The sequence below is a fragment of the Pinus tabuliformis genome, chromosome 9, assembly GCF_031772625.1.
Source record: "Pinus tabuliformis cultivar Carrire ecotype Pingquan chromosome 9, CPIR1, whole genome shotgun sequence".
Classification (NCBI taxonomy): Eukaryota; Viridiplantae; Streptophyta; class Pinopsida; order Pinales; family Pinaceae; genus Pinus; species Pinus tabuliformis.
This window is the reverse complement of record NC_142307.1, coordinates 1,731,309,939-1,731,382,027: the sequence shown is the minus strand read 5'-3', so window position 1 is coordinate 1,731,382,027 and position 72,089 is coordinate 1,731,309,939. Positions and strand designations below refer to the sequence as shown.

The window sequence follows — 72,089 nt, the reverse complement described above, 5'->3', positions numbered from 1 at the left end:
CAACAAAAGTGGGTCACAAAGATGTTGGGTTATGACTTTGAAATCATCTACAAAAAAGGGAAGCAAAATGTGGTGGCAGATGCACTCTCAAGAAAGGATGAGGATGTGGAAGCATTGTTGTGTGCCATTTCTATTATCCAACCAGATTGGATAAACGAAGCAAGGGAGGAATGGAAGAATGACGAAGAAGTGTGGGCACTTATTCGAAAGCTACAACAAGATTCCAGTACTTCTGATACATTTAGCTGGCAAAATGATTCGTTATGGTACAAAGATCGCTTATACCTCTGTAAGAATTCCCAGCTAAAACAAAAGATTCTTATGGAATTGCACACTTCTCCCTTAGGAGGGCACTCAGGATTTTTAAAAACTTACCACAGGGTTAAGAAGGAATTTTTTTGGGATGGCCTTAAATCAGATATTCAAAAGTTTGTGGCGGAATGTTTGGTTTGCCAACAAAATAAAGTTGAAACAATTAAGACACCGGGTCTATTACAACCTTTATCCATTCCAAGCCAACGTTGGGAGGAGGTTTCAATGGATTTTATCACAGGTTTACCCAAGTCTGAGGGAAAGAGTGTCATCATGGTGGTAGTTGACAGACTTACCAAGTATGCACACTTTTGTGCATTATCACATCCATTTAAAGCCAGTACAGTTTCTACTGCATTTATGGAAACAGTTCAAAAGCTACATGGAAACCCAAAGATTATTGTAAGTGACAGAGATCCCATTTTCACTGGAAATTTTTGGACAGAATTATTTTCTTGTCTTGGTACTCAGTTAGCTCATAGCTCATCTTATCATCCTCAATCTGATGGGCAAACTGAGATAGTAAACAAATGTTTGGAAGGATATCTTCGTTGCTTTGTATCTGATAAACAGACACAATGGGTCAAATGGTTGCCTCTGGCTGAATGGTGGTATAACACTTCCTTCCATACAGCAACAAAAATGACCCCATTTATGGCACTTTATGGGTATCAACCACCATCCATCACATCATATTTAAGAGAAAATTCTAAGGTTCAGGCAGTGGAACATCACATCGAACATCAACAACAAGTCCTCCAACTCTTAAAGGATAACCTCGTGTTGGCACAAAATAGAATGAAACAACAGGCAGATCAACATCGCAGTGAAAGAAGTTTTGATGTAGGTGATTGGGTATTCCTACGGCTACAACCATATAAGCAAATGTCCCTAAAGCAAGCTAAGAAGGATAATAAATTATCACCAAAGTATTATGGTCCGTACAAGGTGTTGCAAAAGATTGGTACTATGGCATACAAATTGGAGCTTCCTGCAGCTTCTCGATTGCACCCAGTTTTCCATGTTTCATGTTTAAAGAAGGTTATAGGCGACAAGCTCCCAATTCAAACAATATTGCCAGAACTTGACGAGGAAGGAAAAATTATATTGGAACCGGAAGCAGTCACAGAAACAAGAACTCGACAGCTACGAAATCGATCAATTTCAGAGTATCTTATCAAGTGGAAGAACTTATCCGCTGAAGATTCCACATGGGAGGATGAGAATTTTATGCAGAAGTATCCAGAACTACTCAAGCGTTGAGGACAACACTTTTTTGAAGGAGAGGGGCATGTTGGGTCCCTATAATACTAGTGATTACCCCATTACTATTGTAGTTATACCCCTTATTTATATTGTTGTGCCCCTATTACCCCCATATTGTTATTTTGGTGCCCCATAGAATCCCTCTATTGTTATTTTTGTGGCTTTATATTATTATTGTTAGGTTGGCTGGATTATATTGTGACTCCTTAGACTCCTATATATAGAAAGGAGGTTTTGTCATTTGAATCATCAAAGAATTGTTTATTTATGTAATGTAAAGGAGGTTGCCCCCTCGAAGAGGCTGAATTCTAAGGCGTTGATCTATCTTTTCTATCTTTTCTTGAGCTGGTTCCATAACATTTTGCTCCATTATTTCTTCTTGGGTGAATTCTTCAACTAGTGTCCCTGCCACAAACTCATCTAGGTTGGCAAATTGTTCTATTTGTGGGATTTTGCAATGTCCATAGGCTGACAGCCTATATTTTATTTTTCTGGCATTGACAAAACCATTTGGGTCATAAGGTACCCACCAAAAACTTCTTTTTAACCTGAATTTCTCCCGCAATATTTGATCAGCATCTTGCCATCCTTCTTTTTTGTTCATGACAAAGGAGCCTAGTTGGTCTTTGAATTTCAACTGAGCCTTTTTCTTGGTGCTATGAAAATGAATTAAATCAGATTTTATAAACTACCTGTAATATTCTGAGGCAAACAGTCTCATTGGCACATATCTTAGCAGCCTGTAGGGACAGAGCTCACAACCATATATCCTAATGACAGTGTGATTCTCGTAAAAGTACCAGTCACCTACTTTGTAGTTTTTTGAGAGCTGCAATATTTTCTGCATGTCATAGGACAGCCTAGCAGGAGGAGTTCTCATCAGGAGACAAGAGACTGGATAGACAAACAGGTCAATGAACTCACAGTAAGAGTAGGGAGAGCTGCGGACTTCATGAAAGACTGAGGTCCAAAAAATCACAGACCTCTTTTCCCCTTTGGAGTCCAATCTTTTGATGGGGCATTGGAAACAGTCTGGCTGATAATACATGAATAGATGATAGATGTAGGATGAGTATTTGAAGACTCCCTCCCTATCCAGTTTTAGCAGTTGGTCATGTATCTTATTGGCAATGAATTTGGCATAGTTGTATTTGACAACAGGGGGTTGTCCTGGGATAAATGCAGACAGCAAGACCAATATAGTTTGATCAATATGTTCACTTGTCTTGAAGCCCAAAACGTAAGATATCATATCTACTAGTAATTTTCTCACTTCATTGAAACATACATAGAGAAAAGGAGGTGGCCCTGTAGGCTGGCGGTCCGTTCTCATGAATACTTGGGCAATTCGGGCTATCTCTGAGCTAGAGAGTTTGGGACCTTCATCAAGAAGGAATTTCATAGAAAGAGGGACCAAAAGCTGAGTTTGCTTGAAGTTTAACATTTGATTGATGGAGTCAGGAGTTATATGGAAGAGGATGCTCCCAGATGGAGACGTGACAGGTCTTTTAGTTGGCTCATAGTTTTCACAGCAGAGGCGAATTATTTCAGGGAAGACATTGACAGAAGGGACGAAGTATATGGGCAAATTTGATTCCCAAATGCCATAAATGTCACTGTTGTTCAAATAATTGTTTCTCAGCTCACATAACGTTTGTAGGTGGTTTCTGTAACCAACCAAGTCTTGAATTAAGTGATCCCTATCAGCCAAAGGTAATGCTTCCAGTTCCTTATGGGGTGCATTGAGAGGAGTGATATTCAAGGCTACTGGAGTGGCCATATTTAAATTCTCTGTGTTTGTAATTTGGAATTGGGGTATGTGCAACAACAGAAGACAGAACACTAGCTCTGAAGCCTTTCCCTGGGAATCTGTAGACTGAGCTTTGATATAGAAATGGCCTCACTATGTAAAGTTTATGGTAAAAAGCAAAATTTGTAGAGTTTAGTTAAGATTTTTGACTGAATTTGTTGGATTTACAGGCTCTGTGAGTAAATTGCAAAGGTAATGGGCTTGAGTTTTAGCCAAACGAGCAAAACCTTGGAGAGGGAAGTGGAATTTGAGGAGCTCTTTGGGTAAACAGGACAAAAACAATAGATATAGTTTACAGGTTTGGGTGTGGGACTACACTTTTGTTTTAAGAATGCGGCTTACTATGAAAATGGGTAAAATTGGCCGTGTTTTGGAGAGGATGTTCAGAAGGGATGACGACAGTAGATCTGCCAAGGGATGGCGACTTGGTTTATGCAATTTATTGGTTTTTACAGGTTCAGAGACAGAGAAAAACTGGAAATGCAGAGGGTTCGGGGTCAAATGGGTAAATACCTGTTTAAAATGAGCGCTAGATGCACAACCTGGACTGCAGGCCGAGCTGGGGAATGCGCTGTGGAGTCGCCTTCAGCAGGTGACGGATTGTGTAGCTATGGTGGAGAATTGATCGTAAATCGCATGCAGAGGTTTTTACAAATGAACCAATAGAAATAAACAAAAAACAGTCACTTTCGCGACTTTTAACAAAATTTGGGCCTTTTTGGACTTTTGGCGCTTTTTTATGATGACGTCATCATGACGTATTTTTGTCGTGTAGCGGGTACGGAGGATGACGTGGCAGTTGACGTGTATGATGACGTGGCGGACGACACGGTGGCAGGGTGGTGATGTCAGCAGGTGATGTGGCACTGATTCGGAGCAGTGGCGGGGGATGTGGACGCAACATCATCGTGTGACGTGGGGATGACGTCAGGAGATAGGCGGTCGGGTGGTAAGCGGTATTCCCCGCACCACCTTTGGCCCATAGTGGTTTTGCAGGAGGGGGCTCCATTCACGCCGGGAAGCCGACGCGTGGCAAGGGTACGGCAGCAATACTACCCATCCCCCGGACGCTAACTCTCGGTAGATCGGGGGCTCCAATATGGTGCCAACCATTGGATCTGCGGCGCGGGATCTGATGGCAGACGAGTAATGGAAGTAGCGGGGGTTCACAAAACCGAGGCCTGCACATTCTTTAACATTTAATAATGTTTCGGAGGGTGTAAAACTTCAGTTATGGGTTGATTTATGTGGTGTGTACAGGCGCCTGTGGTTCTTAGTTTAACCGAATGTCAAACTAATTCCGATATATACATGCGTGGGAGGGTTAACATATAGCTTAGGTGGGTGGTGTGAGCGTGGTTTGTTTATTTAACCGGGTGTTAAATAAACCCCGATGGTTTATACGCGGAAGGGCTATTATTAAGGTCCCAAGTGGACCAATAATTCCCAAACTTTGTGTTATATGGCTATAGTTGCCAAGGGTAGGGATACTTAGGTATTTTTTGGGTTTTTTATATAGTTTTTATAAAAATAGGGGTGGGGGAATGATAAAGGAGCTATACAATAAGTTAAGATGTCAATATGAATATAGGGAATGAAACTGCATGAATAAATGCTAAGTTTATAGAGTGAAAACTTAGGCATAGGGAAATCAAAGGAGTATGGAATGATCATTTTTACACAAGAAATGTGGCTTCTTTTCACTAAGTAAACTAAGAGATCAACTTAGCATTCCTCATAAAATGAAGTGAAATAGGACTATTGGGAAGATCCCAAGGTCCTTGAGGGGATGTTAGCAAATGATTTTTGGGGAAATGATAGGGGAAATTAGTCATGCTTCCATTGTCCTGCAGTCACTTTGCCATGGTATTTGTGTCATTGATGAGAAGAGTCTTTCTTGATAAGACTAAAATGATCACAAACTTACTTCTGCAACCTCAAACTGCCTACCCAGCCTAATACACCTAACATTTTTTCTTCCTTTTGATTGGGTGCATTTGGACTAGCAAACCCTGATTTTCCTCTTTTCTTTTGAATGCCCTCCTATCTAAGTCTACCCTTATCTCTTCCAAGGGCCAAGATTAAACAGTTGGGCTCCTTATTTTCTCTACCTATCTACTCATCTGCCAAGCTTGAACTATTTGGACAGATCTTTATTCTCTATTCTAAAGACAAGTAAATTCAAATATGATCTAGCCAGGATTGGACTGTCTGGCTATTCATCAACTGTATGCAAAATCTACCATCTGTACACAATGAAGTTCTGCAACAATGGAACAGTAGTGGCATTTAAACTAGCACACTTTCCTGGTCTTTTGGTTTGGGGTTCATTTTCATCATTTTTTCTGACCAATTTACTCTTTTTTCCCTTTGATTTTTCTTTTACGGCATACCCTCTTTTCATTTTTTTATTTTCTTGATTTATTTACAACATATGGAACCTTTGCAGCATGCAAGGATGAACATATTTGGCTCTTTTACAGTCAATCATGAAAAATGAAACCTATTGGTATAGGAACCTAATAGTGGCTCCACTTGGGGATGGCTTTTCCTGGTGAAAAGCCAAGAACAGCAGGTCAGATTGCCTTATTTTCAGCTCTTGATGTAATCTGAAATTCCTCCTTTGTTTTATACTAAATGGTGCTTCTGCAAAGTTTGAGTGTTTCTCATTAATTCATTCACTTAGTTGCAGCTCTGTTTGGCTTAATCTGTCTGAACATTTGCCATCATTTTTACAGTTCCCAAGTCTCTTTGTAGCTTCTTGTGATATACTCAAAGTGCCATACCATTAGGTGTCACAATTCCTCATCTTTCCTCAAAATTTGTTGCATGTCATTCCCTATCATATTGTTGTAATAAACTTGCAGAAAGAAAACACTATTATGTACAAACTACAGTGCTGAGTTTTTTTAACAGACATGGTCAAAATAATGTTTCAGCATTCGACCATTTACTAGTTCATCATCTGCCTCTACACCATCCAAGCTTTTCAGAAAATAGGTATTGTTTCCTTGCACAGTCTGAATAAGGAACGGTCCTTTCCAAAGAAAATCAATTTTTCCATGTTTCCCTTTATCCTCTCTTCTAGAATCCCACTTTAACACTTTATCCCCAATGAAGAAATCCTCTGCTTTGGTTCTTTTATCAAACATCTTTTTCAGTTTTTCTTGTAGAACCTGACTTCTCTGATATACTTCCTCTCTGGTCTACTGCAAGTGAATAGTCTGATTGATCCTTCTTTGAATATCATTAGGTTCTGCTTGTATTTCTTGTAGCAACTTTATCACTGGGATTCCCAAAGATGAACGGAATTTTGCCTCCATGCCATAAACCAATTCATATGGGCTTGTTCTAGTAGATCTTTTGGTGGTCAATATGTCTGCCCATAGTGCATTTACAAGCTTCTTGTGCCAATTCTTTTTATTCTCCTCCAAGACCTTTTTGATGATGTTGATGAGGCTTTTGTTGGAGGACTCAGCTAGACCATTACCTTGAGGGTAATAGGTTGTGGAGTGGCCCAAGGTAATGTGGTACTTGTGGCAAAAATTGATCATTCTTTTGGATTTAAAGGCAGCTGCATTGTCTGTAATAATCTTTTTTGGACAGCCAAATCTATACAAGATGTTGGTTTCTAAGAATTGCATGATGATTGAGTCATTGGCTTGCCTATAAGGGGCAGCATCTATCCACTTGGTAAAATAGTCTGTGGCTGTCAAAATCCACCTGTGTTGGCCAGAGGAGGAAGGGTGGATTTCTCCAATGAAGTCTAAACCCCATTGTTGAAATGGTCTCTCAATTGAAATGGGTTTGAGGGGCAAAGGCAACAGCTTTTTCTTGCCTTCAAAGATTTTGCATTTGTGGAAAAAAGTTACATATTTCTTCACATCAGCAAACAGGGAGGGCCAATAAAAACCAGCTCTTAGAATTTTATCAACTGTTGACTTCCAATACAAGTGTCCACCACAGTCCCCTGCATGAAATTCCTTGAGTACTTTGTTAGTTTCATTCTGTATTAGGAAATTTAACAAAATACCTTCATGGTTTTTCCAAAACAACACATTATCTATGATACAAAACTTTGATGCCTTCATTTTCAAGAATCTCTTTTTAGTCCTGGATAACCCTGGAGGAGCTTGCAGGTTTAACAATACAAAACATATGTCAACATACCAAGGTGATTGTAAAAAGGCTTGATTGATTTGTGGAGTCGCCATCTCCTGTTCGTTATCCAGTTCATTGATGTCAAGGGCTTGAAAATTGGTTTCAGTCATTAGCTTGGCTAACCCTTGTCCTTTTATGAGTTTTGTGGGCTTGATTTCAATGTCATATTCTAAAATGTTAGCTATCCATTTGCCCCTTTTTCCTTCAATTCCTTCTTGAGTCAGAATGTCCTTAACCACAGCATTAGGGACATAAGCTATCACATGTGAGTACAAGATATAAACTTTGAAATCCTTGATGGCCTTTACAAGGGCATAAGCTTGTTTTTCCATGATCTGATATTTGAGTGAAGCATCTCTAAGTGCTCTGCTGAAGAAAGCAATAGGCTTCTCACATCCTTGGTCACCTTTTGCAATAGGACATCAGTAATAGTATGCTGAGAGGCAAAGGAAAAAATGATGAAATCTCTATCAAACTTGGGGCTTGTGAGGACTGGTGTTTTTGTTAGGGCTATTTTGATGTCCTCAAAGGCTTGTTTAGATTCCATTGTCCATTTGACTTTAGAATCTTTCTTCAGCATATTATTCAACAGTCTTATTAGCTCGACTAAATTGGGAATGAATCTTCTTAGGAAATTGATCTTCCCTAAAAAAGCTTGCAGTTCTTTGATGTTTCTTGGATGAGGCACATAGAGAATAGATTGAATTCTGTCTGGGTCAATTCTAATGCCATATTTTGAAATTATGTGGCCTAAGAGTTTGCCTTCTTCTAGGCCAAACAATTATTTCTTTGGGTTCAATGATATGCCATATTTTCTACAAATTAGGAATACTTACCTCAAATGTTGTAAATGTTCTTGGTCTGACTTTGAAAAAGCAGTGAGGTCATCAAGGTATATGACTAAGAAATCATGGATCTCCTTGGCAAAGGCTATGTCCATTTCTCTTTGAAATGTGGCCCCTGCATTTTTGAGTCCAAAAGGCATTTTGACATATTTGAAGGTTCCCCAAGGTGTTGTAAAGGCATTTTTGTCTTGATCATCCGGGTGGACTAAAATCTAATTAAATCCTGAAAATCCATCTAGCAGTGATATCCTAGTGGCTCCTACTACCCTTTATAGGATACGATCCATTTTTGGTAAGGGGTAATGGTCTTTGAGAGGGACTTTATTCAAATTTCTTAGGTCAACACACAGTCTTATCTCTCCCGTTTTCTTCCTAGTAGGCACTAGATTTGAGATCCACTTTGAGAATCTAATAGGTGCAATGACTCCAGCTTCATACATTCATTTAACTTCTTTTTCAATCAGGGGTAGGAGGACAGGATTCACCCTTCTAAGCTTTTGTTTAAAAGTTTTTTGATTTTATTTCAAAGCTATAGTATGTTGGATGATAGAGGTATCATAGGACTTGAGGTCCCCATAACTCCAGGCAAAGACATCTTGGAACTCCTTAAACAACTCAATGTATTTCAACTTTTGATCAGGAGGCAATGTTTTTGACAATTTTACCATTTTGGGATTTTCTGTGGTTCCAATGTTGCAGTCTTCAATTTCTGCATTCAGTGGTTGAATTTTTGGCTTTCTTGGAATATCATTTGAATCAAATATATCCTCCAACGAAGTTAGGCCTGTGGGCAGAAAATTATCCTTTAGTTCAATTACTTTAGATTCTGCCTCAGCCATATCATCAAGGTCTAATTGCTTCAGCTCTTGTAAATTTTTGTCATCAAAAGTTGTTGGATGCAAAATCAGATTTGCTGTTTCAACTGATATACTTTGCTCACTTTTGTCTATTTGTTTTTTTTCATCCATGGTGCTTGTGTCAATGTTTATACTTGAGAATTCCTCTTTCAAAGTCAGGAAATTATTTATTTGTGTACCATTTTCAAACACCTACCAATTTTTGACATTATCCGGTACAGCATGTCTATGTTTGATTTCAGCAGCAAAGTGATGGTTAGGCTCGAACAATAGCTCGCAAGTGCTGGCAAAAGTTGCCAAGCTATGTGCATGTAAATTGTGCTTTCTTGGAATTTTGGTGAGTTGATATTCTGAGAAGGTGTTAAGTATTTCAATGGCTGCCCCTTTGTAAGCTCTCAACCTAAGATCATTTGTAACAAAATTTCCCTTCATTTGTTGGATAATCAAATCTGAATCCCCTAGAATTGAAATCTTGGCTACCCCTAGACCTCTGATGAGTTTGAGACCCAACAAAAGGGCTTCATACTCGGCCATATTGTTTGTACATCTAAAATTTAACCTATATGCATGACCTTCAGCATGGTCATTTTGCATGTTGTGTATCCAAACCCCTACCCCTGCTCCTAATTTGTTCACTGACCCATCAAACTCTAAGTACCATAAGATTTCTTGGTTATGACTAGCCTTGAGAGTTTTGGAAGCTTGTTCAGTGGGCAGATTTGGCTCTTGTAACTCATATGATATGTCATTTTCCTTTGTTGCATCAATGACATCAAGATTTCTTTGGTCTTGGGCACTAGATTGTTCATTCATGCTTTCTGTTTGTGCTGTTTCTAGGAGTTTGGCATAAGTTTTGGGAAACATCTCAGCATTATATAAGATAAAGGAATCCATATCAGAATGCCTAGAATAGATGGGGAATTTTTGGGATTTCTCTTGACTACTAACCACATATTTCATTAATGTTTTCCAGTATAATCTCTTTGGCTGGCCAAAGACTGAAATAGTGGCATAGGACATGTCTAGTTGCAAAGACCCTTGGAGTTTTGTACCCCAAGATCTGGACAAAAGCATACCATACTTAGGTGGAATATCAGCTACCACCACATCCATCAAGATTGTTTTGGCTGGATATTGGACTAAAGATACACGAAGGTCTTTAATTAGGCCTAGACACCTGACCTGGCTAGAATCAAATGAGAACACGTCTTTGTATGGCCTTGTGATATCTAGGTCTAGTCTTTCCATCACAGACTTAGGTATTAGGTTATGGGAAGCTCTTGAATCAAACATTGCATTATGCAGCACTTTCTCATGAATGTTTAAGCTCACATAGAATGGAGGAACTCCTCCATCTATTATTTTACCATTGACTTCAGGACCGAATATCAATTCTAGTTGATCATCTAGAACATTGACTGCATCCCTATTCTCTAATATTTGGAGTGATCTATTCATTTGCTGTCTGTAAACTTCATGTTTAGCCAATTCAAACAGAGGAATAGCTATTTTCAGCTTGCCAATTTCTGTTTCTAAGTTAAAAGGCTTTTCCACTTGTATTCTTGTGTTGTAAGCAGCTATTGGAGAGACTGGTCGCTCTATTAATCAAAGGATTAGTGAGCACGCTGCGGACCTTAAGCATAGGAGAGCCAAGTCCTCCGCTTTAGCTGAACATGCTGAGAAAACCAATCATCATGTTTGCATTGAGGAGGCTAGTGTTATTGCTAGGGTTTCGCATTTCCATCATCGTAAATTTAGGGAAGCGCTTGAAATTGAAAAAAGACCTTGCAATCTTAATAGAGACGATGGCTGGAAAGTCAGTAGATGTTGGGTCCCTGCTCTCTCTTCCTAGTTGGTTTTCGCCCTCTTCTTTAGGGTTTATTTCTTTTTATCTATTTACTTTTTATTATTATTTTTATTATTTATCTAGTATTAACCTTTTTATTTTTACTGATTTATGTTTTATGGATTTACTTTTATTAATTCATTCTATTATCACCTTTATTTTTTGAGACCTTTAACTAATTTTTTATTATTTTTCTTATTTTCTTATTTTATTGGTTCGGTTATTACTTTTTGTTTATTTGTTTTGTCTTTAGTTTATTTATTTATTCAGACTCTTTTACTAACTTTTTCTAACTAGCCTATTTGTTTTATTCTTTTTATTTTTCATTACATTGTTACCATTTTTTAACCTCTGTGGTTTTCTTCCATTAATTTTTTCGTTAATTTGTAACATTATTTATAGGCTTTTACCTTTGATTTGATTATTTTATTCTTATCTTTATTATTTTATTTACTATTATTATTATTATTTTAACTGATTTTTGTTTTATGGATTTACTTTTATTAATTCATTCTATTTTTACTTTTTGAGACCTCTTAACTAATTTTATTATTTTTATTCTGAATTTATTTATTTATTTAACTAACCTACCCTCTTTCTTTTTTGTTTTGTCTTTATTTATTCAGACTTTTTTACTAATTTTTTCTAACTAACCTATTTATTCTTATTTATTCGTTACTTACTTTCCTAACCTCTGTGGATTTCTTTCATTAATTTTTCCATAATTTTTAATAATATTTATAGGCTTTTAATTTTGATTTGATTATTTTATTTTTATTTTTTATCTTTATTATTTTATTTACTATTATTATTTTTATGTTTTTTAACCAATTTAATTATTTATTTATTTTTTCATTTATCCATTTATTTATTTTATTATTTTTTCTAACCTATCCTCGTTTTGACGCTTCTTAGTGTTTTATAAAAAATTTTAATTTTTAATTTATTTTTATTTACTTGTTTTATTTTGAATAATTTTAACTAACCTTCCCCCCCCCCCCCCTTTTTTGACCCTTGTTAGATCTTTTATTATTTTATAATTTTAATATTTTAAATAATATTATTTTATATAACTAATTTTTATTAAATTTTGTAAACTAAATTACCCTTCAATTTATATTTTGGTCCTAATTAAGCTAATAAAATATTTTTGACCCCGATCCTTGAGTCAAACTAGCCGTTAGTCAGGAGTCTCTGCTCTGCCTATTTAACTTGCTTAGCTGGATCTGTTTCTTCAACTTGTCCTGATGATGAACCACACTTGTTGGTTCGAAACGCGTCGACAAATGATTTTCCATGTGATTTTCGCCGAAGAATCTCTCTCTAAATTGATATGGATCACAGAAGCCTGAACTCTATTAAAGTTTTCCTTTTCTGTTGTATTTTCAGTGACCTTCTCTTCATTATAAATGTTGTTTTGAGGTAAATCTATTTTGAAATTATTTTCAAGCGGACAGTTTAGATTTTCTTTAGAGGGAAGGGATATAGATGACTGATTTTTTGAGGGCTATACGTCTGATATGTCTTCCATAGTGACTTCCTTTGGGTCTGAGTCTGTTTTAGTAGAGGGTTCTATCAGGACAATTTTATCTTTTGTTTTCTTTGGCTGCTTGGTATCCTTCAGCTTGGCAGGTTCAGGCACATCTATGGTTCTACTTCTTAATTTGTATTGTTTATGAACCTCATAGACCGCTGCATCATACCCTTCTCTGAAATCAAATGACTCTCCGGATTTGGTTTGAAATTGATTGATATTATGAGCTTCTTGGTCATCCTGGGTTAGGAAGATTTGTTGCTCACTATTTAACCCCATTAGATTGATTTGGGTGTCCTCTGTTGGTTCACTAGATGTTGAGGCTTCTACATAGTTTTCTTCAAATGGAGGTCTGATGTTCTGGTCAGGGCTAGCCCTTCCAACATTTGGATTTTGATTTTTTTGTAAATTTTGGGCTTCTTGCAGTGTTACTTGGATGACCTTCCCAAGATGATTTCCTTTCAATATTTTCCACTCTATCTCCAAGTCTGTCCATACCTTTGATGATTGCATCAAGTTTTTGTTCAAATGTTGAAGACTCTTCTTTGAAAGTTGTTCTTCTTTCAACTCTTGCCCGATTTTGTTAGGGTCCCACCCTAACCCCCTTATTTATGTCATGGGATCACGTCATAGTCAAGAGTCAATAAATCCCATATTAATATTTGTAAGTAGTTAACCCGCAATTAATGACGGGACCACAGTTAGTTGCAAATGGGCGGTAGTATTAGATAGATGGTAGTAATAAAACCCACGGTATTGGCCCGTGGTATTGCATGTATGAGTCATATATAAAGGATAGAGACTCCCTGCGAGGAGTATCATGTCTTGTTTTTGTAATCGAGCTCTGCTCTATTGGAGGTTGCCCCCTCGAAGAGGCCTGTGAACATTTCTCTCTGAATAATAAAATCATTGCTATTCTGTGTTCTGGGTATCTTTTCTTCACATATTCTGTGTTCTGGGTATCTTTTCTTCGCATATTCTGTGTTTGGGTATTACTTTGCAGGTTAAGAGCATAACAGATTTCGTTTAGCAATCAGGTTTGCCTCCACACTAACAGCTATATTCTGCATGTCTGCTAAGCTTGGAGGGGCTCTTTCCCTTAGTTGATATGCCATGTCAGAGTCAAATCCATCAGGGAATTTGATCAAGGCCAAGTCAAGTGGAGGTCTAAGGTTCTAAAGAATAGCATTATAGACATTGTTGAATCTAGCACAATAGTCTTGGACAGTTTCTTGTGGGCCTCTTTTCAAATTGTCATATTCTGTTAAGATGTGTAAAGGGTATTTATTCTGTTCCCATCTGTTTAATAAAGATTGATAAAGAGCTTCTGAATCAGCTATAGAGTTTGCAGCAAGTTCTCTAAACCAAATCCTTACATCACCCGTTAGACTTTGGATAAAGATCTTCATTCTCACATCATCATCATCAATTTCATAATTTTCAAAATAGTCTTGCATTTTCTTAGTTGTTGCTGGGCTGTATAGGAGCCAGTACCATCAAAATATGTGATTTTGCTTTGATAATCCTAAGGCATAGACCCTGGACTTCCAGGTAACTGTAGAGGATCATAATGGTTTACCATATTTACAAGGATAAATGGGACAACAGGAAGAAATAAGACAGTTGGAACAGCGGGGACATGAGTGGAAATATGTGCAGTGGATGGGGGAGTGGAGAGGATACTTTGAGGTGTAGATAAGGAACTAGGAGAGGCTATAGAAATGACTGCTGCTCTCCCAAGAGTGAGATCAGATTTTGTAGAGTTTTGTTGAAGTATATCAAGGTCTGAATCAGCAGATTTTTCTAGTTTTTCTTGTTTTCTAAGGGTCTTAGAGATAAAGTTAGGATTTTCAAAAATAGCTGGAGGATCTGGGTCAAGGTTTGACCTGGTGTAACGAGTTTTCTTCTTTGGAGCCAGCTTCTAAATTTTTTTTTGGTGTTCTCTGGAAATGTCTAAGGATCACAGTCTTTGACAATGTTTTGCAGGAAATTCTGTGAAATATAGGAGGCTTTGGGCTTTCCTTTGAATATGTTGAAACATGGAGACTGATCAAATATTTGGGACAGCTGTCTAAGGCCTAAAACTAGATTGGAGATTGACTGAAGCAACTTTTACTTACTCCTGTAAATGCACAGCAAGAGCAGTTTTAGAGGCTACCTGGCTAACTTCAGGTTCCATCTGTAGCTTTAGAAAATAGACATCAATCACAAATAGTCATTCAAGTCCCCAGTGGAGTCGCCAATGATGTTATCACTCAGGTTGTTCCCTGCCTTCTGAAGGGAATACGACTGAGGTAACCACTAACCAATCTTTTAGCTGTAGATTCTAGCCAATCTGCAACCAGAGAGGGCTCTCTCTTTATAATCTAACTTTGTTTTGAAGTATTTTAGGCTAGTTATGATGCACAAAGTTTGGTTTTTAGTTTGTTGGATGGTGATCTCAAATAGAGCTGGGATGCAATTCCAAAATAGTTTATACCATTGGGAAATGGGGTATATGATGGTGTACTGATAAAGGTCTTTCTTTGGTAAAGGGCAATGCTACAGAGCAAGATAATCAATCTTGGAACAATTTTTAGATCTGGAAGTTTATGGAATGTAAGCCAGTGGATGAAGGGTAGTCAAGAATCCTTGATCATGCTGGCAGAGGGAAGGTGCTTGAATATTATCAAGGAGCAGTTAAGAATTCCTAAATAGTATTCAAAATGAAAGAATTAGTGAAAACAGGAGCAGCTAAGAATTCCTATTTATGACTAATTCTGAAGAAAACATAATTAATAGCAGAGATTGAACACAGAGTGTATTTAAACAAATTCTGGGCTATTCTTTTTCTCTGTTACTAAGATCATGAGACATATATGATATTTGCAAACACAGGAAACATAAACGCAGGTTAGAGCAACTTATTGATCCATAGAAAGACACAGGAATTCTGTAGCAGTTCCCAGAACATCAAATTCACATTCAGACGGTCCAGCAATAGTGAACTTCAAACAACCTTTGTATTAGAGAGTCTGAGAATTTACAGCGCAGTCCAGAGAGAAAATCACCAACCCCAAATACATCTTATGGGGAGGTCTTTATACAAAAATGAGACACAAAATATCTTGTAGATAAGTCTTCATGCAATAACTTTCATCACCAACTCTTCAGAAGAAGTAAATGAGAGAAATAAATGCTGCAGTAAATGTTGGTGTGTTGGGTACCTAATTTGTCAGAGATATTTGACTTTCTGGACTGAGTGAGTCGGCTGGTGGCTGCGTCTTTATTCTGCGTTTCCTACGTTTGCTGTCTTGCTGTCTTGGCCTTGTCATCAGTGCTTGATTTTTTCATTAATGAGCTGCAGTCACAATTTGACTTCTTCTTTTTGTTGTTTTTACTCTCTGACAGGTGGCCCGTGCCTTTGAATTTGTTGACATGTAGCTGACCAAAAAAAAGGAAAACAGAAAAAAATCACCTTGGTAAAATTTCCAGCATTCTCTGCCACCAGTCTTCTGTAGGCAACTGATGTCTTTGTATTTTTATCAGTGTTTCATCAGCTTCAGTATATCTATAAAAGTTGGGCTGAACCTCAAAAAGGTGGCTTATCTCATGTTCAATGTAGAACAAATTTTCTAGTTTGTCATAAAGACTCTGTCCAGACGGAGGCCCTGTTTCTTCTGAGGTGCTTAAGGATGCCGTAATTTGATTGGCAACATAATTATTCACCCTATTGGCATACTGTTCATGTGTTAGCAGCCTTCCACTGCTGGTCAACAAGCTAGGTAATCCTTTGCTCTGCAATGTTGAAAACTTTAGTTTGAAGGCATCTATTTCTGCCTGCATTTCTTGACATTTTCTTTCTAGAATCTATACAAAATTTCTCAGGGTCAGCACCTTCTTCACTATCAAAATGGTATCTTTCCGGTTCGTAATATCCAAAGCTGCCAGCTGCCTTTTAGTATGAGTGTTCAAAAATTGGATCATTCTATTGGCTTGCTCAGGCATATTTCCCAATGATGCTCTAGCCTTTTGAGTTTCAAATTGAGCTTGGCCTATCAATTCTATTTGCTCATGCATAGTCTGGATTGATTGCCATTGGTCAGTCATGGATTGGCCAATCTTGGCCCATAAGATTTTCTTGATTTCAGCTAGAGTTCTATCTAGAGTAAGCTCTTTTTCTAAGGACTTTATTTTATTATCCAAGGCTTTTATTTCCCTTGTTTTCTCAGCCACTGTTACCTTGGACTTGTCATAGCTTACTTCAAGTTTGGCCAACTTTTCCTTGGCCTCTTTCAGCTCTGTCATTTGGACTTCTAGCTCTTTAACTGCTTTCATCATTTCTTCCATACTCAAGCTAGATTCTGGTGTTGTTGCTGCTGCTGCTACTGTAGGATCTGTAGTTGATGTACCTGTTTTTGATGCTGGAATGACAGGAGGGATTGCTGCTGCTACTGTAGGAAGGGCAGTGGGGACTGTTGAGGCTGTTACAGGTGGCTGGTAGGTCAACTCTCCCTGCTTGCCTTGTAATGCTTTCTCCAGTTCTTCCTCCATTTTAATTATCCTTTGATTCATCCTCATGAGCAAATCCATTGTATCTTCACCTTCTTTCTCTTGCACAAGTTCTGTAGTTTGAAGGTGCATGGTTGCAGGTAGCCTTAGCTGCTTTCTAAGTGCAGCAATATCTTCTTCCTTTTTTCTTATGAGGGCTTTGATACCCTTGGCATTCTTAGGATCATGCCCTAGTTCCATAATAATTTCCTCCAATGTCTTTATTCTGTTCTCTTTGGCCAATGAAGACATTCTCTCCAAATCCAATTGAGTATTTGTATTTTTCAATGATTCTTTCAATTGGTGGGCCAGCATTGCCTTGTCTGCTAGAGCAGCATAGACCATCTCACCTGTCTGCTTGTGTAGCTCAATTTGGTCCATCTGATGTATGTCCTTGGCGAGGACTTCTAAGTTTGTCTTTATGTAATCTGCAGCTGTCTATGGTTGTGGTATCTTAGGCTTGAAATGACTTAAGATCATTTTCTCCTCTTTAATGTCATAAGCTACCATTAATCTCTGCTGTTTGGAGGGTGTTATCTTCAGAAATTGATCATACAACTATATTCTCAATAGCTCATTTTGGGCCTTGATTTCCATGAAAGTTCCTTTGATGCCAGATGGTTGTGCACCTTGCTGCCTTGAGGAGGACACCTCCATACCATGTTGCCTTTCTGTTTCTTGTCTTTGAGAGTTGATGGATGCTTGCTGACTGGTTTCCCTCTCCCTCCTTGGGCTCTCTATGACTTCTTCACTAATTTCCTCTTCAACTTGAGGATCTACTCTCTGCCTTTTGGCCTCTGGCTGCTGTGTTGACCCACTAGCAGGTGTAGTTTCTTCCCTGTCCCATTTCTTGCCTCTCTCCTCATTGAGAGGAGTCTGTAAAGCTGGTACCTGTGGAACCTCTGTCTGCAGTGGAGGGGTTTTCCCTTGACTCTGTTCTTTTGAAGTAGTTGGTTGTTCTGTCATTGTTTCTTGCTCTGCATCAACTACCTCCTTGCCCTTTGCTGTACCTGCTGCTGGTGTAGACCTTTCTTGGGCAGCTTGTGGAGCAGCAGCTGATGTGCCTTCTCCCACTTGTTGTGGCAGTTTGAATGTCACCTGCTCAAAATAATCCAAGTCAAGAGTCTTTTCCAAATCTTTCACATTTTGCTCCATTATTTCTTCTTGGGTGAATTCTTCAACTAGTGTCCCTGCCACCCACTCATCTTGGTTGGAAAATTGTTCTATTTGTGGGATTTTGCAATGTTCATAGGCTGACAGCCTATATTTTATTTTTCTGGCATTGATAAAACCATTTGGGTCATAAGGTACCCACCAAAAACTTCTTTTTAACCTGAATTTCTCCCCCAATATTTGATCATCATCTTGCCATCCTTCTTTTTTGTTTATGACAAACGGGCCTAGTTGGTCTTTGAATTTCAACTGAGCCTTTTTCTTGGTGCTATGAAAATGAGTTAAATCAGAGTTGATAAACTGCCTGTAATATTCTAAGGCAAACAGTCTCATTGGCACATATCTTGGCAGCCTGTAGGGACAGAGCTCACAGCCATATATCCTAATGACAGTGTGATTCTGGTAAAAGTACCAGTCACCTATTTTGTAGTTTTTTGAGAGTTGCAATATTTTATGCATGTCATAGGACAACCTAGCAGGAGGAGTTCTCATCAGGAGACAAGAGACTGGATAGACAAACAAGTCAATGAACTCACAGTAAGAGTAGGGAGAGCTGCGAACTTCATGAAAGACTGAGGTCCAAAAAATCACAGACCTCTTTTCCCCTTTGGAGTCCAATATTTTGATGGGGCATTGGAAAAAGTCTAGCTGATAATACATGAATAGATGATAGATGTAGGATGAGTATTTTAAGACTCCCTCCCTATCCAGTTTCAGCAGTTGGTCATGTATCTTATTAGCAATGAATTTGGAATAGTTGTATTTGATAGCAGGGGGCTATCCTAGGATAAATGCAGACAACAAGACCAATATAGTTTGATCAATATGTTCACTTGTCTTGAAGCCATGTACATAAGATATCATATCTACTAGTAATTTGCCCACTTCATTGAAACATACATAGAGAAAAGAAGGTGGCCCTGTAGGCTGGCGGTTTTCTCTCATGAATACTTGGGCAATTCGGGCTATCTCTGAGCTGGAGAGTTTGGGATCTTCATCAAGCAGGAATTTCATAGAAAGAGGGACCAGAAGCTGAGTTTTCTTGAAGCTTAACATTTGATTGATGGAGTCAGGAGTTATATGGAAGAGGATGCTCCCAGATGGAGACTTGACTGCTCTTTTAGTTGGCTCATAGTTTTCACAGCAGAGGCAAATTATTTCAGGGAAGACATTGACAGAAGGGAGGAAGTATATGGGCAAATTTGATTCCCAAATGCCATAAATGTCACTGTTGTTCAAATAACTATTTCTCAGCTCACAAAATGTTTGTAGGTGGTTTCTGTCACCAACCAAGTCTTGAATTAAGTGATCCCTATCATCCAAAGGTAATGCTTCCAGTTCCTTATGGGGTACATTGAGAGGAGTGATATTCAAGGCTGCTGGAGTGGCCATCTTTAAATTCTTTGTGTTTGTAATTTGGAATTGGGGTGTGTGCAACAACAGAAGACAGAACATTGGCTCTGAAGCCTTTCCCTGGGAATCTATAGACTGAGCTTTTATATAGAAATGGCCTCATTGTGTAAAGTTTATGGTAAAAAGCAAATTTTGCAGATTTTAGTCAGGATTTTTGACTGAATTTGCTGGATTTACAAGCTCTATGAGTAAATTCCAAAGGTAATGGGCTTGAGTTTTAGCCAAACGAGCGAAACCTTGGAGAGGGAAGTGGAATTTGAGGAGCTCTTTTGGTAAACAGGACAAAAATAGCAGATATAGTACAGGTTTGGGTGCGGGACTGCGCTTTTGTTTTAAGAGTGCGGCTTACCGTGAAAATGGGTAAAACTGGCCGTTTTGTGGAGAGGATGTTCAGCAGGGATGACGACAATAGATCTGCCAAGGGATGGCGACTTGGTTTATGCAATTTATTGGTTTTTACAGGTTCAGAGACATAGAAAAACTGGAAATGCAGAGGGTATGGGGTCAAATGGGTAAGTACCTGTTTAAAATGAGCGCTAGATGCATAACCTGGATTGCAGGCCGAGCTGGCGAACGTGCTATGGAGTTGCCTTCAGCGGGTGATGGATTGTGCAGCTATGGTGGCGAATTGATCGTAAATCGCATGCAGAGGTTTTTACAAACGAACTAATAGAAATAAACAAAAAAAAGTCACTTTCGCGACTTTTAACAAAATTTGGGCCTTTCTGGACTTTTGGCGGTTTTTTATGATGACATCATCATGACGTATTTTTGTCGCGTAGTGGGTATGGAGGATGATGTGGCAGTTGACATGTATGATGACAGTGGCAGGTGGAGATGTCAGTAGGTGATGTGGCACTGATTCAGAGCAATGGCGAGGGATGTGGATGCAGCGTCATCGTGTGACGTGGGGATGACGTCAAGAGGTAGGCGGCCGGGCAGTAAGCGGTATTCCCCACACCGCCTTTGGCCCATAGTGGTTTCGCAGGAGGGGGCTCCGATCATGCCAGGAAGCCGATGCGTGGCAGGGGTACGGCAGCAATACCGCCCATCCCCCGGACGCTAACTCTCGGCAGATCGGGGGCTCCGATATGGCCGCCAACCATTGGATTTGCGGCACGGGATCGGACGGCGGACAGTAATGGAAGTAGCGGGGGTTCACAACACTGGGGCCCGCACATTATTTAACGTTTAATAATGTTTCGGAGGGTGTAAAACTTCGGTTATGGGTTGATTTATGTGGTGTGTACAGGCGCCTGTGGTTCTTAGTTTAACCGAATGTCAAACTAATTCCGATATATACATGCGCAGGAGGGTTAACATATAGCTTAAGTGGGTGGTGTGAGCGTAGTTTGTTTATTTAACCGGGTGTTAAATAAACCCTGACGGTTTATACGCGGAAGGGCTATTATTAAGGTCCCAAGTGGACCAATAATTCCCAAACTTTGTGTTATATGGCTATAGATGCCAAGGGTAGGGATACTTAGGTATTTTTTATGTTTTTTATATAGTTTTTATAAAAATAGGGGTGGGGGAATGATAAAGGATCTATATAATAAGTTAAGATGTCAATATGAATATAGGGAATGAAACTGCATGAATAAATGCTAAGTTTATAGTGTGAAAATTTAGCCATAGGGAAATGAAAGGAGTATGGAATGATCATTTTTACACAAGAAATGTGGCTTCTTTTCACTAAGTAAACTAAGAGATCAACTTAGCATTCCTCATAAAATGAAGTGAAATAGGACTATTGGGAAGATCCCAAGGTCCTTGAGGAGATGTTAGCAAATGATTTCTGGGGGAATGATAGGGGAAATTAGTCATGCTTCCACTGTCCTGCAGTCACTTTGCCATGGTATTTGTGTCATTGATGAGAAGAGACTTTCTTGATAAGACTAAAAAGATCACAAACTTACTTCTGCAACCTCAAACTGCCTACCCAGCCTAATACACCTAACATTTTTCTCCCTTTTGATTGGGTGCATTTGGACTAGCAAACCCTGATTTTCCTCTTTTATTTTGAATGCCCTCCTATCTAAGTCTACCCTTATCTCTTCCAAGGGCCCAAATTAAACATTTGGGTTCCTTATTTTCTCTACCTATCTACTCATCTGCCAAGCTTGAACTGTTTGGACAGATCTTTATTCTATATTCTAAAGACAAGTAAATTCAAATATGATCTAGCTAGGATTGGACTGTCTGGATATTCATCAACTGTATGCAAAATCTACCATCTGTACACAATGAAGTTCTGCAACAATGGAACAGTAGTGGCATTTAAAATAGCACACTTTCCTGGTCTTTTGGTTTGGGGTTCATTTTCGTCATTTTTTCTAACCAATTTACTCTTTTTTCCCTTTGATTTTTCTTTTAGGGCATACCCTCTTTTCATTTTTTAATTTTCCTGATTTATTTACAACATATGGAACCTTTTCAGCATGCAACGATTAACATATTTGGCTCTTTTACAGTCAATCATGAAAAATGAAACCTATTGGTATAGGAACCTAATAGATGTCAAGCTTCAAACATTGGTCCAATCAAATTGCAATGATATTTAGGAAGTCTTTTATATAAAGTTCATTTGTCTTGTTTCAATCCCCTAATTTCAGGGGCCCGGTATTCCCCAATATTATTATGGGTTACAGTCCAATCATGTAAGCTTTTTTAGGACCTGTTTTAATTTGAGAATTTATGAGAGAGATACCACATAGAATTCCAAGGTTGAAAATAGATCAACTTAATAATTTCAAAGGGTGGAAAAAGCCATGCAAGGCTATAAATTTAATAAGAATACTCCTGGCCAGCTCAAAGAGGGAGAAATCTTGTTGTGCAGGAATTGTAAAGCCATGAGGAGGAATTTAGAAGGACCTGTTTAAATTTGAGAATTTATGAGAGAGATACCACATAAAATTCCAAGGTTGAAAGTAGATCAGCTTAATAATTTCAAAGGGTGGATAAAGCCATGCAAGGCTATAAATTTAATAAGAATACTCCTGGCCAGCTCAAAGAGGGAGAAATTTTGTTGCGCAGGAATTGTAAATTGTTCAACTCTATGTTTGTATCTAGTGATCTGTCATTTTACTTGAATGTGAAAATAAGTTTTGTAAGATGTGGAGATCCTTCAGCAAAAGAAACAAGTAGCATGCAAAATTCTTTGCATACCGATCTCAATGAATTCTCAAATACTATTTCATCCGATTTTTATTGTCAAAAGAACATGATACAACTTCATCATATTGAGATGTCCAAATCTGTCATAGACATTATTGATTGCATTCGAACAGATTCTGAAATGGTTTATGAGTTAGATAATGAGCTAAAAAGAATAGTACATACATTTCCAAACCTGAAAAAGCTTTGTATTCTACATGTTAATCAGGTAGATCTAATGAGTTTGATCAAGGACAGGGTTTCCCAAATAGGTTCCTTGAAATATGATACAACTTTGAGAGGACTAGGCACTATGCATATATTATAGAAGACAACTTTTGATGTTTATTTCTAAGTGTTCAAGTAGCATATCTGTATTTGATATAGTTGGTTCAAAGCATAGAGTTTTTGGAAGGTTTTATAAAACTGCCCTATTCTTTGCTTAAATGTGCCTTTCTTGACCATCAATAAGCACTTTGGATGTAACAGCATCAAAAACAGAGAACTTCTGGAGGAAATTCAACCATGGACTTCATTTCCATTTTCTTATACATTTGGTTAGATGTACCTAATTTGTTTAACACATATATACTTTTTTCTAAGTTCCAATATGATGCTCACTAAAAACAAACTAATAAATCTGATGTAGCCTTGCACCAATAAGTAAACGGTGTAACATTTCAATTTAAAACAACAGCATTGGTCCACAGTAAAAAAGCCTTCAAGAGCCATCCATTTCCTCCAACTGGCTACCTCGAACATCTTATCAAGTGATATGATACAACCTTGGCTTTTACACCAACAAGTATAACGATGTAATCGTTCAATTAAAACAGCAGAACTTGTGCACAGTAAGATAGTAATGAAGGGTTATCTACTTTCTCGAATTGGCTACACCATTTTTTTAGCCGTTGAAAATGCGTCATATACCACATTAAAAATCAAAGAGATCTAGTGATTAACAAAATATTTTGTAAAAAAATTACTTGTTTAGATTATAACAAGCAGATCATTTTTTACACAATGGATCACCAAAAGTCCATTTGTAAGGGAATAATAATCCATTAACTTGGTCAAACAAGGGAAAGGATATAGGGTCATAGAAAATGTGGATTCAAGCTGTTTCTATAACGTTTTTGAGTAACCCACTTATTTTGATGATGTTTCTTGGTTTTGTCCAGATATTTTTCCATGAGCAGGATAAAGAGTTGCTATAGTATTTTTTTTAAACATTTGTTAAATAAAATGCTATAGTAATCCATGCACCTGTCATGCACCTCAATTTTTTAAAACTAACTTGTACTTGGATGTAACAGGTTGTAAATAAGAATTGGAAGACAAAAGGATAGTGTGTGAAAAAGTTGAAATACAGAAAAGAAAAATAGAAGTAAATCAATTTTTCACATCATATGTAAAAGAACTTATATTCAGATCTAAATGAAACATCCAGCTCCCCCATAAACTTTATGTAATGGATGAGCTCGTATACTCCCTGTCATTAAAGGACAAGTAATGATTTCTGTCATGGATGCCCCCCCCATATAATTTAAAGGTTCTCCCATTGAGATTTCCGCAAATGGATGGGCTCTCAAACACTCTGCCATTAAAAGACAAGCAAACCATTTATATTAAAAATAAGATTATATGAGTCAAAAAAATACTTATTAGGATAACAGTGATGTGGTACTTATTAGGATAAAAGCCAGGAAAACCATTTATATTAAAAATAATGTCGTATTGAAGAGACTATATCGAAGCAAGCTCTGCTCTAGCTCTTGCTTGTTATTCTAGATGAAGCAGCCTTCAACAGGATGAATCATCTGCTTTAGCATCCAACATGAATTGTTTATAGGTATTGACTAGAAAAATTACCTTCCTTCAAAATATAATTCTGTGAAGGGAAATATTTGTGAGCCAACTTCATGCATCAATAGCCACAATGGACTAAAGCACTGACTTCACTCTATTTTAGATTTTGTTTATTTCAAAACTACTAACTTATAAAATCAATAAGATGGAATGATCTTCATGCTAATATTTTATCATTCATTGCTACATAATGCTTTGAACCATCATTGGTCTCAGGAATGTATTTGAGAGTCCAATATTTGATGCATTGTTTTATTTGAGAGAAGTGAGCTCTTCTTTGGCTCTTACTTGTTATTTCAGATAAAGTAGCCTTCAACAAGATGAATCATCTACTTTAGCATCCAACATGAACTGTTTATAGTTATTGATTGGCCAACTTTCTTTCCTTCACAATATAATTCTGCAAAGGAAAATCTTCTCCCTTGAAGTATCTGTCTAGAATATCCTGCGTTCCAGCTGCATACATTATCTGAAGTAGAGATTTTATGAACAATTAGTCAGAAAACTCTCAAGAATATCTCTGTACTTTTTATGATTCCTATTTTCTACTTCCAAAGATGACAAAAATGATGAATTAATGACAGCATTAAAGCTTTGTGCAATGGACCATGATGCAATATAATTGACCTTTTGAATTATTTATGAGGTACGTTTATCAATCAAAGAAATTGCTAGAAACAAAGGGGTGAAATTGGATGAGATATGACACCTAACCATCTATTGTAGTCCCAGAGATATGGGGAGTCATAGCATGGTTTGGCATGGAGCAACATGGATGATCTTTTGGAGCAGGTTGAGAAAACCAAGAGTTAGCAATGTACCTATTTCCATCACTGCAATTGGCAGTTAGCAATGTGACTGTTTCCATCACTGCAATTGGCAAGCTAACTTGTTATAACAAAGAGGAACATAGTTTTGAAATTTAGAACATAGAAGAATGATTCATTGTCTTTTAACTGCCTCCAAGAATGACAAAAAGACTGCCAAAGTAGAAAAATACAGTTACATTGTTTTATTAGCAACATATCATCATGCTATTTCTGAATCTGAGATAAATGTTTGATGATGGGACTTGTATGTCCATTATTGACATTGGGAAGTAAGAATTACATGGTGTTCTACCTCCTTTCACACGGTCTAATATAGAACCTAGAAGTACTCAAATGAAGTGGAAGCCCATTTACCAGAGATTTACCCAAATACTATATATTCACCAAATCAAAAAAACAATGACTTGAGTATGGCTATAATCAAGAGAAGCTTCAATAATGCTTTCCCACATAATGCTTTCCTCAATAATGCTTTGTCTTCAGAAAATCTTCGTCCATGACTCTAGTAATTAATTAGGATTTTCAATTCATGTATATTCAAATTAGAGCCAACTTTAATCAACCATCTAAGCATTCAAACATTGGCATAAAAAAGAAGGCGAGCTTCTGCCTCAAAGCATACGAGTCATTATTATCTCAAAGCTGCTTGTGACTCAAAAATAGCAGACTTCTAGGCCCCAAGTGTTAGATTGAGAGGACAAAGCTCAAGGGGTTAATGCTCCCGCCTCAATTTGAATTCACAGACTTAACTGTTTTGTGTGGCTGGGCCTCTCCATGGGACCTAGGATTTATAGTGGCAACCCAATGGACTCAAATCCACTCATTTATTGATTCCCTTAATAGAAATAAAAACAACAGACTTTCCTGCAAGCCTCATACCATGCCATAGAATGGGCCTTACTGCAAATGGCCAAAGCCTCTAAGTCTGTGTTTTAGCGCATTGGACATTGGGATTTTTCTCTCCCATTGCACGCAGTTATGATATATAAGGGGGTTTATATCTTTATTGCGATTAACATGTTGACTCTATTCCATCTACATCTATGTTCCAGATTTATTTGCTTTTTAATTAGGCCATCAATAGGGGATTATAAATTTTCATGCATTGTTGCCAGCAGGACAATTGCAATTGCAGTATAGTTCTCATGCTAGATGGCCAAATTTCTTCTTTATCTATCCATATCTAGTTATCAAAAACACAGACTTCGAGTGCCTACTTTAATGAAGTCTCCACCAGTGGATGAGTCACACTGTCTGTACAACATTCTTGAAGGCAATCAGATGAGAAATGGAAAGAGGACCTTAAGTAGTGCAAGAGCAATGAAATGGTATTTTGTATTTTGTAGTGTGGAGAATGTGATTCCAACCTTCCTGATGATCTTTTGTATATAATTCCTAATTATTGTGAATTGCAAGTGTTTTCCAGACAAGAATAGATTGTAAAAGATAAAATTCCATCACACAATCAAGGAAACTCATCTGGTAGTGGTCCAAAGTACCTTCACAAACGCCTTGGTACTTCATGAATTTAGAGGATGCATTTGAGTTTGCACATTGTGATCATGTTCTAGTGAAATGTTACAATTTGTTTTAAAAATTTAATCCAAAACAAAAATCTTACATTGCATTCAGAAGTGCAACTCACTTGGCCAAGAGAAGCAGTTAGAAAGTTTAAGGAGGTCAGCTTCCAGTATGTAAAGAGATAAGGAAATATGGTAGTAGACCTATTCGCTAATATTGCAATAGAGGAGGAATAGAAGGATCAAACCTAAACACAAATTCACTGAACTTAGCTGAAGGGGAGTGGACGTCAAGCTTCAAAAATTGATCCAATCAAATTGCAATGATCTTTAGGAAGTCTTTTATCTAAATTTCATTTGTCTAGTTTCAATCCCCTAATTTTAGAGGCATTTTAGAGGCCCAGTATTCCCCGACATTACTAAGGGTTACAGTCCAATCATGTAAGCTTTTTTGGAAGGACCTGTTTTAATTTGAGAATTTATGAGAGAGATACCACATAGAATTCCAAGGTTGAAAGTAGATCAGCGTAATAATTTCAAAGGGTGGAAAAAGCCATGCAAGGCTATAAATTTAGTAAGAATACTCTTGGCCAGCTCAATGAGGGAGAAATCATATTGTGCGGGAATTGTAAAGCCATGAGGAGGAATTTAGAAGGACCTGTTTTAATTTGAGAATTTATGAGAGAGATACCACATAAAATTCCAAGGTTGAAAGTAGATCAGCTTAATAATTTCAAAGGGTTTGAAAAAGCCATGCAAGGCTATAAATTTAATAAGAATACTCCTGGCCAGCTCAAAGAGTGATAAATCTTGTTGTGCAGGAATTGTAAAGCCATGAGGAGGAATTGTCATACGAGCCAAGGAATTTGTTGAGAAGTGCAAATTGGTGGGGAGAAGAAATGCATATGTAAATGCCCAAATAATAGTAAAGCACAGAAGACACCAGAGGTAGGAAGGGACCCAAGAGAAGGATCAAATAGGGGACAAAGAGGAAGCACCAAAGGAGCAATCTATCTTTCCCAATTTTGGAGTATCAATGCAACATGGCCCATCAAGAGAGGCTTGTGGAATAAACTTCTAGGTTCCAGGAGGAGAGATTCTCTAGAAAAATTAAGTAGGCAAGGCAAGCTGTTTAGGTAGCCTGGAGCTGTAAGACTGTGACAGTCTAGGCCATAAAGAAATGCCTTCTTGATGGTGCAGGATGAAACAGGTGGTGCAGTCTTTGGCTGGAAAGGGATTTGACCTGGAAGACAAGGAGAAAAGGAATGTGAATAAGTATTGTTCACAAAAAAGCTGAACCATGAAGGGGAATTGACGAAGCCAAACTGTTCCTAATCACTGTTACATGCAATGTGAAAATGGTAGGAAAGAGAACATGACTATGACAAAACATGGAGGATATTCACCATTTAAATAAATAAAAACCGAAGGGTTTGAAAACCCAGAGTTGTCGTCATACCCAGAATTCAAAGTTATAGAGAAACTAAAATTTGCGCATAAAATCGTATACTCCAAACAATATATTGTCAGAATGCAGACAAGAAGACATATTTATTAAAATTCGGGCAGTATTGTAAACATTTGAATCCTGATTGACTAAGAAAATCGTAATACCCAGAGAAGGGGCAGGCCGAATGGCCACATTCATAAAAGTTATATGGCTGAGCTGACCAGAAAATCCATGTCTGATTTCGGCAGCATGATTCCAGAGCCAGTTGTGAAACCCTAACACCAAAATCTCGCAGACGAGAACCTAGCCACCACAAGATAGGAAAAAGATAAGTGAGTAGAAAGTTAGGATATCTGTAATGTGAAAAATAAATTGACGGTTTCAACAAAAATCCTAAAATAGTTAGCCCCATAAACTGTTCAAGCCAATTGAATTCTAAGCCCCATAAACTGTTCAAGATAATTGATTTCTCCCATCAAGAATACTTCAGACTAAAGGAGGATAACCAATGTAGCACCAAATCAAATGAGAAAAAACCTGGTGTGGTCATGAAAATGCCAGGAATTATACGATATGGACACGGAGGGTCATAGAGATTACCTAGCATCCTAGAAGTGTTTCAATGCACAGCAAAACTGGTAGTGGCGGTGGACAAATGCCAAACAAATACTAATAAAGAATAGGTATTTGGGGGTTTTCAGGTAGGGCCTATCGTTCTGCCCTAAGAATTGAACCCATGACTGGGGCTATGATCCCAGGGCAGTCTTCAGATGAGAACGTTGTATGAAGGAACCAACCTGTTGTTGTATCAATTTACTCCCATTGAATGCCATCTAGAGCTCTGACTCATAAGACCACCATTGTTGAATCCCATAAGCTTCTGAAAATCTCATGGGGCCCTTGGAAATCACATACAGTTTGGTTGCCACACGATCCATACCAGAGACCTTTGGAGCTTCCGAAAATCTCATGGGGCCCTTGCAAATCACATACAGTTTGGTTGCCACTCGATCCATACTAGAGACCTCTGGCAGGACCTCCATTGATTTTTCTTCATCCCTATCACAGTTCTTGCATTTTTTACAAGAATCAGAGTAGTAACAACAGATGTAATAGCTATTTTTTACATAAAGATGGGGAACCCATTTCCGGATTTTTTGACAAATATTAATTAAATCCGCCTCTGCCCCATCCTCTGATTGTTTATCAAGGCCTTCTAATTCCTTATTTCCTTCTTTCTTAGAAGGAAAAATAGCTCTCATCACACCCTTCACTGCATTCCACAGTAGTCCAAACTTGTCAACAATACTTCTAAGACCCATGGGCAATAAAACAAAAGGGGGATTGAACAGATGAGATTCGACAAATATACCTCAAATGTTAAGGCATTCACCACCTGAAAAGCCAGGCCAGCCCCCAATGAATACCTATCCATGCACACTTCACTACTCCCATATTTCTTCATTGTTTTCCTGACTGCCTCCAGTGTCCTGTGAAACCTACAGGAGCCACTGAGGTCCTCCATTGTTAAAATTCTCAGATCATCTTGTATGTCCCTTTTGATTGTAGCAGCCCTCAGCAGGGTCCCTCTGAGAGCTATTATTGCCTTTGGGAGCTTTACTAGGTCTCACTACCAAAAGATCAGAGAATAAAACATATCTGTCCCATTGAAGCCTTGCTCCAAAGATGGATTCATCCCTCTCATCCACCAATTCTTCCACTACCTTGTATTTGAAGGGCTTCCACCATTTGGGTGCCAATGCTGCATCTCTGTCTCGTTTTTCCTGCCTGTCCAGTTCCAGCAGATATGTAGCCTGTATAAATCACGCCATCACTGTGCGCCTGTAATTTTCATCCTTCCTGTACAGAAACGGAGGAGATTTTATTTTGATAGAATTGATGTAAGGAAACTGTCGTAGAGATTACCTAGCATCCTAGCGTGAGCAAAGTAAGTGACAAAAGAAAAAGCAAAGGTACAAGCTGCTGAGTAGAGCTCCTCTGGGCATGCAGAAGGAAAATGAGGCGAGAATGCAGTGAGGTAGTCAAAGTGCAGTGCATGCTTGCCAGATGTATGCACGGCGAGGGATAATGAATCGACTGCCAGATGTCAAACAGAAAAGCATATAACAGATCTCAGTCCGAGAATGAAAGTGTTTCTTTGGACGACAGATAATTGTTGAATCATCTAACAATAGATCTAACGATTAAGATTAAGACAGAAAGACATTTAGGGGAGTTCATTTCAGAGGGAAACGCTTTACGACGTAATTATTATAAAAAATTACGATCCAAGAGTTTATCTAATGTATTGTGTTTTTTTAATTAATCAAAAAATGTATGTGGTTATAGTTTAATATTTAATATCATTTAAAAAATTATGTTGTTTTGGATAAACTAATGATATTTTATTTATCTATATTGTATAAACATGTTCTTTTTCAATTTATTACTTAATTACTATAACAAATTATGATCCAAGAGTTTGTCTAACGTATTATGTTTTTTTTAATTAATTAAAGAAATGTATGTTGTTATAGTTTAATATTTAATATCATTTAAAAAATTATGTTGTTTTATATAAAATAATGATAGTTATTAATATATGTAATGATGATTATTTGAAGTTAATAAATATTAAAAAATTATTTAATTAATTTTTATTTTATATAAAGTATTTAGCTCTTCATATATAAATGATAGTATATTATAAAATGGAAAAGTCATTTTTCTAGTTGAATTATTTTATAAGGATTACTTAACTTTTCATAATATCAATCATAACACGTTATCTGGAAAAATCGTTTTTTTAAATATTAAAGCGATTTCCTTAATTGGAAAAAATGATACTGCCAACGTTTCTTCACATACTATTAACATAATTTTAAGACACTAACACATTTGCATAAGCATGAAAAAATTTAGAACCTTCTCATTTGTATTTTATTTTTTCCCTATCTAGTGTATGCATTCGTTTTCTTTATTTATTGGTTTATTTAATGGTCAATGTTTATACTAAGTTTTTTCTATTTATTGGTCCATGTTTATACTAAATTATAAGGAATGATTTGAGAATTTATTAAAATGTATTAGTTATTTTTTTAATTAATTAGTTTAGATTTATCTTAATTTTGGATTTATCAAGTAGGAAGAGGGATTAATTTTTTTTTAAGAGATTTGATCTCTCTTAGCGCTTAGTAGATCGAGAGTTAAGATGTTCAGAGGGATCAAATAATTTTTAAGAGATTCGAACTCTCTTAGCCCTTAGTAGATCATGTTAATAGGGATCAAATTATTTTTAAGAGATTCGATAGAGTTATGGTTAAGATGGATATAGCCTTGTTTTATGGTTAAAATGGATATAGGCTCATTTAATTTCCGTCTTTTAAAGTTAATTTTTTATTTTTATTTTTATTTTTTTTCACCGAGTAAAAATGTTCAATTAGAATTCTTCTATACTCAATGAATTAACCATATTTACTTTTGTTATTTTTATTTTATTTAAATCTTTGAATTAAATAATGATGATCATTAATATTTAACTAAATTAATATTGATCTATTAAAACTTAAAAATAAATATAATAATTTATTTTATTTTTTATTTTATTTTGTATTAATACTTTCTATTATTCAAAAAAATCCATTTTACATAGATATCAAATTTGATCATAGAAGGTATAAAAACATCTCCTCATACTTCCACTGACAGCTAGAAACCCAAGAGACACTTATGATCAAATTAAAAGTGGATATGGTCTGCTTATCTGCCAAACATTCCAATCACAAGTACAGACAATATTTCCCACAAAGGGTCACCATCTAACACTAACAAACAAACAACATCCCCCTAAAAATTATATGAGATCTGGAAATTACATTGCACAGGGAGAAACAATATACACTTGGAGACTACAAAGCCACATCCATCCCTAGTACAACTTCAAAGATAGCAAATGAACATGACGAGAACCCAGCGAAGCAAGCCCAGAGCCACCATAGCCTTCCACAAAACACATATATGTTGCGTCCAGACATTATTAGATAACAAAAGATATAAAGGAAATAACCAAATCCTAAATCAAACAAGCGAGAGCCATCACTCGGAACATAGAGCTATGACCAGCCTATGCCATTGTAATCTAAAGACCAAAAGGCTAGCAAGAAACCTACATTAAAAAAAAAAAAAAAAAAAAAAAAAAAACTAGAAGCACTAGGAAATCACTAGACTGCGTCACTTACTTCCCATGCTCACTAGTCATTATCAAAAAATAAGATATTTGTTGGATCCTTTGCACTAAAGCCAGGAGGATCAATCAGTTCCCCACCATCCTAGTCACGAGCAATATGGTTCTCCACATGTGTCAAATGGGATTCAATCCTATCCAAGTAGAACCTCTGATTCATGAGCATCCTCTTGACATCCTTCAAAGAAGCAAAGATATTGTATTTCTCCACATGTTTGTCCCTCAATACTAGTCCTAGTGAGGTCTTCATTTGCTAAAGAAGAACCACCAAGTTTAAATATTGTTTCCTCCTACCCCTTGTGTGCCCAGGGTCTAGCACCCAAGTAGACATGTCCTCTAAAAGCTTAGAATCTGAAAGGGAGTGCCTTGTCTCCCCTGCTTTGGACTCAAGCTTGCAGATTTCCTTATGAGTATCAAGTGAAACTGCATTAAAATATGTGGCTATTTAGTCATGGACAAGGAGTCTTGCCCCTCATTGCCCATTTTGAGCCCTTCCACCTACCCCCCTTCTACTCCTCATCCTTTTCCTAGGCGGTATCGTCAAGTATTAGGGAGGAGACTTAATATCACTAAATATGTTGTCTCTACTTGCAAAATAACAAAAGTACCAACTCAACCCACCCTTTGAAATACTGAGGAACCAGTAAACCAACTCATCACAATAACACTAGACAAAATATAGCCTTAGATGAAAGACCACCAAAAAGGGCAGAGAAAAATACTTCCTCAACCAATGTCCCTTCACCCTTGACCATTGAACAAGAAAGGAGCAACACCAAGATTAGGAGAATTCATCACCAAGGAGGGCACAGCCAAATACCAAGTTCCCACAACCAATGCTTGAATTTCCACGAATATAAACCCACACAAGTGAACCCTCGCAAATCCTTCCAGCTACAACATACAAACCCCACCTTAAAATGAAATAAAATGACCCAAGAAAAATTCCAACACCAAGCTAAACAAGCACTCCCAGCAGTATCCCCAAACCAAAGAATCAGATTCATTAATAGAAAATTGGACTCAAAACACTTGTGACTAAACCCTCCAGCACATCTAAAAAAGGGAACCAAGAAAAGAAAAGAGAAAACCTAAGTGAGCACGATGTTCTTACAATTTGATGACCCCAATAGGACCTATGAAGCAGAGGCTTACACGAACCATGGACGAAACCAAGCTTCGCAAACGCCCCAAACAACCACACCCATATACATTGAACAACATGAATTCCTTACCAAATCTCATAACTCACCACTACCCGCAGCACCAAGATCCTCACACTCGCCAGTTTCACAGAGAAATCATTCTAGGAGGCCGAGGGACATACCTCAGCTCCTTTCCTCTCACTACAAATGATTTTATTGTCCATCGAAGCACATAAATAAACCACCAACCAACTGTAACAATGCATGCTCATGCATGCGAGGCGCACATCACGTTCTCCTAACATTTATGAATTGCTACATACTCAAGGGTGGTTGGCACATCGCCTAATGCCCCATTCCATCTGTCATTACACCCCATCAAGGGTTATTTTTTAAAAAATTAACTAGATTAAATTTAACTATTTTATTTATTTCTATGTTTTTATTTTGTTTATTTGTGTGAGGTTGTTATTCTTAGTTATTTGAAATAAATACTAATTTAGTAAAAAATATTCTTTATTTTATTTCTTTTTTCTTGTTTACTTGTGCAAGGTTCTTATTCTTAGTTATTTGAAATAAATAATTATTTAATAAAAAATAGTGTTTGATTTTAATTGTTTTAGTGCTATAAATATGATAATTTTTTATCATTTAAGTTTTATAAAAAAAGTACTTGTGTAACTAGGGTGAGTGAGTTGTGAGATAGTTTAATTCTTTAAAATTGGCTTCCATTTTCACACCCTCTCTAATAAAGTTTGAATGTCAAATTTAATAAAGATTAAACTTTATTCAAATCAACAAATTTACACTTCATAATATTAAAAATAAAATATTATAAATGAATATTAAAATAAGATTGAAAATCATCTAAACATTTAATATAAAATAAAAATCAATATCTAAATAAATAAAATGTAAATAAAGTTGTTAAATTTTGAAACATTTTTTCCATTTTAATGGAAAACAAAAAAATTGAAAAAAAAAATCCAATATGTATGTTTATATAAGTATTATTTGAAAGAAAAAAATAAAAAATTCTATAAATGTTAACATAAAAAATAATAGAAAACACTAAACACTTATTAATTTTTAAATATTTTTAAAATATTAAAATGTATTTTTCAAAAATAGTTGTTTAAATATTCTATAATAATATTTAAAAAATTATAAATATTCTATAATAATATTTAAAAAATTATAATATACTTTTCATTATTAAAAACAGTTGTTGAAATATTTTGTAATTAAATTATGATAACACAAAAGAAAAAATAACACTATTAAAAAAACAATAAAACAATATTTAATTTTATAATAGAATATATACATTAAAAATGGAAAATACTCATATTTCCAAAAAAAGGAAATAACAATAACTATGTAATGGGAAAATTTCTCAACTTTAACATCCTAAACAATACTACATCCTCAACTAGTCAACACCTAAATTAAGGTTATTATGGAACCACTTCTCCCATTTTCATTTCTAACCAACATGGGTAGCAAATGAATTTTCTTTTCTATATGGTTAACGTTAATAGTGCATTGGTACCCTTTCTTATAACTTGTAATAATGTGTATGCATACCAAGAGCATCACAATAGTTTAACCTATTTTGCTAAAAAGTGTGATCGATCTCTTCAAAAAAATCGTTGTTAACATTTTGAATTGATTCTCGAAGAAACACATATTATGTTAAAAATAGCAACAAGAAATCTTAATTTAATTTCTCTTTGAATTAAATTAGGAATTAAATTGAAATTTTGTTCTCATAGCAACTTGTAATAGTTAAGTAAGTTAATTTGACTTAGTTGGCTCACTAAATTCGAGTTGGGAGTCTATCTAGAGTCATGTAGAGTGATCCCTAAATTTTAGGGGTCTAGGTTGAGTTCTTTTAAGTTGTAATTAATTAACTTAGTGTAACTGAATTAAAGTTAGTTAAACTAGTTCAATCAATTGGAGGAACTAATAAAAGGTCTAGTAGTGGGGACAAGCACTAGTGCAACTTCACTGCTCCACGAGTTAACTGATGATTCACTCATAAATAATTCATGCATGTAAATTCTGAGGAAGACCCGGTTGAGATTAGAGTTCAGGTACAATTTACTATTAGTTGTATAATTTTCGAGTTGTGCAAATGGTTCTTGCAATCAGTTGAGGGCCTATGGATGGATTGCACTGTTATGGAGAGAGAATGTCCCAATTAAATATGGGTTAATTCTCTTAGGAATTGTGCAAGGAAGTAGGGGCTTGGCAGACAATAGAATTGTATAAGTGTTGGCTTGAGGTGGTTTGTGAAGTAGAGAGATAGATTTTACTTGTGCAAGAATTGTTTGAGTTGAACAAGCATTATATTTTCTTCTCATATCTTTTGGTTAATGCAATATAGATAGTCGAGGTTTTGAGCAGTTGCTTTCCCAAGAAAAATATTGTGTTATGTGCGATTGAAAATATTGTGTTTTTTTGCTTAGTGTTTTCATCGATCAATTTTGGTTTCCACTGATGAGTAGAGTAGATTCTTGTCTTATGTTTTAGCATATCACATAAGTTGTTGAATCTACAAGTAAAAATATACATGGTATTGAAGTTGAAGACATTATAGAAGAGGAGAATTTGAGTTTGTTGTGTAGGTGAAATCAAATTTGCAGGTTCATACTTCAGAGTCAGCAGTATGTCATTCTATGGTTTGAGACTTGAGTATGCCCTGGAGGGAAACTCGAATTACATAGCTTGGAAGGACAGGATGGAGGCAGTATTGGAATACAACGAGCTCAAATAATTCATAGATCATGATATTCAAAATCCCCCAGCATCTAATGCTAAAGATCTAGCTAAATTGAGAAAGTGTGGGGCAAAAACAAGAAGGGTTATCCTAGAAGAAGTTAGAGATTATATTGTCTCGAATCTCCATGGTAAGGAAACTTCATTTGCAATGTGGAAGGAATTGACAAACCTGTTTCAAAATAGTAGTGACCACGGGAAGCTGGCATTAAAGGACAAACTCAGAAAGATCAAGATGGAGAAGGATGACTCTATTCCGAAGTACTTGACCAAGTTCACCCAATGTCGGGATGAGCTTGGAAGTGTCAGGATTACTATTGCTGAAGACGATCTGGTGAGCCTAGCACTTCTAGGACTTCCCAAGAGCTAGCACAGTTATCAAGACTTAGTTAATGGTAGGGAGAATCTACCAAAGTTTGAGTGATTATGGTCAGAATTGGTACAGGAAGAAATTCAACAAAACACTAGAGATGGATCCTCATCAAAGCATGATGACGAGGAAAATTGTGCCTTAGTGGGTAAGTCAAAGAAAAGGAAGGGGAGGTCATCCCATTCCAAATCAGATTCTTATCAGGGTGGTAAGAAGAAGGACATGTCGAAAATCAAGTGTTTTCACTGTCACGACCTGGGACATTTTTCCACAAAAGTTCCACGTAAGAAGGTCGGTAAGAATCCCTTAAGAAGAGTGGCAGGTGAGTCTCTTGCTTCACAGTTTGAAATGGATTTTACCCTCATTACTTGTATGGTGTCATTGGTTATGGATAGTGTGTGGTACACGGACAGTGGAGCTTTTTTCCACATGACTGGTGAAAAAGATCTCTTCAGTAACTTGGAGGAGAAGGAGATCCAATTGCATATCAAGATGGGTGATGTGGGAGGTATATCACAATCAGGATTGGTACAATTACCTTTCACAGGGAGTTTGGTTCTCCCATCACTTTGCGAGATGTTATATATGTTTTAGGTTTGAAGAAGAACTTGGTTTCCATTTCCATGTTGGAGGATAGAGGCTATGATGTGACATTTATTAAGGGAAAGGCATTCCTTCATCACATAGCCACAGGACAGGTGAAGAGGATAGGGGTTCGAGTGAAGAATCTCTACAAGTTGGAGGTAGAAGATTGTGTTGCTTTAAGCACTAAAGCAAAGAAGGTGCAAAGTCAAGACATCAATGAGTTGTGGACAGGAGGTTGGGTCACTCGCACCATGGCACTTTGAAGATCATGCAGAAAATTTCTACTAGTCTTCCCAATGGTACTCTAGAGCAGGTAGACACATGCAAAGGGTGTACATTGCAGAATTACACAAAATATCCCTTTCATGACAAAGACAGTCTAGCATAGGCGATCCTCAATCGAGTTCACTCAGAGGTGTGTGGATATTTCTCGATAACATATGCTGCCAAGCACAGGTATTATGTGATATTTGTTTATGATTTTCCTTGTAAGTGTTGGATCTTCTTCATGTGGAAGAAAGATCAAACTTTTGCTAAGTTTTGTGAATTTAAAGCACTTGTCAAAAAAGATACTACTAGGAAAGTTAAAGCTCTCAGGAGTGATAACGGTGGAGAGTATGCGTCGAATGAGTTGAAAACCTTATGTGCATCATAAGGAATTCGACAAGAGTTGATAACACCTCATAACCCACAGAAGAATGTGGTGGCTGAAAGGAAGAATGGGAGCATTTTGGGAGCGGCACAGTCAATTTTGCAAGATCAGGGCCTACCATTACACTTGTGGGCTGAAGCATGCAACACATATGTTTATTTGTAGAATAGAATCCCTCATCAAATTCTTGGGATGAGTAAACTAGAAGAGGATTTTTTAGGGAAGAAACCAGATGTGGCACACTTTGGGATCTGTGGTTCATCAGTCTACTTCCATGTTACCAATATGCATGGAAAAAGATATAGACAATAGCAGAGTTGGGCATATTTGTGGGGTACACTAATACACCTCATAACTATCGATTGTATTATCCAACCAACATGATGATAGTGGTTCGCAGAGATCTAAAATTTGATGAAGAGAAGATCATGATATGTTCCCTTAAGAGGGAGCTTCATCTACATGCATTTGAGGATATTTTATCTCCTAAGGAGGAACCTCAGGTTGATGTGGAGCAACCACATGCAGAGGATCAAGGAGTGGAGACACCCACTCATGCAGAGTCTTCCAAAGATGGGATAAAGCACACCAAAGAGGCTGACAGGTTATTACATGATGCTAGAGAGGATGTGGGAGCACCCACATTACAGTGCAGGAAGACGAGTTCACCAGAGAGGTACATTGGCTACATGGCTCTGATGAGAGGATGTGTAGACATTGAGCCATCATCTTTTGAGGAAGCAGTGCAACAACTAGTTTGGGTTGATGCCATGGTTGAGGAGCATGACTCCATTATCAGGAACATTGTTTTAGATGTGGTCCCAAGACTGGCAGACAAGTCAGTGGTGAGTTCTAGATGGCTTTACAAGGTAAAGCAAGCAGTGGATGGTAGTGTGGAGAAACACAAGGCTAGGTTTGTGGTTAGAGCGTTTTCTCAAGTGGAGGGGATTCATTATGATGAGACTTTTTCTCTTGTTGCAAGGTACTCATCAAGCAGGTCAATTCTAGCACTACCAACACAGATGGGATGGAAGATACATCAAATGGATGTAAATACAACATTCCTCAATGACATGATTGAGGAAGAGGTTTTTATTTATCAGAATAAAGGATTTGAGACCTTCAACAGAGAGTCATGTGTGTGCCAACTCAAGCGAGCGTTGTATGGAATGAAACAAGCATCAAATGCTTGGTACACCAAGATATATAGCTATTTCACTGGGTTGGGCTTCCCCAAAAGTGAAGCAGAGGTGAAACTTTACTATATTGTGTTTGAAGGTAAAATTTTTATTATTGCTTCATATGTCGACTATTTGATTCTGACAAGTGATGATAAGATAATCAAGTTTTACTAAGAGGATCTCGCAAGAGAGTTCGAAATGAAGGACTTGGAGCTCATGCACTACTTTCTAGGGATGGAAGTATGGAAAGGTGATCAGGAATTTTTTGTCTCTTAGGGAAAGTATGCTAACGAGATACTCAAGAAGTTCCACATGGAGAGCAGTAAACCCATGGAGACTCCTCTAGCTAGTAAATGGAGGAAGGAGGATGTTACTTCTGGGGAAGTAGTGGAGGCTACTATTTATAGGTAGTGTTATAGATCCATTTGGGTACATCAAATCCCAATATTCAGATCAGTGATTTAGGACTCATAAAACCCTAAAATCAATTGTTTCATGCCCTAAACAAGTCAACCCTTTGAATTCCTCCTTCCCATACAGTTTCATGACTTGAAGACATCCAGAAATTACCTCTAGAGGGACCAACGCAGGTAAGCCCTTATGAAGGTGCACTATAGAGCAGTTAAGTCCACTGCCAAGGTGATTTACAAAGCACTTAGGCTTCCTTTCACCTATGCTGGGTGAGAATGAGCGAAATTCACATAGGGTTTGGGGAATATTGTTATCTTTTGGAGTCATCTATAAGTTTCCCTATCTTATCAACTCCTATGAGTTCGAAAATGGATGAGGAATGAGTTAAGGATCATCCTATCCTCTCATCCCTTCCTCCATGGAACTAATTCTAAGTATGGAAGGCCATTAAATGTCACCATTAATGACAAAACCTCCTTCATCTTCCTATAAATTGACCACTTATCTAAGTGATCAGGGGTTGGATTATGTTGAATTGTAAGGAGATAATGTTGCTATGAGACTTGAATTTGGAGCAAACGATGTGATGCGATAAGCTTGTCTTGCTTTTGATGTGATGTGGATGGGATCCAAGCTAGAGGAATGACTTTGAATCAGACACTGATGGTTGTAATTCCTTCTTCTATCTAATAAAGTGTTTGAAACTTTTTCCATATGATGTATTATTTAATAATGCTTATATGTATGAATTGCTTATGATTCCCTTCATTTATATTCAATGGATCATATGCTTTGATCAATTCTCTTCTTCTGTTGTGTTAATAGGGTACTTTCAAAGCGGATTAAGTATGGGAAGGAGCGGCGGAATTGATACAAGGGAGACGAGAGGAAAGTGGAACTACAGGTAGGCCTTCTATCCTCTCTTCTTATCTACTTCTTATAGGGAAAGTCCAAAACACTTTAAATTGTTGTTCTAGGCAAAACTACTTGTCTAGTGAATTAGTATTTATCCGTAGATGCTAAATTCTCCAAAACAAATTGGCGACTCCGCTGGGGAAGAATACTCTTTCCTATTAGTTTATCCACCTCCTAAGACATCCTTATAGACTCTATTTGTGTTCATAGATTGTAATTTAGCTATTTACATTGAAAAATTAGTCAAAACTGTGTCAAATTACCTCTTGAAATGGCTTACCGTCACCAGCGCGGGCTTGTGAGGGAGATAGTGTGTTGAAAGCATCCTTGGCTTAGGGATAATGCTCTGAAGTGCACTGTCTCCCACTCTGGGTTGCGCTGATCCTCCTAGGATCAGTTTCCCACCTTTGGAAAGAGTTTTTGCCAATTTTTCTCTGTTTGATAGTTTCTTGATTGATCAATGAATGTTATGTCTCTGAAAATGAGTGTTTATCTCCTAATCTAGCCCAGCTTTGATTGGATTGATTAATGTTTCTTCATTTTTTTCTTTGTCATTATCGATCAATAGTCAAATTTAGGATATAATTGATTAATATTCATTTGAAATAAAGTGTCACAAAGTCTTCTCTTCCTTTGAATCTGAACTGTCGTAAAAGTCTTCGTTCATATGAAAGATTAATTAATTGTATGTGCATATTTCCTTTTTTTTCATATTCACATTAAGGGAATCGAAAAGAAATACATGCATGTTGCATTCAAAAAGTTTGTGTGTGCTGATAGGAATAGTGTAGGGAAATTGCATTTAGATTGTACTCTTTGCTCTTTGATCAAAAGAGATCTGATTTCTCTATCCCTAAGTAGCTAGGATTTTCATCGTTAAATTGAATGGAAAGAATGCTTATCATGATAGTTTCATTCCTAGGAATTTCATAGTACATCACGTGGTGAACTTGAAAGGAAAATTCCTAAGCAAGATCAACTTAAAATAAACATCAATTTACCTAATGGAGCATTGTCATTAACAAGAAAATTTAGTGGTTCTAGGCTAGAGACGTGTTTTGACATCATAAAACAAAGCAGTTGTCACTAACTTGTCTGCAATACATCCTGAGTGTGATACCTCATTCCACATACATGAGTATATCGTAGCTCGTCCACGTACCTTTGGGTATATAGGGTGTTGTTACAGTATGTAACGTATATGGGAATGCTCTCACTGTGCGGTTTTTCATTAGACAACACTTATACAGACTGGGCCTCCATGTACCTTTGGGTTTATATGGGAGGGCAACTCTAGGTTTCTATCCATCCTTAAGTAACCGAGTTGGCCGCCTTGTAAACTGTGATACACCGAACATAGCATTCAGGGAGATTTCCTACCCGTACTTCTTGGTTCGCTAGGAGGTATTCTGCAGTTCACAGTTTCTTGGTAAACCTTTTGCCTAGCATACCCCTTTTTATTTATTTCTCTTTTGATAATAAAATTAATCAACAATCGTGGAGGAACATCAACCCATACCCTATCGTTCATGGAGAATAGTGAGCAAACCACCTTTGCCTTCCAAAGCAACACCAATTTGGGCAAAGTGGTCTCGCTTAACTAAGTTTAGTACATCAAGAACTTCTAGTTCTTCATCTGAGTTACCTGAATCATCTATTTTGGTAAGTACAGAAACTCTAGTTACTCCAACTATTTCTATTCCATCTTTTTCTGAAGAAGAAGTTTCGCAATTACCTAAGGACATCAGCACTAATCCTAGTGAAACAGTAACCAAGGTTGTTCAACAACAAGTTGATCCTCAACTTGAAATTGCTCAACAAAAAAGTACTTCTGAAATTGAATCAATTCAACTAGAAGTTAATCCAGAATCTATCCCAGTTCAAACAGAAGTTACATCTGAACCTGAAGTTGTTCATGAACCTATTTTTGAAACTATTGTTGATTTACCCGAACATCTAGACTTCGAATTTGAACATTCAGAAGTTGTTACTTTACCGGAAGATGATCAACTGCCTCAGACATCAGTAAATATTGAAACTTCAACTTCATCAACACTAGAAATCTTTTACGGACCTGACGGTGAAGTTCTTCCACCAGGTTTAATTGCTATAAAGGAGGAATTGGAAGAATATTCCACACCTAGAACCCCATTTCAATTTGGAACTGGGCTTTATCTTTACCCTAATACTCCTGATTTTTTCACTTCATTTGATCTTGCTTCATTTCAAATACCTTTTGATTTTTTAGGACAACTTTTGGGTTAGTTAACTATGGCTGAACAACCGTCAACATATCAGATTGTATCATCTGATGCACCTACAGCAAAATCTTCTGTTGTAACCTCTTCGATGTTTTCTACCACACCTGAGTTGCAGTTGTATGGTGAATTTTCCATCTCGGTTGGTTACCAGTCATTGTTTGGAACCCACTCAGGGGTTGCTTCTACACCATGGTCATCACCCATGTCTTCAACCAGAATTTTACCTAGTTCTTCTCTAATGGGAACTCAACGGTTGATCCTGCATATCAATATCGAGTTGGGAAATCTGGTCAACAAAGACCTATGTATCCATTAAATACTGGATTGTCACCATACGGAGAGCAATATGCTTATTCACCGTATCCTCCTTATTCCATAGGACTACCATATGGTAATATCCCACATTATTCAGGTCAATTTGGAATTAGATTTTGTCAATGGCAACCAACAATGCCAATTCAACCGAGGCTTGTGTATCCAACACAACCAATGCAACGTGTGTCAACTATTCCTACTACACTTTTTGTTACTACTATACCACAGTCACAAGTTCAAACTATTGTATCTCAACTAGTACAAAATGATCCTTCTACCTTGCAACCTCAAGTTTCAGGTCAAGAACTTTAAGTTCCTCAAGTTTTTGTACAACAACCACTTGTTTTTGGAGTTCAGCAACAACCTCAGGTTAGTATACCCTTATCTGGATTGACCTAGGATTACACTGGTATAGCTTATTCACAACCTAGCCACCCTTTCATTGCTAGATAGCAACAACTGTTAAATCAACAACAGTTGTAACAACAACAACAATAGTTGATTCAACAACCGTGGTAGCCTCAATTCCAACTACCCCAATTCCAGCAATTCCAACCCTTGTTTTGACTTGTTCCATCGGCTCAACCTAGTTTTGGTCAATCTCAAGCTTACCAAGGTCCTGGTCAACAAGGCTTTGCAGGTTATGGACAACCACACATTCAACCTGGTTATCAACAACCACCTTGTACTAGTTTTGTTCAAAAACCATACCAGAGTTACCAAATGCAGATGACTTATGTTGGTATGCATAGACCTATTTCTCAAGCAATTCCATCATATCCCGGGTATGCTCAACCTAGCTTGAATCAAGATTTTTTGTTTGTAGCAACTTTAGAATTACCAGATTTAAATTGGCTCACTAATGATCCAATCTTATATGCACCTTGGTGGCTGATAATTCTGCATAAGTTACCATCTTACATTCTAAAATTTAACAGGAATCTTGGAGAAACCCATCAAATCATGTCATGACCTTTCATTTGTGGTGTTCATCAAACTCATTAAATGATGATTCGGTCAGACTTTGTCTTTTCCAAAGAACACTTACTGGTCTAGCTGCTAAATGGTACATTGAATTACCAAGAGCTTCTTTCAATAATTTCACCACTTTAGCCACTACATTTTTGACCCACTTCCAGTTACCCATCAGATATGAGACTGGAATGGAACTCCTAACCAACTTTAAATAGACTATTGCTACCCATATATCAGATCATATTCATGAGTGGCGGCATCATCATCAAATGGTTAAGACATATGTTCCTAATCAGCTTTTAGCTGAGTGGTTCATAAAATCCTTATTGCCATTAATCACCGAGGATGTGGCAAAAGGTGGAGTTTTCATAGAAGAGCAAGTTATTGCTCGTGCCCAATACTTGGATTTGCTTTGCACACAATCTAGCACACTTTATGATAAAATTTCACATGCACCTCGACCATGTTTCACTGTTCCCCCTCCTCCATAATCGAGTAGGGACTCTCATGCCAGTAATGGTGTGATCAGTTCTTCAAGCACGCAAATAGCAGGAAGACCATTTGGTCAAACCCTTGCTATTTCCAATCAAACTACCAATGCATCAGAAAATACTCTTGCCTTCGAGATTAATTCTATGTCATTTGACAAAGGCAAAAATCCAAAGCAACTAGGAAGCAAGAAAAAGGGGAAAAAGAAAAAGAAACAAGAAAATTCCCCTCTAGAGAAATCATCTTATTCCTCTACTTCAGCAAGGAAGCCTCGTTATCCATGTCTGATATGTAATGACAAGCATTTTACAAGAGATTGTCCACACTGCTCTGAGGTCTCTAAACTTTTAAAGACTTCAAACAAATCAGCAGTGTTGATTTATCCATTTCCAACCCCCAAGACACATTTGGTTGCAACAGACCATGCTTCCACATCCCAAGTACTTATGTTATCCATCACAAAGCCATAAAACGAAGTTTTGGTTTCAACGAGAAACAAATTTATGGAAATTCGTCGCCATCATCGAATAATCAGGCCACTGATCAACCTAATCCTTCAACTTTGACTTCATCTAAAGTTGTTCCACCCATTGTACCTGAATTGACAATAAAACCACCAAAGGGGGTTGTGCACAAATCGACATTCAACTCTCGGGCTCAAGAAACTCAAAATTATAACATAGTGGAAGATCTTGCTCAATCACATTCTACTATGTCGACACTCGAGGTGTTGCAAAACTGTCCCTCCCAAAAGTAGGCTTTACTGTCATAGGCAGAATAGATCCTACGGATTCAAATCTTGTGGTTTTTAACCATGCAGGATATACACCATAGTTACCGGCACAATTATCTTTCCTAATCTAAGTAAAATCTCTCAATAAGAATGTTCACCAAACTATTATTGATGAGGGGGCATCTACTTGCATTATGTCCATGAGTTGCTGGAAAACACTTGGTTCACCTTCATTGTCACGATCACCAACCACATTGAAAGCTTTTGATGGAATAACATATACTCCATGTGGGATTTTTAGTAACCTACAAATCAAACTAGGGGGAAAAATAGTTAACGTTTAAGTTGAGGTAGTTGACGGACCCCTCAATTACAACATTTTACTGAGAAGGCCTTGGTTATTTGCTATGGATGCTATGGTTTTCCACATACTTTCATACTATTGCATTCCTTTTTAAGGGTGGAATCATAGTCAATGATTAGCTAGCCTTCTTTACGAATAGTTCACAGGCTATCAGAAGCATTCCATTGGTACACGGATCCCCGCTGTCACTTCAAAGTGTTGGAGTAGGTCTCTTTAAAGATCCTTCCCTGATGGGTACTTTTACCCTACCGTCACCATCTGATTTGGCGGAAGTGGAAAGAGTATAGACTTGCAACATGATTTCCTCTACATCATTTGATTTAAGGAGGATTACCAACAAAGTTGAAGTTGATAGTAATATTGAGGTGATGCTATTAAGCCCCATTGAATCATCATAGCAATTAATCTTTCGGGCTTGTGTAGAAAACCCAAATTCTTACCCAACAATTGTATGGGTAGATAGGTCGTGAGAATATGGTACCTCTTCAGATCCTTTTTCACATATACATTCTACAGATGAAGGAATCATCCAATCAATGATGATAGGAGAGGAACCATGGGAAGATTATCATCATCGTTCCCATATTCTAGATGACATCGAAGATTATTCAAATGAACTAAACCACCCCTCAGTCGTTGATTTCCTATCGAATTCATTTTTCATAAACAATCAAATATGAGCGAAATCTATCAAATATTGAAGAAACGATTTCTATTAATATTTCAACCAAGCCTAATATTGTAGAGAACATTCATGTCAGAAAATCTTGTTCTCCATTGGAACTTGATAATTACCATGCTCTTTTTCATGAATTTAGAGATATTTTTGCATGGTCTTACGAGGAGATGCTAAGCATTGACTCTAGTATTGTTGAACATGAAATTAAAATGTACCCTGATGTCAAGCCAGTTCGACAGTGGCTTCGACCTATTCATCCAAAGAAAGTTGTTGCAATTAAAGCAGAAGTTGAAAAACTTTTGTGGGCTAGTTTCATTTACCATGTTCCTCTTACTGACTAGGTTTCCAACATTGTTCCTGTCATGAAGAAACAAGGAACAATACGAGTGTGCATCGATTATATGGATGTAAATCCGGCATGTCCAAAGGAAAATTATCCTACACCTTTTATCAACCAGATTATTGATGAATGTGCTGGATGCGAAATATTCTCATTTATGGATGGATTTTCCAGCTACAATCAAATCAATATATGCCCACCAGACCAATCGAAAATAGATTTTATTTGTCCATGGGGCACATTTGCCTATAAGAAACTCCCTTTCGTATTGAAGAATGATGGGGCCACATTTCAGAGGGCAATGAATTATGCTTTCCATGACATCAAGCACATTGTTCAACCTTACCTTGACAATTTATCTTCTCATTCACGAAAGTGACTGATCACCTGCAACATTTGAGAGCAATATTTTTACGGTGCCGACATTACAAGATTCAACTCAATCCACACAAATGTGTGTTTTGTGTTGGTTTTGGTTGCTTTCTTGGATTTTTAGTCTCTTGAGAAGGGAATAGACTGGATCTATTAAAATTTCAGAAAATTCTAGATTTTCCTCCACCTTCAAATCTTTTACGGTTACAGAGACTTCAAGGTAAAGCCAACTTTCTGTAGGAGGTTCATTCCTAATTACGCTGAAATGGTGAAAGGTTTTACATGTCTTTTGAAAAAGGAGATACCCTTTCATTGGGATCATGTTGCGCAAGCTTCCTTTGACACTCTTAAAGATAACTTGATCAGAGATTCATTAATGTATTCTCCAAATTACCAAAATGACTATTACCTGTATCTCGCGCTGCAAATACAACCATTGGCATTGTTTTAGTCCAGGAAGAAAATGGGATTGAACATTCTATTTATTACTTGAGTCATAATCTCAACGATACAGAAAGTAAGTACTCTTATGTCAAAAAACTAGCTTTGGCAGCTGTGCAAGCTGTTCAAATATTTTGCCATTATATCCTGTTACGGAAAATAACTGTCATTTCATATTGCAACCCTATGACATACATTCTATCACATCAATTGATGACGAGAAAATATTTAAAATGGATAGTTATTTTACAGGAATATGATTTAGAATTCATCAAGTCTAAGTCAAAGAAATCTCTAGTTTTCGTTGAGTTACTATGTGATCTTCCATCGACCTCCATCAAATCAACATCTCAACCCTCAATTTTGGATGAGTCTTTGTTTCTAATTTCATCATCTGATGCCTGGTATGGAGATATATTGATTTATCTCCAAACCCAAACTTTTCGGCAAGATACCTCTCGCTCACAACAACGACGTATTCGTTACCAAGCCAAATATTATCTGATCATTGGCAACACACTTTACTGTCGTGGTATTGATACAGTTTTACATAGGTGCCTTACGCATGAGGAGGCTGAGAAAGAATTGAATGATTTCCATTCAGGTGCCTGTGGTGGACACTTATCTGGATATGCAACTGCACAAAAGATTTTTCATGCTGGTTACTTCTGGCCAGCTATATTTAAAGATTGTATTATTACTGTCAAAAGTTGTCATTCCTGCCAGATATATGACCGAAAAACCAGATTACCACCTACACCATTACATCTAGTCATTGTTGTTGTCCCATTCGCCAAACGGGGCATTGACTTTATGACACATAAACCCCACCTCGTTCAGGGGGCATGGGTGTATTATAGTCGTCGTTGACTATTTTACCAAATGGGCCGAGGTGATGCCAACATTGAACAATAGTGGTGAAACGACTTCTCTTTCTTCTTTAACCATGTGGTTGCCTGGTTTTCTATACCACAAGCCATAATTACAAATCATGGGTTGCATTTTCACAATCACATGATGGCTGAGTTAACTGCTAAGTTAGGACTGTTAAATGATAGTTCTACCCCATATTACCCGCAAGCGAATGGACAAGTTGAGGCCATCAACAAGGTCCTGAAGCAGATGTTTCAAAGAATGATAGGGGTTCATAAAAGAAATTGTCACTTAATCTTGTACTCTTCCTTGTGGGCATATCGAACCTCGGTGATAAATACAACTAGATTTACACCCTTTTAGTTGGTGGATGGTTTGGAAGAAATCTTACCGATACAATGTGAAATTTCATCGCTCAAACTCGTGATTGACCTGTTACCTGACACTTCTGAAGAAGAAGCGTGTTTCTTGGAATTAATCCATCTAGATGAAACCCGTCGTGATGCCGCATTGGCTAACGGAGTGCATAAGAAATGTATTAAGGTGCAATATGATAGGAATGTAAAGCCTTGTATCTTCTCGTAAGGAGACCTAGTCTTACTTTATGATCAGGAAGCTGATAAAATTGGAGTAGGGAAATTCAAACCAATGTAGATGGGTCCTTATGTTGTCAAGCGTGTTCTGGCGAAAGGAGTCTACGAGTTAGTAGATTATGATGGGATTCCATTGTCACAGCCCCAAAACGGGTTGTACCTCAAATGTTACTATGCTTGATTAAGTGTAGTAAAACTCATTGTATATATGCTTTCATTGCATGTGTGTGTGTGTGTGTTTCTTTTAGAGATTTTTATCTGGTTAGTAATCCGCTTTGCATTTGTTGCAGATTTCGAAGTCTTCAGAACCTTTTGTTGGTTACGCCTATGGTGCTATTCGTAGTATGCAGAATTTTTCTTCTGCAGCATGGGCCATTTTCCCTCCAAGTGGCAAGTTAGTGAGTTTTCAAGGGATTTGTATCAATAAATCAATGAAAAATATCATTGAGTATAGCGCGTTGATTGAATTACTCTTTGATGCCATTTCACTTGGCATTCGCCGAATCATCGTTAGGCTGGACTCACAACTCATTGTACCTACAACTAACAAACATTTATACTGTCCAAAATCCAATAATTTTTCATATGTTCCTTAGAGTTCATATTTTGGAAAGACGTTTTGAACACATTCAAGATCAACATATTTCCAGAAATCTTAACACATTAATTGATTCTCTGGTGAATTATGTGTTAAATAGACATTTTCGACATATGTAAAAGTAATATTTTCAATTGACATCATCAGTTGAATAGGATTGCATATAACCATAAAAAAATCTTAAAGTAAAATAGATAGGTGTTTTAAAATTTTTTACAAAAATTGTGCCCAAGGCACATTTGGTCATCTAACCCAAAAACTAAAAAATGCATACAAAATATCCTAAGTATATCTAGTGGTGCTCATGCTAACAGGTCACATCTTGTGCTATCATGTGCAAAATCCTATCCCAATGGTTAGGAACACCAATAGTGTGGCAATACAACCTCATAGGTAACTCCTTGATCTGGATATCCGAAATACCAAGGGTTAATCCCTCTATGTGATCCTGCAACTCTGCTAAGGTCTCAGCCAAATCCAAGTCCTGGAGAACTGCTCTCCCGATGTTTCTCTGTGCTGGCCCACCTACAACCTGTTGGTGTATTGCAGGTTGAACAATATCCACATCTGTATGCATAAAAGTAATTTTAGTTTAGTCTTGGAAACACTAAAAAACACAAAAAACATGTAGAAACTTGAAAAATCAAAAAACCTTTGGTCAAACGACTTACCCATAGCACCCCATTGTGCTCCAACTGGTAGAATCAAATATGGATCTCCACGATAATCCATCCATGAATATGGATGCTTCTCGATAACGACATGTTGTCGCTCAAGCCAACTGAAAAATGCAGGGGAGAAAATGATTGTTGACTGACTAGCATGTCGAGCCATCAATTTGACCCACCTCTGCATACGTGGATCTCTAGGACCAGCCACACCCAGTGATACATGTTGTGGTTGCATCAATGGGATTTTCTCTAAGGCAAAAGCAATCAAGATCGAACCATAGCAGAAATTCTTCATCTTACCGCTTTTTACCTTAGTCAGTTGTTCTTTTAGCAATGAAAATACAACCTCGCACTAGTTGAAAACTTTTGGCTCTAGACACTCCAGTGCATACTGCATATAAGATCTGTTCGCCAGATGTAGTGTCACACTTCCAGCCAATTTTTCGATTGTAAAGAGGATCGTTCTTAAAGGCAAATCAATTACATCTCGGATGTTTATTTTCCCATCCTTGCTAGGTTGTGTACCTGGCCGACAAAACTATCTAGTGTAATCTCTCACCGATTCACCTCCACGGGCAAATCCAAAAAGTGAGATGTGGGCACCTCACCTCGACAATCCGATAAGAAGGTAAATATCATCAAATAGTAATAGCGACCATCTTGTCCCTAATTTGGAATGTATGAGATGTCAAATCCCATGCACAAACAAGGAACTATAATAGTTCTATTTGTTGCCTCATTCCAGACAACTTAAAATATTTGAGTAACCCACAATTTCTGAGGGCCTCAACTGTACCTGGTTATTTAGGGCAACCATGTCTTGTTCTTCATGCTCTCTTTCTTGCCATGTAATCGACATTCTGATCCAATGAAAGCCTAAAACAAAATCATAAGCTAAACTAGGATCCTTTCCATGCAAAAGACAGGGAAAATTTTGGAGAAAACAATTAAAACCAACTTGGGAAATGTGCTCAGCGTAGCCTATACACAAAGATAATGTGCTACAAATCATCTAGCCTTCTATCTAGGTTCTCTTCAGTGCAGTTTTCGATGTGAAAGCCTGCGCTGATCCCAGGGAAAAAATTGAAACCTTAGGGGCCCCAAAAAACCTGAAACTTGCATGAAATGATAAAAGAATGAACTGAAAAGAAAGTCAAGAGGTTTAGTTCCAATCTGGTCCAAACGGCTCAAGAAATGGTCCGCAAAATCTTTCGCAATCAGCTGGTGAAGTTTGAGGTAAAAACTGATCTTAGAGAACAAAACTAGATGGTAAGTTCCAAACGGTAAAAGTGATATGGTAAAAACTTATTTTATGTTTTTTAATCAATTAAACATTAGTATTTTCCTATTTTTGCCTTTGAAACAGGTATTTTTAATCCATTTGATGATGTTTTGAGCGAGTTTACAACTGATTTGCAAAATTCAACATGGTCGATTGTAAGTTGTACTTTTGACCACAAAGCACACTTTTATCTCTTTTTTGAGATTTGTTAAAAACGAAAAAGGAGTCCCCTTGGAGTCCTCTTTAAGCTCTTTTCAGACTCTCTAAACATGAAAAGACTGTCTAGCGCTTGTCCTTTCCATATCGTTAACGAATTGGAAATGATATATCTCTTGTATTATTTTACGCTCTTTTGGACTTGAGAGATTAATTTACGAAAAAAACATGTGGAGTTTTCTTTTTGTACCTTTTCAAACTCTCTAAACATGAAAAGGACCAAGTTATCTTTGTCGTTAAAAACACCAAATAGCGACAAACTTGTCCATTTAGACAAGACCGAGTTTCACCTTTGTTAGACTCCTTAAAACATCAAATAGCAATGGATTCGCCTGAAGGGTGAAATTATACAACAAGCATATGTTATCCTCCTCAATCTTGATAAAAATAAAGAGGTACTGGTTAGCAATGACTGGGGAAAATGGAAAAAGGGGAAACCACTTTATGGTAGCAGGTCGCTCTTGAACATGACACTTTCACTCCATCACTGTGACTATCTCGGTTAGGTTATTAGCTTGATGGTTATCACACAATTGGTCTATCATACCATCCATTGCTTTGTTTTGAGTCAATGATACCAATTCACTTTAGTGTCATCTACATGTTCAAGAGAAGTCATCTAGTCAAAATCCATCTTTTGCAATACCATAAACCTTCATTTTCATGACCGCCATTCCCGAACCTTGTGTCGTCAATCAAATTCCTTCTCTAAAATCACTACACTCGTTTCATGTCATTGATGTGGGATACATCAAGGCCCTCCTGCGACGAGTCGCTTCTTGCTGACATCAACTCATTATCCAAGAAGTTGACTTAGAAACACCCAATCAGTGCCTTGAAGCTTGCATGCAACAATGGTAGGTTTCTCGCTTTCGGCGATAGGCATACATCAATGGCCTTTGACCAAAAGACTTTGTATGGTGTTTGACATCAAATCATCCATTCACACCATGTAGAATGTACTGCAGTACCTTGAGTATTATTATCATTATCGGTGATTTCTCTTGCATCTGTTAACAGCTTACATCATCGGCTGGTAATCAGATTGTGTCTTCCCATGTTCGACTTTAGATGACATATTCACATGGTTAGACTTGTACTAGAGTGAATGGTTGAACGAGATTGAAGACACCGAATCTATTTTCATCCATCCATGTTGTGATATCAGGAGTACTAAATCATATGTACAATGGCTTTGCATTGATAGTCATTCTAATCATGGGTCTATATCTGTAGATGCCTGTTTATGTACATGTAATGAAAGTTTATAAGTTGAACATGGGTATGCCTTCCCTCAACAATGCATGTAAAATCAAATATCATGATATATGTATTGTAATAGATGCAGTTCACCTTCCACTTTGATACCTCCTCATCACATCGTATAGCATTTCATTCGACATTGGCATTTTTCTGGCTTCATGCTTTAGGGGGCAACTATTACAGATCCATTTGGGCACATAAAATCCCAATATTTAGATCAGTGATTTAGGACTCATCAAACCCTAAATTAGTTGTTTCATGACCTAAATAAGTCAACCCTTTGAATGCCTCCTTCCTAGACAGTTCATGACTTGAAGACATCCAGAACTTGCCTCTAGAGGGACTAGAGTAGGTAAGCCCTTATGAGGGTGTGTTGCAGAGTAGTTAAGTCCACTGCCAGGGTGCTCTGCAGAGCACTTAGGCTTCCTTTCACCTACGTTGGGCGAGAATGAGTGAAATTCACATAGGATTGGGAAATATTCTTATCTTTTGGAGTCATCTAGAAGTTTCCCTGTCTTATCAACTCCTATGAGCTCGAAAATGGATGAGGAATGAGTTAAGGATCATCCTATCCTCTCATCCCTTCCTCCATGGAACTAATTCTAAGTATGGAAGGCCATTCAATGTCACCATTAATGACAAAACCTCCTTCATCTTCCTATAAATTGACCACTCATTTGAGTGATCAGGGGCTGGATTATGTTGAATTGTAAGGAGATAATGCTGTTATGAGACTTGAGTTTGGAGAAAATGATGTGATGCCACAAGCCTGTCTTGCTTTTGATGTGATGTGGATGGGATCCAAGCTGGATGAATGAATTTGAATCAGACACTGATGTTTGTAATTCGTTATTATATCTAATAAAGTGTTTAAACCTTTTTTCCATATGATGTATTCTTTCATAATTCTTATATGTATGAATTTCTTCTGATTCCTTTCATTTATATTCAATGGATCGTATGCTTTGATCAGTTTTCGTCTTCTGTTGTGTTTACAGGGTACTTTTCAAGCGGATTAAGTACGGGAAGGAGCGACAGAATCAATACAAGGGAGATGAGAGGAAAGCAGAACTACAGGTAGGCCTTCTATCCTCTCTTATTATCTATTGCTTATAGGGAAATTCTAGAACACTTTAAATTGTTGTTCTAGGCACAGCTACTTGTCTAGTGAATTAGTATTTATCCGTAGATGCTAAATTCTCCAAAATAGGTAGCTTTTGGGTTCACTCATGTATTTTGTGAACACACGACTAGAAATGTGTTATATATTTAACCAGCGTAGTCAAGCAATGCCTAAGTAGACCAAGTTGTATTGGAAGGCATCCAAACATGTGTTGAGATACCTCAGAGGTGCTACTCAGTATGGTCTTTGGTACAAACATACAGAGGGTGTGAAGCTTCAAGGCTTCACTAATGCAAATTGGGTAGGCAGTCCATCAGATAGGAAGAGAACATCAAGTGGGATCTTTAGTATTGTGTCAGAAGTTGTTTCTTGGTATAGCAAGAAATAGAGATTAGTTGCACTCAGTTCAAGAGAAGTAGAGTACATGGTTGCTAGTCAAATAGCTTGTGGGGCTATCTGGATGAGGAAGATTCTTGTTGGTTTGTTTGGTCAGCAGATGGATCTAATAGTGATTTATTGTGACAGTCAGAGTTGTATCAAACTCTCTGAGAATCCAGTTTTTCATTATCGGTCCAAGCATATTGATATCTAGTATCATCATCTTCGAGATTGTGTGCAAAGGAGAATTATGGTGTTGGAGTACATTCTGACATAGGAATAGGATGTAGATATTTTAACAAAGTCCTTGCCAAGAAGTAAATTTTAGTTTCACAGAGGCAAGATCAAGGTAGTAGATAATTCCTTTCTTGTTGAGAGGGAGTGTTAAAAATAGAAACAAGAAATCCTAATTTAATTTGTCCTTGAATTAAATTAGGAATTAAATCAAAATTCTATTCTCATAGAAACTTGTAATAGTTAAATAATTTAATTTTACTTAGTTGGCTCAGTAAATTCAAGTTGGGAGTCTACCTAGAGTCATGTAGAGTGATACCTAAATTTTAGGGGTCCAGGTTAAGTTCTTTTGAGTTGTAATTAATTAACTCAGTTTAACTGAGTTAAAATCAATTAAACTAGTTCAATCAATTGGAGGAACTAGTAGGAGGTCTATCAGTGGGGACAAGCCCCAGTGCAGCTTCACTACTCCACCAATTAACTAAAGATTCACTCATAAATAAATCATGGATGTCAATTCTAAGGAATACCTAGTTGAGATTAGAGTTCAGTGACAGTGTATTATCAGTTGTACAATTTTCCGACTTGTACAGATGGTGCATGCAATTAGTTTAGGGCCTATGGATGGATTTCACAATTATGGAGAGAGAATTTCCCAACTAAATATGGGATAATTCTCTCGGGAATTGCGCAAGGAAGTAGGGGCTTGGCACACAACAGAATTGGCTAAGTGTTGGCTTGAGATGGCTTGTGAAGTAGAGAGATAGATTGTACTTGTGCAGGAATTTTTCGGGTTGAACAAGCATTGTATTGTCTTCTCATATATTTTGGTTAATTCAATATAGATAGTCAGGGTTTTGAGTAGTTTCTTTCCCGAAAAATATTACGTTATGTGTGATTGAAATTATTCCTTTTTTGTTTGGTGTCTTCATCGATCAATTTTGGTTTCCACTCATGAGTAGAGTAGATTCTTTTCTGATGTTTTAGCATATCACATAAGTTGTTGAATCTACAAGTAAAAATACACATCTTATACATTAAAGTAAACCAGTCTATAATCAAGATAAATGCAAAGTTATTTTAAAATATTTTTATTAAAATGTAATTTAGGGATAAATATATTCATGGGTCTTATATGTATATATCAACCAGTATTGGTGTATAGCACAAACACATATATTAATAACATATTAGTAGCAAAAAAACTGAGACAATTTAATATATTTAGTAAAATAAGGGCACAACAATAACAGTAGTGGGCTTATGATGGTAAACATACAAATATCCTGATTTTTGGATGAGATCAGCGGTGTTTCTCAAAGGTCGCACCCTTATTTGGGGAAACCTAACCAGGACCCTCGGCTCCTATGGTGGCCACCTCAGGCGTGCCTAGCCCCGTCTACCTACGCCCCTCACCTCCCTCCCACATGGCAGATCTAGACTCGAGCCATGGCATTCTGTCCTTCTTCTCTAAGTTGGCCTCCAGCTCATCCTTTCGCTCCTCAAGAGAGAAACCCGAAAATAGAGAAATGAGGCAGGAGAAAGGGAAAAAGACTGAGATTCACTCAGCAAAGGGCACCACCTCTACTATCCCCTCATCAATAGAGGAAAACACAGTTAAGGGTCAGGTGCAACAAGAAGAACAAAAAAAAAAAGGAGTAACTACAACCCCATAGCCAAGAAAATTTTGGAGCTGGAAATCCAAGACTCAGGAGTAGCGGTTTACAGAGAATACATGCAAGAACATGCAGTCATTTGCAAATTCATGGGCATTTGGCCGACAGAGAAAGCCCTCAACTGGTGGATACAAAACAAATGGAAACCTAGGGGGGGAATCAAACTCCAGTTGGGATCTAAAGGATTCTTCATAGTAATCTTCGACCTCTTAGAAGATAGAGACAAGATTTTTGAAGGAGGCCCATACTTCTTCAACTCAGCAGGCCTATACATGAGATTTTGGAAGGAAAACTTCACTCCAGAGAAGGAGGACTTCACTAGAGTCCCGGTCTAGGTGCGTCTCTATTCCTTGCCAACAGACTACTGGGCTCCCTCGGTCCTAAAAGGCATAGGAGACCAACTGGGGGAGTACATAAAAATGTCAGAAGGCACCAAAAATGGACACTACATATCCTATGCCAGAATATGTGTGTATATAGATGTCTCTGGAGCCCTCCTAGAAGCAATAAAATTAATTTTCAGGGATGAAGTTTGGCTACAAAGTATAGATTATGAACACATCCCCTTCAAGTGCAGGAAGTGCCATGAACACGACCATCTCTTTAGGGACTATCCTCTAAACAAAACCCCTCAAAATGTTGAACATGAAAGCAATAAAAAGGACAATGAGAGATTCACCAGAGTCAATACTAGGAACAAGAATAGTAGGAAAAATAATCTTAAGAAGGATCAACAAACGACAGTAAATCAGAACCAATTCAATGCCTTAGTCAATCTACAAGAACAATCAACTTCAAACTACCCAACAGGTGGTGAATCAGGAGAATATGAGAATACCAAAGAAAACAGGGAAAAAGAGGACAGAGAAGCATATCATAACATTAGTGAAAACGAGCACTCACAAGAGGATACTGAAATGGAACAAATATTGACTGATGAAACCCCAGAGGAGAGTGCTATAGAAGAAGCATTGGAAGCGGTAGACCTGGCTGTAGGTTTTAACCCTGTACAGAAATTACCTGCATACGAATTCTTAAACAAAGAAAATAAACAATGCGAGAGCATAACCCATAAAACACATATGCACAGAGATTTTTCCCTGGATCTCAAAACCAGGACTACCAGCTTGATTTTTTCATTATGTTCCTTTCAATGTTACAATACATATTTATACATGCCAAAGCATCCAATACCATGGACCGAAATCCATCGCGTCCAATACCATGGACCGAAAACCATCGCGTCCAAAAAAGATGTGCAAAAATCATGCACAAAACCATAGGTGGGTCCGCCCAACCTAACATATGGTCCAAAACCAAAATTTTCCGGGGCGCTGCCCTAGACCCCATAAAGTGGGGTTACGGGTGCCATTCAAACCCCCTATTAACTACATGGAAAGAATATAACACAACCCAACAATCTCCCACTTGTTGTTTTCTTTCCACAGGGGGCCACAGGAGAGCTTAGTCATTTTTTTCAGCCCTGAGATTCCCATTGCTTCTATACACCAAGAGAACTTCTCAGAGCTCACAGATTTTGTCAATGCATCTGCAATATTCTTCAAAGTGTCCACCTTTACCAGCAACACCTTTCTGTCTTCTATCATATCCCTCACAAAGTGATACTGAACATCAATGTGCTTTGTCTTTGAATGATAAGCAGGGTTCTTTGCCAAGAAAATTTCACTTTGGTTGTCACAGTCTATTCTTATAGCTCCCTGTACTAACCCCATACTTGAACACAATCTCTGCAACCAAACTGCTTCCTTGCTTGCATGAGTGGCTGCCATGTATTCTGCCTCTGTAGTTGATAGTGCCACTACATATTGTTTCTTACTCATCCAACTGACTGCACCTCCAAATAGGTTAAACACATACCAACTTGTAGATCTTCTCTGATCCAGATCTCCAGCCCAGTCTGCATCAACAAAGCTATGAATATCCAACACTCTGTCCAATCTTGGTCTTCCCTGGTAGCGCAAAACATAATCACTAGTGCCACGCAAATACCTGAAAACCCGCTTCACTGTTGTCCAGTGCTCCTTCCCAGGTTTTGACATAAACCTGCTCAATACTCCCACTGCATGTGCAATGTCTGGTCTAGTACAGACCATTGCATACATCAGGCTACCCACTGCACTTGCATATGGAACACGGGACATGTCCTCTTCCTCTTCTTGTGCCTTGGGACACTGTTCAGCAGATAACCTCACACCTACAGGAATAGGAACCTTCATCGATTTACTGTCCTGCATATTAAACCTCTGGAGTATTGTCTCGACATACTTCCTCTGGTTTAACCAGAGCTTCCTCTTTGACCGATCTCTTTTAATTTCCATGCCCAAAATATAGTTTGCAGCACCAAGATCTTTCATGTCGAATTTGGAGGACAATTGGGTCTTCAAATCCTAGATAATTTCTTTGTCATTTCCAACCAGCAACATATCATCCACATACAAGACCAGATAAATAATACGGTCACCAATTAATTTAAAATACACACAATGATCTGCTTTGCTTCTGGTGAAGCCAAGTCCCCATATAAATGTATCAAATTTCTGATACCACATCCTTGGTGACTGTTTTAACCCATACAGAGACTTCTTTAACTTGCATACCAGTTCTTTCTTGCCCTTCATCGCAAAGCCTTCAGGTTGCTTCATGTAGATTTCCTCTTCCAAATCCCCGTGAAGAAATGTTGTCTTCACATCCATCTGTTCTACCTCAAAATCAAAAGCAGCAGCAACAGATAAAAGTAATCTAATAGAAGTTACCTTGGCAACAGGAGAAAAAATATCACCAAAATCAATTCCCGGCACCTGGGAATAACCTTTTGCTACCAACCGAGCTTTGTATTTCTCCACCTTTCCTTCTGCATTTGTCTTCTTCTTGAACACCCATTTGCTTCCAATGGGTTTCCTTCCAGCTGGCAACTCCACCAGATCCCAAGCCTCATTTTTGTGCAAAGATGCGATTTCATCGACCATGGCCTCTTTCCAGAGTTTTCCATCCTCTGAATCCACTGCTTCCTTCACAGTTCTGGGATCATTATCAGTAACAGACAAAGCAAAATTTGAACTGAAAGTAGATGGACTATACCTTTCTGGCTGCCTTCTTTCTCTAACTGATCTTCTCACAGCCGGAGTTTGTGGCTCTTCATCTTCTGATTCCTCCTCTGCTGCAGAGTCTGATTCTTCCTCCTTTGGCTCAAACTCTATCTTCTTAGGTTCCTTTGGTTGGACTTCATGTTGAATAACATCTTTGACCTCTATGAACAACACATCTCGACTGTACACAACCTTCCGTGTGACTGGGTTCCAAAGCTTGTAACCCTTTAAACCATCCTTATACCCAATAAAGATGCACTTTTCAGATTTACTATCCAACTTGGTTCGTTTCTCCTTTGGAACATGTACATATGCATCACATCCAAATACCCTTAGATGTGAAAGAGAGGGTTTCTTACCAGTCCATACTTCTTGTGGAGTCTTATCCTCCAACGCTGATGAAGGTGATCTGTTGATTAGGTAACATGCAGTATCCACCACCTCTACCCAGAATTCCTGTCCTAACCTGGCACCACTGAGCATGCTTCTTGCCCTTTCCATCAACGTCTTGTTCATTCTTTCCGTGACTCCATTTTGCTGAGGTGTATATGGAGTAGTCTTCTGCCATGCTATACCACACTTCTTACAAAATTCTTCAAATTCCTTGCTGCAAAATTCTCCACCATTATCTGTCCTCAGCACCTTTATCTTCTCTGTCTGATTTTCCACCAGAGCCTTAAATTCTTTAAACCTGTCAAAGACTTCAGATTTCTTCTTAAGAAAATATATCCATGTATTCCTTGAGAAGTCATCTATGAATGATACATAGTACATAGACTTACCCAGTGATGGAACCTTCACAGGTCCAAACACATCACTGTGCACAAGCTCTAATATCTGTTTCGTCCTCTTACCACCAGAGGGGAAACTCACCCGATTCTGCTTCCCATATACACAATTTTCACAGAAATCAAAATACAGAGAGCTATTATTCATACCTTTACCATGAAGTATTCGAAGGCCCTTCTCTCCAATATGTCCAAGCCTTTGATGCCACAACATGGTCTTCTCTCCAGAGACCACTAGATTCTCTACTCCATTTTCAGGAACCATAGAACTCTTGCACCCATCAACAACAGTGCTACCTTGCAGCTTGTATAGAGTTCCAATCCGAACTCCCCGCATTAATATCAGTGCTCCTCGAACCATCTTGCAGGTATCTTTCTCGAACACCGTCTTGACACCTGCATCATCCAACTTGCTTACAGAAATCAGATTTCTGGCCAATGCAGGAATATGTAGAACACCCGGAAGTGTTCTAACCCTTCCACCTTGCAACTTCAACTTTACTTTTCCCCGACAAATGATTCTAGCCTTCCTATCATCTCCTAAGAAGACATCACCACCATCGTATTTCTCATACTCGCAGAACCACTCTCTATGGGGAGTGAAGTGAAAGGATGCGCCTGAGTCAATCAACCATGCCTCATGATCTACATGTGTACTTGAAGAAGCCAAGTACACATCCCCACCTTCATCTGAGGTGGTTTTCGCCTTTGTAGAAGGAGCATCATCAGATCCCTTTCCTTTATCAGGAGCTTTAGATTTACAATCCCTTCTGAAGTGCCCTTCCTTTCCGCATTTCCAGCACACCAGCTTTGTAGGTTTTCTGGAGATTTAGATCTCCCTCTAGATTTAGATCTCCCACTCGATGACTTAGTTTTGTTTCTATTCTGGGACCGTCCTCGTACAGACAAGGCATCACCATTCTGGTTGTCCATATTTTTCCGTCTCATCTCCTCCGTCAGCAAGTCTGAGACTATTTCATCAAACTGCAAAGCAGTTGCATTGCTACCTATTGCAATAACCAGACTATCCCACGAATCTGGTAGAGAACACAACAGACTGATGCACTTATCTTCATCTGAAATTTTAATATCAATAGATAATAACTAACTTACCACAGTATTAAACGCATTCAGATGCTCCGTCACCGAGTCTCCATCTTTCATCCTCAGGTTATACAGCTTTTTCCGCAGGAACAGTTTATTCACCAGAGACTTAGATTGGTACAAAGTCCCTAACTTGACCCACAAAGCCTTTGCCGTAGCTTCCCCTGATACATTCAGCAATACAGAATCCGAGACACACAATCATATTGTGCTCTTTGCCTTCCGATCCAACTTCTTCCATTCTTCATCGGTCACTCCCGATGGTTTAGTACCCGGATCTACCGCGATCCACTGATCTTTATCCACCAACAGATCCTCCATCTTGAGTTTCCACAACTCAAAATTCTGACTATTGAACTTCTCAATCTCTCTCTTTCCACTACTCGCCATCTTCTTTCACCACCAGAATTGATCTCGCAGATCTCCCACTGAACAGGGTCTACCACAGGCCCGAGTGAAACGCCTCAGCAACAAAGGCGTCCCCTTGAAGCCAAAACAGCTCTGATACCAAATGTAGGTTTTAACCCTGTACAGAAATTACCTGCATACGAATTCTTAAACAAAGAAAATAAACAATGCGAGAGCATAACCCATAAAACACATATGCACAGAGATTTTTCCCTGGATCCCAAAACCGAGACTACCAGCTTGATTTTTTCATTATGTTCCTTTCAATGTTACAATACATATTTATACATGCCGAAGCATCCAATACCATGGACCAAAATCCATCGCGTCCAATACCATGGACCGAAAACCATCGCGTCCAAAAAACATGTGCGAAAATCATGCACAAAACCATAGGTGGGTCCGCCCAACCTAACATATGGTCCAAAACCAAAATTTTCCGAGGCGCTGCCCCGGACTCCATAAAGTGGGGTTATGGGTGCCCTTCAAACCCCCTATTAACTACGCGGAAAGAATATAACGCAACCCAACACTGGCATCCATAGCAAAAGAATGGAAGATAAATGGAATAGAATAAATACAAGAACATCAGCTTCAAAAAGTAGAAGGATCTTACCTCCTCCAAGAGGAACTAAAGCATAGTTCAGTCCACCCCTCATCGGAAAGCAACACATCTAGGCATCATGGCAAACATCCCAGCAGGAGGGTATGTTATCACCTAGATTGAACCTTAAGCTAAAGGAAGGCAATGCCAGGGTAACCAAAAACCACGCTTAGCCAAGTAGCTAGCCATACTAGGTCAAGAGAGGGCTCTCTCCGTAAGGATCTCAGCCAATATGACTAGATTGGGTAAAGGATATTAGGTTAGGTATAGTAGCACAAAATTTTTGATTGGATTTTGAAGGGGTTTTACCGGATTAGGAGGACTTGGACTATTTAGGTCTAGGGAATTAGGTCATAATTGCAGGGTTTTCAATGGGGCAAGGTAGGCATAGGATTTAGCACTCAAGGTCTTGATGGGATGAGATGTTTCAGACTGGTGAGAAGCTAAGAAGGGCATGCGAAAACCATGGATCTTTCCTAGACTGTAGAAAACATGAAATGATGAATGGCTTCCCAAGGCAGAGCACTGATATAATGAATTCTACCTATCAACTTGAAAACATTCAACTAGAAGCAATGAAATGATGAATGGAATACATAAAAAAAATTAACATATGATCACATAATAATAAATTGTACTAAAACTCATACCACATGGATCTCTTAAAAATAGTTGCAATTCCTATTAATCTCCTACCAAACTGCTTACAAAGGTGTACAATCAAGGTCTAAGCATCCAACTGAGTCCAACCCCTTACAAAAAGAAAGAAGAAGAAGATAAAGACATGATTTTAACCTCCTCCCATCCTCAGGGGTCGAATCCCTAAGATGAGGATCTAATTTAACTAATACTGAACAAGAAACAAGAATATAGGCATCATCAACAACTTGCCTCTAAAAGTGAAAAGCTTATTCATTTGAGCTTAAACTAACTCCTAAAGCAATGAATCTACCCTCTATCACTATTTATCTATCATAATTACAATCCAGGTCATCATTTACATTGGTAAATCATCCACCATGAGAGGGAATCCATGACTACAATAAAAAAACTAGAAAAATAGCAACCCTGAGTAAAACTGCCAAAAGTGCAGCACCACTGGGTAAAAGCACAGTGCCACTTTCAGGTACCTCTTAGAGGCCTTCTCGGCATCAAAATGGAGCCCATGATATCTCATTGGAAAAGTATTCAAGTATACTTTCCAAAACACCTAGAATGTATGCATTTGGAGCTCATTTGACCCTTCAAAACTTGATTCTCCCAAGACTTCTTCTGTGTGTCCGAAAAGTGGCAAACAGGTCATTTTTAGGGTTTTTTTGACTTTTGGTGGACCATTTCTGCCCCAAAAACTTTAAAACTTGCTAGGGTGCATGTCCTCATTGCTCAAAATCCAAAACTGCAAACCATTTCTTCAATGGGTGCCCCTAGGAAAAGCGCAGTGCCACCTGCAGTTTTCCTGTCTATTGAAACCCAAAATTTGCAAATGACAAAATTTGCTCCAAATTTGCTCAAAATTGGTGAGGATAACCCTCATCATTTTCTCTGATGAGCCAAGGAATCTTCAACCAGCATCCTAAGTCTATCCTCCTCATTTTTTCCCTTTAGAACCTGCCTTAGACTAGCTTTCATTTTCTTGATCCTCATGTTGCAAATCTTGTTGCAGGTCTTGTAATGATAGGCCATGTGTTTGATCATCTTGTTGTCTTTGTTATCCTTCCATAGTAGCTTCTCAAGGTGTAGGTTGACTCTCTCAAGCCAATTTTCCCTATCATTTTCAATCTCCTACTTAATAGGAGTCAATGTGACTTGTGTCTCTTTACCACTTTGCCTTTTTGCCTTGAGCATTTCTAACTTCATGAGGACTTGTTTGTCACTCAATTGTTTGTTTCCTTGCTCCAAGTATGTAATGACATATTTGGTCCTCTCGAAATTGTCTGCCAGAGGTTTCACTTGAGCTTCCCTTTCTCGTATGATGTTGTCTTTGATTGTTTCCTTATCCTGGGCCTCTAAGCCAATGATTTCCATGTCACGATGAGAGTGATGTTGTTTCGGCTCATCGAGCTCTATCAAGTCAAAGTCTCTTTCCTTCTCCTCATCATCATCCGACATCTTTTCCTTTACTTTGTGCAGTTGTTGCACCTGTACCTGCTATGTCGATGAAGAAGGCAAAGCCCCTTCCACTTCCCATGGAGCTAGCATTTGCCTATGGGCTGGTGAAGAAGGCAAGGTCCCTTCCACATCTCATGGAGAAAACACTTGCCTATCTACTGCAAATAATCTCCTTGTGCCCCTCTAATACTTCATGTAAATGGGCACCTCGGTAGTTCTAGTCTCCTTGGCCTCCTCATCTATTTTCACTTGACTAGAAGGCCCTCCTGCTTCTTGAGACATTGGTGGAAGAATTTGAGGACCCTTGAAAATGTCATGAGAAATAAATGTCTCCCAAGAAATGTTGAGGAGACTTAGATGATGAAGCACAATGATCTTGATCTAGGAATAATGCTAAATACTGCTCATCTATTAAAGTGTCACTGCCTGTGTTCTCCTCCTCATAGTCTCAGTCTTCTTGGTCCATGTTTGCAAGGTTGAGGTGTATGAAGGGAATGGGAATGATATGGAATAGGGATAAGGGGATAGGGAAATAGGGATAGGGGAATCTAGAGCCGTAGGGATAGGTAATAGGATGAATAGTGAGGATTTAGGGTTTTAGGCATCATTAGGGAGATTTTAGGGTTTCATATTAAACATGGAAAATGATGCTTATAAGTTTGATTTATAGACCAAAATTGAAGTGAGGGATGTCAACTTACTCGAAAATATGGAAGGAGAGATAAATTTGAATTTTTCTTGAGAGTTTGAGGTTTTTCTAGCCTTCCTGCTAAAAGCGCAGTGCCACTGCCAAAAGCGCAGTGCCACTACCAAAAGTGCAGTGCCACTACCAAAAGCACAGTGCCACTTCCAAAAGCGCAGTGCCACTACCAAAAGCGCAGTGCCACCCTGCCAAAAGCGCAGGGCCACTTTAAGTCCACATTTGACTACCTTCCCAATGTCCAAAATAGGCATGGGATAGTGCGTTGGAAAGCTTGTCAAGTCTACATTCCAGAACATCTTGAAGTTTTCAATTTGGAGCTCATTTTCCCTGTCAAAAGCCCAATCTCCCAAGGCTTGTTAAAATGTGTAGAATGAGGCTACCAAAATGTAGATTGATGTTGCAGTCAACTTTTTAAGGTCCTCCTCAACTCCAAATTGAGCTCATGATAGCTCATTGGAAATTTCTCTATGTCTAGTTATCATTTGACTCAACAAGAATGTCATTTGGTCACTTCAGCTAGGAGAAATATTGATTTTCCCAATGTCAGTCCAGAAGTGTAGCAACTCTCTTGTAGCAACTGTATTTTTGACATTTCTCTAAAACCATGACACTTGTGTAAAAAGTGAAGGAGGTTTTTCTTCCCTAGACTATTATAGATAAAAAAGTCTCTTACATTTTACCAAATTCTTCCCTGTTTAGTATAAAACATATTTTGAAGAAAAACCAGCCCTATGTGTGGCAAATGATTTGTCCCTTGGAATGACTTATTGAAAAATGATGGAGACATGATTTGTATGAGTTGGAATGGCCTCATACTTGTTGAAATGACCTCCCTTATGCTTCATATACTCATATGTCTCTTATTTCATAGCCAACCCTAGCTCAATGGGTGAGGAAATTAGGTTTTAGTGCTCGTGTAAAATGATGATTTGGACACCCTTAGAAAAAACAACTCCCTTTGGCATGTACTTAACCCTTTGGAACTTCACCCTTTCATTTGACTATTTCCTTTGAAAAATTGATCTTTTGATGGTCTGGCATATTTGGAACACTGAGTTAACAGCTTGGGATGGTGATATTATTACATTTGAAAGACATAAAATTACATAATGAAATAAACATTTCTCTTTACAAATCATCTTCACATGGTGAAGGGATGTTATTTGATCACCATTTACTTGCTGGTCTTATGCAATGGAATGAAACCTTGGTAACCTTAATGACCTAATGAAACCTTGATAAACCCTAAAGACCCAATGAGACCTTGAAGGACTGAATTTTAAGATGACTGATACAAATGGCATGATAAAAATAGATTTATGGATGATGTACAGTAAAAAAGATATGAAACTATGCCAGCAAGTAATCACATTTAGGGAAGAGTGATGTTTTTGGACTAGGACTACCATCAATGACTAATTTTTTGCATGACCTAGTGGAATAATAAAAAATTGTTGAATCGGACCCCTAAAATGATATGAAAAGAGGATTTTTGATCACTGATGGCAAGATGCAAATACTGACACTAACATCGGCCTTATTGGGGATGGTAGCTCCTTGGAGGTGTCAAGAACATTGTAGACCAAGTGCCTAACCATGTGGGCCAATACGGTCAAAAACTTAAATTGAAATGCATGACTAAAAACTGATGACTTGACAACACAAACTGACTTTTACTCAACTAAAAACTGACTCAATACTAAAACACAACTGACAAACGGGAAAAAATACTCAAAATGGAGCTTATTCAATAAAACCTACTCCAATTGTTCCATTCATCACCTTATTAAGTGAAATTAAACAAACAATGCAACCAAGTAAGCATTCTAGTTGATGTTTGAATTCTCCGCAAGTGCTTGCTTATTAACAACAAGAGAGAACTACTGAAAGGAAACTCCCATGCAAACTTGTAAACGTATCCAAATTTTCCTAGATTGAATAATATGGATGCTCTATCTGACTCCAAAAATACTACATAAGGATCTTGAAATTCATGTGCACTGGGACTTAGCTCATCCAATGGATTAATTTGCTTCTCCTCATACCATGAATGCAAACTTTCATCTAAGCTTTGTGACGAGACTCCTGTTGAAAATGACAAAGAAACCGACTGTGAGATCAAGTTTGTATCAATACTTTTTTCAAGCTCAAATTTAGCTAATGGGGGACTTTGACTGTAGACATCATCCAACACATCAGCCATTGGATCATGAAAAACTTGGAAAGACTGTTGTGACCCATTTTCTATTGGTTCCAATGGGATTACATGATTTTCAATAGGTTGCTCAGTTGAAGATATACTATGCAAAATTCCATTCAAAAACTGAAATGATTCAAAACATAATGGTATAGAATCATCTTGCATCATTTGATCATATGTTCCAGCTTCCGAGTCTTCATCTACAACTTGACAATAAATGGCATTCGGGGTCTGCAAATCTAGATATGAGAAGTCTTGAACAAGGATCTTATTGCCATCTAGATGGTTCAGATCAAAACTTATCGACGGTTTATTTATGATTGGACGAAAGTTATCTCTGATGAACTGAAACAAAGTAAAATGAAAAGGAAAATATCCTTCACTCACTTCAAAATTTTCTGCACTTTCCTCCTCACTTCCATAGCTAATATGGATCGGCTGATCACTAAGCTGCTAAAAGTGAACTTCCTTCTTCCACAAACCAACTATTGATTTGTTTGCAAGACTAGCTTCTATTTGGAGAACATAATCATCATCATGCTAATCAAGCTTAGGCAAATCATCAGTATAAAACACATCATCAAGCATACATGTCAGATCAACAAATATCTCTTCTTTAAGATGATCTGTAAAGCAATCATTATCAGATCTATGACAACTAGGATAAGAAAGAAATTTTTTTGGATCAGTCACTTGTTCTTCTAAAATCAACAAGCCATGGTCTTGAACATCATACTCATTCCTTGTGGTGATCTTTTGCATCATCCCTTCCACTAAACTTACCAAAATGTATTGCTTTACCTCTAAAGGTGTTGATTCCTCTAGATCTATGTTCTTCCTCTCTTCTTCCTTTAACTTTTCCTTTCTGATCAACATAGTAGCCTCTACATCTATTGCACTGTTTTTCATCTCTTCAAGTGTTGCAAGGTTCCTTTCCCTCAACTAAAACTCCATTTCTGGATCAAAGGCTTTCGGGTAGTGTAAGAGAGCAGATCCAAGAGGAGGTCTTATATTAACCGACATCGAAAAATAGACTTGGTTAAACCTGGTAGAAAACTATTGTACTATCTCCCCTGGTAATATTTTTAGCTCGTTATACTCTTCTAGAATCAAGAAAGGGTTTTTTTTGATCACCCACTTGTTGAGGAAAACTTTGATGAACTGTTGGAAATCTAAGATGCTCACATTAGGCAGGGTTTTGAACCAACTCTTGACTTTGCCTTGCAAAGAAAGAGCAAAAAGCATATTACTGACATCCTCTTCGTTAACTTCAAAAAGGTCAAGAAAAGACTCAAAATTCAGTACATGTCTCTCAACAGTGATGCTGTCACATTCACCATCAAATCTTGGTAGATATAGGTAATGATTTTTAGGGAAAGCATGGGATATAGGAGGTAAAATCAAAGGCTTGTATCTATCTGGAATTTTACAAGGTATAGGAGTATATATAAACGCTGTAGAACTATTCTTGATCTCTTGAGGCTCATCAGTTTGAATACGGTCATAAGATTCAAAAGAAGGGTCTTGATCAAGATCAAAGGCATGCGAATATTTTGTATTCGCAATCTTCAAAGGGAAGGAATCACATGCAGGTCTAGGATCTTTTCTCAAATACAATAGACTTTGTAAAGCCTTCTTGACATTCTTGGGAAAAGAGAAGAAATAATTTATAACACAGAACATAATGTCTTAGATGAAATTCCAAATTGAATACCTAATCTTTCCATATTGTCCTTTCATGTTTCTACTGGTCAGGTTCATCCTCCAGTGGAGTCCTTGGATCTGATCTTGAAATTGATTTGGAGTCGTCGGCTGAATGACTTCAGCATTTTGGTTTCTGATCGTTGTCCACCATCAACAATCAGATATAAAATTGATACTTTTTACTGAGGAACATAAAACTATGTCCCCAGTATGGTCGTCACTATGTTAATCACCCGGATTGAACCTCAGGCTAAAGGAAGGCAATGCCAGGGTAACCACAAACCACACTTAGCCAAGTAGCTAGCCCTACTAGGTCGGGAGAGGGCTCTCTCCTTAAGGATCTTAGCCAAGATGACTAGATTGGGTAAGGGATATTAGGCTAGGTATAGTAGCACAAAAGTTTTGATTGGATTTTGAAGGCGTTTTGCCGAATCAGGAGGAGTTGGACTGTTTATGTCTAGGAAATTAGATCAGAATTGTAGGGTGTTCAATGGGCAAGGTAAGCATAGGCTTTAGAACTCAAGGGCTTGATGGGATGAGATTTTTTAGACTGGTGAGAAGCTAAGAAGGTCATGTGAAAACCATGGATCCTTCCTAGACTACAGAAAACATGAAATGATGAATGGTTTCCTAAGTCAAAGCACTGATATAATGAATTCTACCTATCAACTTGAAAACATTCAACTAGAAGAAATGAAATGATGAATGGAATACATAAAAAACATTAACATATGATCACATAAGAAGAAAATGTACTAAAACTCATACCACATGGATCCCATAAAAATAGCGGCAATTCCTATTAATCTCCTGCCAAACTGCTTACAAAGGTGTACAATCAAGGTCTGAGCATCCAACTGAGTCAAACCCCATACAAAAAGAAATAAGGAGAAGATATAGACATTATTTTAACCTCCTCCCATCCTTAGGGGTCTAATCCCTAATATCAGGAGCTAAGTTAACTAATACTGAACAAGAAATAGGAATATAGGCATCATCAACCACTTGCCTCTAAAAGTGAAAAACTGATTCATTTGAGCTCAAACTAACTCCTAAAGTAATGAATCTACCCTCTATAACTATTTATCTATCAGAATTACATGCAAATTCATCATTTACAATGGTAAATCATCCACCATGAGAGAGAATCCATGATTACAGTAAAAAAGTGGAAAAATAGCAACACTGAGCAAAATTGCCAAAAGCGCAACGCACTGGCCAAAAGCAGTGCCACTTTCAGGTACCTTTTGGAGGCCTTCCCGACATCCACATTGAGCCCATGATAGCTCATTGGAAAGGCATTCAAGTATAATTTCCAAAACACCTAGAATTTTTCAATTTTGAGCTCATTTGACCCTTCAAAACTTGATTCTTCCAAGACTGCTTCTGTGTGTCCAAAAAGTGGCAGAAAGGTCATTTTTAGGGTGTTTTTTGACCTTTTGGTGGACCAGTTCTACCCCAAAAACTACGAAACTTGCTAGGGTGCATTTCATCATCGCTCTGAACACAAAAATGAAAACCATTTCTTCAATGGGTGCTCCTAGGAAATGCCCAGTGCCAGGCAGTTTTCCTATTTATTGAAACCCAAAATTTGCTCCAAATTTGCTCAAAATTGGTGAGAATCAACCTCATCAAGTGCTCTAATGAGTCAAGGAAGCTTCAGCCAACATCCTAAGTCTATCCTCCTCCTTTTTTCCCTTTAGATCCCAACTTAGCCTAGCTTTCATTTTCTTGATCCTCATGTTGCAAATCTTGTTGCAGGTCTTGTAATGATAGGCCATGTGTCTGATCACCTTGTTGTCTCTGTTAGCCTTCCATAGCAGATTCTCAAGGTATAGGTTGACTCTCTCAATCCAATTCTCCCTATCATTTTCAATCTCCTGCTCAATAGGAGTCAATGTGACTTGTGTCTCTTTTCCACTTTTCCTTTTTGCCTTGAGCATTTCTAACTTCATGAGGACTTGTTTGTCACTCAATTGTTTGTTTTCTTGCTCCAAGTATGTAATGATGTATTTGGCCCTCTCCAAATTATCTGCCAAAGCTTGCACTTGAGCTTCCCTTTCTTGTATGATGATGTCTTTGATTGTTTCCTTATCCTGGGCCTCTAAGTCAATGATTTACATGTCTTAATGAGAGTGATGTTGTTCTGGCTCATCGTGCTCTATCAATTCAAAGTCTCTTTCCTTCTCCTCATCATCATCCAGCATATTTTCCTTTAATTCGTGCAGCTGCTGCACGTGTACCTGTTGTGTCGATGAAGAAGGAAAAGCCCCTTCCACATCATGTGGAGCTAGAATTTGCCTATGGACTAATGAAGAAGGCAAGGTCCCTTCCACATCCTGTGGAGAAAACACTTGCCTCTCTACTGCAAATAATCTCCTAGTGCCCCTGTAATATGTCATGTAAATGGGCACCTCAGTAGTTCTAGTATCCTTGGCCTCCTCATCTGTTTTCACTTGACTAGAAGGTCCTCCTTCTTCTCGAGACACAGGTGGAAGAATTTGAGGACCCCTGAAAATTTCATGAGAAATAAAGGACTCCAAAGAGATGTTGAGGAGACTGAGATGATGAAGCACAATGATCTTGATCAGGGAGTAATGATAAATATTGCTCATCTGCTGAAGTGTCACT

General features: G+C 37.8%; 1 pseudogene; it reads right to left on the bottom strand.

Moving 5' to 3' along the window:
- Positions 1-29,318: 29,318 nt before the first annotated feature.
- Positions 29,319-64,851, bottom strand: LOC149155631 (GDSL esterase/lipase At4g10955-like; annotated as a pseudogene).
- Positions 64,852-72,089: the final 7,238 nt, after the last annotated feature.